The following is a 72,089-nucleotide window of genomic DNA, read 5'->3' as shown; positions in this document are numbered from 1 at the left end:
TAATATGTATTTAGATGCTATGGTATGCAGAATGATCTGGAAGTAGACAGGATATTTTGGTTAGAAGATTGTTTATTTTTTTTTTTTTTTTTTTTTTAAATCTTTATTTGTTCCAAATTCAAAATAAATTACATTTCATTTATAACCTAGGTGCTCCAGCTACTACAGTAACTTACCAGCCTTAATTGTTATGATATATATCTAAGTGTTTTTACATTGTTCCTGTCTTGGCAATTCAGTATTTTAAACAGGTTTTTTAAACCTGCATGTCAGTATAACAATTGATAGCTTAAAACTAAATAACTAAAACTAAATCTTATCTAAGTATAAAGGGAATTTATCGTTGCAATTGAGGATTGTAACGATTTTTGCCGGAAATTATTAATTATTTTGTTGGACATTTGTGCTAAAGTCTCAACATTCGAAATTCTATGTACTTCGGTAGTACTGTACCAGGGAGGCAACTTCAAAATCATCTTCAGAATTTTGTTCTGAATCCTTTGAAGTGCTTTTTTCCTGGTAGTGCAACAACTAGACCATATTGGCACAGCGTAAAGCATAGCCGGTCTAAAAACTTGTTTAAATATTAGAAGTTTATTCGTCAGGCAAAGTTTGGATTTCCTGTTTATAAGAGGATACAAACATTTAATATATTTGTTACATTTGGCTTGAATGCCCTCAATGTGATCTTTAAAAGTTAATTTTTGGTCAAGTATTAATCCAAGATATTTCACTTGGTTTGACCAGGAAATTGGAACTCCGTTCATAGTGACTATGTGACTACTACTAGGTTTCAAAAAGGAAGCCCTGGGCTTATGTGGAAATATTATAAGTTGAGTTTTGGAAGCGTTGGGAGAAATCTTCCATTTTTGTAAATAAGAAGAGAAAATATCTAAACTTTTCTGAAGTCTGCTGCAAATAACACGAAGACTTCTTCCTTTAGCGGAAATGCCTGTGTCATCAGCGAACAAAGATTTGTGGCATTTGAGGCAAATCAGGGAGGTCCGAAGTGAAAATGTTATACAATATAGGCCCAAGAATGCTACCCTGAGGAACTCCTGCTCTAACAGGTAGTCGATTAGATTTGGAATTTTGATAATTTACCTGCAGAGTTCTGCCAGTTCAATAAGTTTGATCTAATTTCATATTATAGAGTGGAAAATTAAACTTTTTCAATTTAGCAATCAAAGCTTCATGCCAAACCCTGTCCAATGCTTTTTCTATGTCTAGAAGAGCAACTCCAGTTGAGTGGCCTTCAGATTTGTTTGAACGAATTAAATTGGTAACTCTCAAGAGTTGATGAGTAGTTGAATGCCCATGGCGAAATCCAAACTGCTCATCTGCAAAAATTGAGTTCGTATTGATGTGAAGCATCATTCTATTCAAAATTATTTTTTCAAAAAGTTTACTTATTGAAGAAAGCAAACTTATTGGACGGTAGCTAGAAGCTTCAGCTGGATTTTTATCCGGCTTCAAAATTGGAACAACTTTTGCATTTTTCCATTTATCAGGAAAGTATGCCAAATCGAAACATCTGTTAAATAATTTTACCAGGAAAGACAAGGTACTCTCTGGGAGTTTTTTGATGAGGATATAGAAAATTCCATCATCACCTGGAGCTTTCATATTTTGAATTTTTTTAGTTATAGACCTTACTTCGTCCAAATCAGTCCCCCAGGAATCATCAAAAATATTTTCCCGAGAGAAAATATTCCGAAAATCCCGAGCAACCTGATTCTCAATAGGACTAGTAAGACCCAAACTGAAATTATGGGAACTCTCGAATTGCTTAGCAAGTTTCTGAGCTTTTTCCAAATTTGTGATCAAAATTTTACCACCTTCTTTAAGCGCTGGAATTGGCTTTTGAGGTTTTTTCAAAATTTTTGTGAGTTTCCAAAAGGGTTTGGAACTCGGGTCTAATTTAGAAACATTATTTTCAAAAGTTTTGTTCCTCAGGGCAGAGAATCGCTTTTTAATTTGTTTTTGCAAATCCCGCCAGATAACTTTCATGGCAGGATCGCGTGTTCTTTGAAATTGTCTCCTACGGACATTTTTAAGACGGATCAAGAGCTGAAGATCATCGTCTATTATAATTGAATCGAATTTAACCTCGCATTTTGGTACTGAGGCAGCTCTTGCTTCAACTATAGAAGTAGTCAGAGATTCAAGAGCATAATTAATTTCATCTTTGGTTTGCAAAGGAATGTTTGGATCGAAGTTATATTCCATAAATGTTCGATATTGCTCCCAATCAGCCCTATGGTAATTGAAAGTAAAGCTGTTGGGATTAGAAATTATTTCTTGGGATATTTCAAAAGTTACTGGAAGGTGATCAGAACCGAAGTCAGCATGGGTAACCAATTGGCTACAAAGATGACATGAATCAGTTAAGACCAAATCAATAGTTGAGGGATTTCTTGCAGAAGAAAAGCATGTTGGGCTGTTTGGATATTGAATAGTGTAATAACCTGCAGAACAATCATCAAACAGAATATTACCATTGGAATTGCTTTGAGCATTATTCCATGAGCGGTGTTTTGCATTAAAATCACCAATAATGAAGAATTTAGACCTATGACGGGTAAGTTTCTGGAGGTCACCCTTGAGAAAATTCTTTTGCTGGCCTACGCATTGGAATGGCAAATAGGCAGCTATAAACGTAAGTTGTCCAAATTTTGTTTCAACAGAAACTCCCAAAGTTTCAAAAACTTTGGTTTCAAATGAAGAAAGAATTTTATGCTTGATTCGTCTATGAATAATGATGGCAACGCCACCACAGGGTCCATCAAGACGATCATTTCTATAAATCAAGTAATTTGCGTCCTTCTTAACCTTATGGTCAGGTTTAAGGAACGTTTCAGTTATAACGGCAATATGCACGTTATGAACTCTCAAAAAATTAAATAGCTCGTCTTCATTATCTTTAAGAGATCGAGCATTCCAATTTAAAATGTTTAATGCTTTAAAATCCATTACTGAATTTTAAAGTCATGACAATATTATTAGCAAATTTTACTCCAGTTTGAATAGCATCAAACATGGAGTTAGATTTAAGCATATCAGAAATCATGTCAATTAATGAATTCTGTAAAAATTCCATTTTAGGGGCAGTAATGCTTCCTAAGTCAAAATTGTCAAAATTTCCGTTAGAACGTTGGTTAGTATTTTGATTTCTACCCGCTGCAATAGCAGCATAGGTAGCTCCATTAACTCGCTGAACATTGTTAGCAGCGAGGGGAGTAGGTACAGATGAAACATTTGAAGCAGGGGTGATATTTGTACCTACGGGTACGAATGTAGAATTTGTTCCTCGCTGACCGTTGTTAACAGCAGAGGAATTTGTACCTGGTCGGAAACGTGGAGCGTTTCCTACCTGTCGGTTAGAACGAGATTGTAAGATTGCTTTGCGAGTCTTACATTCCCAAAAATTGGATTTGTGGTTTTCACCACAATTTGAACATTTAAATTTCTTAGGATCTTCCTTCACAGGACAGTCGTCCTTTGCGTGAGAGGAATCACCACAATTCATGCATTTAGCAATTTTTAGTTCCGTGACCCCATCCCTGGCACTTACGGCACTGGGTGAGGTTTTGGAAATTTCCTCCAGTCTTCCTGAAGTGTTCCCACTTCACTCGGACATGGAGCATAAGGCTAGCTTTTTCTAAGGCCTTAAGGTTGTTTAGTTCACTAGACTTGAAGTGAACTAAATAAAAATCATTAGAAATCCCGTTGCGCGAATCGCCAGGACGGGATTTCATTTTCATTTTGATTACTTGGAGTGGCACAACTCCAAGTAATTTTGCCAGTTCATCTTTGATCTGATCCAGGGATTCACCACTGGGCAGTCCTTTCATGACAACCTTGAACACACGTTCAGTTTTGGTGTCGTAAGTAAAAAATTTGTGCTTCTTCTCAGTAAGATACTTGAGAAGACATTTAAATCCGTCCAAGGTTTCAGCCAATACACGGCATTCACCCCGACGTCCAATTTGTAGTGAAAACTTAACTTTCACGAAATTCAAAAGTTCCATGCGAAGAGCATGGAAATCGGTAGTGGTTATCACAATAGGGGGAATCTTTTCTTTCTTGGCATTAAGCCGGGAAAGTTTACTAGAATTTTTCTTGGATGATGGATCATTCTCATCATCCGTGAGCAAATCAAATTGATTACTCAAATTAATTTCTTCAGAAGGGGGGTCAAGAGTTTGCCCCTTTCTTTTGCGTTTAGGCGCCATGGCGGCAGTAAATTTTTTATCCAAATCGACTTCCAAGCAGATTACTATAAGAATCTGAAGGATCGAAGAGGAATTTTCCAAATCGATATCCAAGAAGGATTACCTCGGGTAGGGTCCAAACAAGGATCGAAGAGGAATAAGAGGACTTGAACAAGGTAGAAAATTTTTACAGGTTGAGCACTGAAAAGTGCTGTTTAAATTTGTTGTAGCTTTAGGTAGTAGTAACACTTCCTTAAGCAAAAAGCAAATAGATCCGCACGGCAAGAGAGCACGATGCGGAGAAGATTGTTTATAATTAAACAAATTGCTACATGATAATTTTCAGACAACCATCTATCATATGTCAAAACTTGTTTTGGTACTATCGACACATATTAAGTATCTGATCGCATCTTCCAACATATTTAATCTGACCTTCGTCAATGTTTTAACTGAATTGCTAAAATAGGTTCCATGTGCAGTTTTCTATAACATTTTTGAGAAGCCACAGTCAGTCTTTAGGTCAGAAAAAGAGATTAAACATGCGAAAATTAATGTTTTGTCAATAGCATAAAAATAAATGTTAAGTTATAGTAACTGTACGAATCACAATCTAGTACAACAACTAAACGCATTTGCATCCTTGCTGCAACTGTCAAAATGCATATAAATATAAATATGTTCCAAAGATTTTCATGATCACCGAAATAAGTAGGTATATAAACTCCTCGCAAACATATGTGTGCCATCATGAAGTATGCAACTGTATTTTTTATGATTTAACTCAGGCCACGAAGAAGGGATCTGGTGGTAAAGAGAGATGTAAGAAGGGGACAATAAAAACATTCACCTCACCGTGACTCAGCAAAAATCTGTTTTTTCGCGCATTGGAAAACCGCGAACAAATTTTGAAGGAAGGAAACACTACGTGGATTCCTCATAAACAAACTGGTACGCGCTGGTGCGGTTCATTATTAAATAATTTTGCAGTTACATTAAAGACATGACCGCTAAAAAAGGAAAAGCGAAAAATGCTTTTCGGTTCATGATCCGTCGTCAGGTGGTTGTTGTCGGAAGGTTACTGTGATACGACTATCAGCGGTAATTATGCATAATGATTGCAGCAACGATCGGGTCAGTTTTGACTTATAGAAGCTACTACATGCAAACTGTACCTACCTACACTTAGCATTTTCAAATCAACATTTGACGTTCTGGTACCTCTGGGATTTGAAGTTTTGGTTCAGAGGCATATTCTGATTCAATGGCAAAATTAGCAGGTTGCTTCGATGTTCCATCAACATGAAAGTTTCAAAATGCAGAAATAGCTGCATCAGACAAATTATAAATAGCCTACCCAGAAACAAAACTTAATTTTCCTGTCTACATCCAATTTTCGTTCTACCTGATTATCACAATAAAGTAGGCCTTGCCCTTGCCTTAAATTTTATACAATTTAAATACCATCCGTACACATTTAGAACTGTAATACAATTGATGTAAGATACAGTTGTACCAATGTCAATGTCAATCGCATCGTTAACCTCTACTCAACATATGGGAGCCGGCAGTGTGTCGTTATTATACAATATAAATAAATCCTGTAGGTAACCGACCTGAATGCTGAAACAGGTTTCTTAATTCATTATCACATTCATCTCAGGCTGGGGGATCATGTTATGCTGATCGTTCTGAGTGCCGGTAAAGTGCCGGGTAATACAAATTAAAGAGAAATCTTACGTCACAATCTAAGGGTCTGTTGGTAAACAACGTAGACACTTAAGGAGTAGAAATTATAGTCGCTATATTCAGATTCTGGCGGATAGAATTTCGATCTATCAGAAAGCGGAACCAGTTCAATATATTTTAGACCAACAATTGAAAAGGTACTATCAATTTTTATACAGCTTACCAATAGAACGCAAATTACCAGCATCATCGGATAGGGGAAACTTTCCACAACCTACAGATGGTGATAGTTTGTGTAGGCGAGCCTTGAGTTACGAGAAAACGGTTTCCGAAATTTTGTTCGCAATAGCTGATGTGCTGTTGTTGGTCGTAATTTGCTCGATTGGTTCCGCTATTTGACAGCTCAGTTGGTTCTAGAGATTCTATCCGCCAGACTATGAATATAGCGACTATAGTACAAATAGGAAGCAAGTTATAACAGAATTTAGAAGAATCAGAAGAAACTTCCGGATAAAGTCAGGAAATTATTCTAGAAAGTGTCGATTACTCTGGTCCAGGCCAGGGGATACACCAAGGTCTCTTTTGCTTTCTCGATGGCTAAAGTGTAATGTTTTCGAAGTTTTTGGATATGTGGTGGTGTGATTGAAAGACCAAAAAATTTGGAATCTGGCCAAATTTAATGAGATGATTCTTTTAAATTAATAAAAAATATCACAACATCGGCCAAAGAGGCTTCTCATCTTGTTGGATTACATGTCTGGAATGAGGCAACTCAACATTAAAATCACTAAGGTGTACCGTGATCAGCAAAATTATATTTACAAGCTCCATAACGGAGGAACCATTTAAATTTCAGAGAATATCTAGCTAGAAAAAGTTAGAGTAATGGCCAACTGTTACCGGAAACTTCCGTTGTTTCCCCAGATACTCCTGGAAAAGACATCGATAGACACGAGTTGAAAAGGGTGAATAGGAACGGGTTGAATTTTCATCGTCTGGTGTTGTTGTGATGATCCATATTTAGCACAAAAGGACTATTGTTGAATGCGGTCTTTCCAGCAAACTTCATAATTGATTCTATTCTGAAACTTATATAAAGTTTGTCAATGAGTGATCATCGGAGTGTTGCAGGAACCACCACTACGTCTACATTAAAACAAATTCAAAATTAAGACATGTAACGAAAAATCCCAAACACGGACGCAACGATAGAGCGCATTTCGAACACACGACCCATTCCCCTTTCTCACATGAGCGAGCTCAACCGCACACAATTTCACCAATGAAAGGAAGGGAGGAGAAAAACAGCGGTAATAAAAACGCTTGCCATATCGTTTTCTTCGTCATTTGCTTTCAAGCAACGGACGGATAAGCGTCAGACACGACGTCCGAGTGGAACAGCACGCATCGCACCAATACGAAGATGACGACCACGACGAAAACACCCACATCGGCCGGAGGAAAGCCTTCCCGCAATAGGCAGCATGACTAGGCCGCCGTCATTCGGTCGGCATTAACTATTGCACTGATGTGGCCACCATTAGAAAAAAGTGGTCCTACGTCAAGCTTCCGTTTGTGCCTCTAGGCACAGACCCTTCTACTATTTTCACACTGAGAATCCCAGAATCCCCCTTTGGAATGACTAGAATCTGCCCTGTTATTGTTCGGAATCCTCCTGGGATTGATGAAATTCGAGCTGGGATTGTTCGAAATCCCTTCTGGGATTGTTTGGAATCCCCCCTGGACTGTCATGAATCCCCCTGACTGATCCTCTCTGGGATTTCCAGAATCTCCCCTGTGATAGTCAATAATCTCTCTTTGGATTATCCGGAGTCCCCTTTGATTCTGTTGAGAGCCGCACTGGGATTATCCAGGAATCGTCCCAAGTCATGCTTGGAATCCCTCCTGAGACTATCAAAGATCCCCTTCCAGGAATTGTCCGAAAACCTCCATAGAATTTCCCAGAATCCCCTCTGGGACTTACCCACCAGAATCCGTACTATGCGGTTGCTAATGTTGCAGCACTCGATCGTCATCGGCATGGCAGTAAAGCAAAACATCTCTGGCTTTTCCGTAAGGTCACCATGAAAATCTTCCACCAATTTACGCTTGCTATACGAAAGTACCACCAACAATCAATTCGAAACTAACGATTTTAAATTGGCTCACTACTTGACTAGCCTATTGGTCCCAAGCAAATCGATTAACGTACCCCATTCTAGTATAAATTCCAGTTCTACACTATGTTTGTTTTGATTCGCTATAAAAGTTTGACAGATAAAATGAGGGTTTCGTGGATTTTCTTATGATTCGAGGGGTGCATCGTTTAGATTGGGACCGAAGAGAGTACCAGAGCTGAGCCAAAAGTCGAGCACGTTTCTTCGGGACCTTCCGGTCTTAGAGTTACATCTATGGTACAACTGCCCTTCCATTGCCGAAACATCTTTCCGGTTCAGCATTGCAAGCCAAGCGCACCGTTTAAAATGTTCTTGAAATACGTAAATTTGCTTTGCTTGGCAGTATCGGTTCCAACACAACAATCAGGTTGCTCAAAATTAACTCATGATCAAAAGCTGCCTTGCCCCAAGGAAATAGGAACTAGCTTCCGGGAAAAGTAAGAAAAAAGCATCTAAGGCTAGTTGGAATACACTTCGAGGGATCGTGCCAGCCCAGTATGAGTTCGATTTTTTTTTTTTTGATAATCTAGGCCCAACAAATCAAAATACCCTTTATTCGAGCAACCGCATGCTCGCAATTCCACTGATATGATTTATTTACAAACATCCTCAAACATCACCCAGCATTTATATTGTATGAGACTAGTCTTTTTTTTTGTAGACTACTGTAGCATGTTGCAGCGCTTTTGGGGCTCATTGGTCAAGGGCTGCTCTATCCAAAAATCCACTACTCGAATGCCAGAAGAGATAACCAATGGTGGTCGAATAGGCACTGCTAACACATTTGAGTAGGAACCTATTGGGAAAGCATGTTAATATAACGATTGTGTGAACTTACCTATGAATTCTGGGTTTACTTGTGTTGCAGAATCATCATCGGTTGACTGGGGATGCTTTGTGGGTTGTTATTTGCTGCATCATCTGTTGGCTGGGGATGCTTTGTGGGTTGTCATTGTCGTTGCCTCGGACCGACCTCGTCATCAGAATCGGATCCTCTCATGATGGGGTCCTTATCACTAAATCCGAGGAAGTCTGATGGAACTAGGTCTTCTGAATCACTCTCCCAGTCCGAGTCGCTGCTTGTCTCGAATTCCGACTCCACCATGCTACTATACAGGTTTTTAGTGTGGTTTAGCCATACTTCAATGGGAATTTTGCTCCTCTCCATGTCCTGACGAATACAGGTTTTCCAGGTATATGCCGGTCTTCCAATTTTCTTGGGTTCTGGTATTCTGTACTTAGGTGCCGTTTTCAAAATCCCGCCTGGATCGCTCCTGAGGATAGTAGTAGTTAAGCCTTGCTATTCTTATTTTGTTGTTTATCGTGTATCCACCCAGCCACTCGGGGGCAATGTGGCCTGTTCTACTACTCCCTTGTGGACGCTCTTCGTGATGATTGTTGTCGTTTGCTGAATCGCTAGACTGCTAGACATTATCAGTATCATTCATCGTAGGCACGTCTGTGTCGTCATGACACAAATTATGAAGAGTCAGTAGCATCTCGTGTTCCATTCTCCGCAGTGAATTACGGTTTCTCTTCAATATTGTGCTAACCTCCATGGAGTAATTAGACAATGGTAAAGCTTTCTTACTACGCTCCATTTAAGGAAAGAACATAGATGATGATATGCTTTGTACACCTTTTTTTATGCGTTCTGAAGATGTAGCTCTTCTCGTAAGACACCTGGTCAAGTATGCTCCCAAATATCTACTAGGATCACTCCATTGTCGTATCGCATGTGTTCCATTTTGCTACTTGCACTTGGCGCCTTTTCTTCGATGACTCCGCCGTTGACACAGGAAAAGATACAGATAAGTCCAATGTTAGCTTTATTGTGATAAAAACACAACGGGATGACCATTCAGTATGGTTCAACGGATGTGGAATGAGGGAACATCTCAATTTAACGCGACAAGGAGCAATCGTTGGAATATTAAACTACACGCATTTTCTACAAAATCCAATATCAAGAACAACATTGATTTCCATTTTATCAGTAAGAATGTTCCGTCGTACCACATCTTCAAGTGATCGACGCAAGCGTCATATTTCATTCAGCCGCTTTTGAACTTCCATATGATGAAATATGGAACGCACCCTTTCACACAAAAGATCAAAGTATAGATCATTAATTAAGAGTGAGTTCCACATAACAACCATTCGTGACCGGCTCACACTTGAAATCGTTACTGAACTAAAGGGCAGGGAATTATATAGGGGAAATGACGGCTTCGGCATGACATACTATTTTCGGCAACCCAAATTGAAACACTATTTTCACTGGATTTTCTTACGAAAACACTTCGCTGAATGCATGCAAATGATTCTTTATGCTTTCAGCTTCAATTTGACTATATTTTTACCACTGAGAAAAAGCAATCTAGCAAGGTTTTCTTGAAATGCAAAACACGAACTACAAATTGTAGCTGATTTCGAGTTGCCGATAATAGAACAGCAGATTTACATGCAGTCCAAATGGAACGGTTGCCGAAGAAAAACTGGTTGCCGACAATACTCGCTCTCACTAGAGAAGATTGGAGCTTTGTAAAAGCGTTTCAAAACAGTTTTTGACAATTCTTTCGACTGAAATTGTTAGAGCAGCTGGCAGCAAAAGATTGTAAACAAACCAATACTGCATATGCGTGCGTTCCTTAGAGAAAAAGGCTATAGAAAGAAGGTCGCTGCTTAGGTTGCCGAGAATACGTAAATTCCCCTAGTATGAGACTAGCCATACTTTTAAGTAATGAAAGAAAATTAAGAAATATTTCTCAGAATGTTAAAGGAATTCCCTGATTTTCCAGGATCAACATGGAATTCCTAGAAAATCCTTGATTTTCAAGGTTTTTCTAATGAGACTAGAATATACTTAGAGACACCATGTTCCTTTCATAATTTCAATGTATCTGTCAGTGTCATCCTAATTGAGCACGAGACTTGTTAAACCAAAACAAAAACTGTTAATGGTGGTGATTGGAGAAGTATTGCTATCTGCTTCATCAAGCTTTTCAGATACAATCTCTAAAATCAAGCGCAATGAAAAGATTAATTCGTTTGATTTAAATTGATTAGGTAAGGGAAATGGATGTAATGTCGGCCTAAATGCCCCTAATTAGGGCCCAAACATAAATTCAGCAATCGACTAAATTTTCAATAGCGACCCAAAATATCCATTAGCAAATTTTTAGCGATGGGCCCAATCTTAGATCCATAGGCCAACATTAGAGCCATTTCCCCTACCAACCTTAAATCGTGACCAAATCAAAAATAAAGCGAAGTTTTTGAACAATGACAGTGTTGTGCGCATCTGCTACTTTGGTTGCTAGTAAAGAGGCTGAATTGGGTAAAGAGGCGACATCTTGTCCATTTGACAGGTCTTCTGCTCGATTGGAATAACTTTTCCTATGACTTTAGCAGATAAGCGATTGTTCAAATTTTGACAAGTCTTCTCTTTATTAATTCAGGCTCTTTAGTTGCTAGATGATTTGTTTTCACAGGGTTCAGATGACGTCTTTTTGTATATTCTACTCTCTTTAGATTTTTCTAGCTAGCCGACCCCTTGCTGTCGCATGATGGGATTTAGATCAAATTAATTTCTGGTCACCCTTCCGGGGGACGCCGGAACATGCCCGAGAGTGAACAATTGTGGTCCTGAAGAATCAATATGGCTACCAATGATCTTAGTTTTGAATTCACATGTGATTTGACGTGTCGGATGACGGGTTTCGGATCAAATCATATTCTAGTGACTTCTCCGGGGGAACCCGGAAAATTTACGGTTGTGGTCAATGTGGCCTTGGACATTCTATAAGACTACCTAAACTAATTAATTTTTAGGGTTTTAGTTGAAGTGAGATTTTGGCCACTACCCCGTGGTAGCCGGAACTTATCTGCGTGTGGTCAATGTTGTCCTGACGAATCAATATCATATTACCAATGATCTTTTGTGATTTGAGGTGTCGCAATATAGGTATTACTTCAAGTCAGATGTGATTCTGGACAGTCAATTAGACTTCCAATTATCTTTGTTTTGAATTATCATGTGATTTGATGGGCTAGTTTAATAGCAGAATCTGGACACATCCCCAAGGTGGCCGGAACATGTCCGGATGTGCCTAATGTGGTTCTGGACACTCAATAAGACTACCAATCATCTTGTTTCCGAATGATCATGTGTTTTGCTGTGCCCATGAACGGTTGTAGTTCATGTTATTTTCTGGCCACTTTCCCGGAGAAACCAGGAACATGTCCGGGAGTGGCCAATGTGGTTCTAGGTACTCAATAAGAATTTCCATGATCTTATTTTTAAATTCTCATCTGATTTGATGTACCGCATGATGAGTTTTAATTAAACTCCGATTCTGACCACTTCTCCAGGGGAACCCGGAACATGTCCGTTTCTGGACACTCAATCAGACTTCCAATTACTCTGGACACTCAATAAGAATTCCAATCCTTTGAATTAACATGTAATTTAATGTGTCACTTCCCCCGGGGAACACGGAACATTTCTGAGTGTGGCCAATGCGCAGTGGTCTAAAACCGAAAACAAACGTGATCGTTTGAGGCTTCATTAGGATAACTTGATTTTAAGTATGCAGTGTCTTGGGGAAAGTTTCTTGAAATTGAAAGATCTAGCTTTTGAAGATATGCGTTTTATTGATTAATCTACCTAAAAGTGAGATGACAAATCATTTGTTTTTCAAATGTCAATATAATGCAATGGTGTCTTCAGCAAATTTGTAGAACATATTATTACAAGAAATTTTGCTAAATACACAAATTATCTAAGTGCTCGTTTAAGTTAGTTAAATTTTATTTTTCGCATTAGCGGGTCAAAACAGACCCAAACTGCAACTCGCTCCCAAAAATCAATGTTTGATCTACTGACCTCAAATGAAAGATTAAGCTGTTTAGCTACACGCTTCCCAGTATTTCTCTAATTTTGCCATTTAGGCTACCGGTCACCGGTTCCGGTAGGGCTCAAAAAGGACATTTACTAAACCTCATGTACTACTTCGACTATATGTTTAAGTATTACTTCTACGTGAAGTATACGATTTACATTGTTTGACGATGCTAATTTCAAATAACAGACTGTAGTGGTAATTTTTATACGATAGATGGAGTAGATGAAAGCATGGAGTTGGTAGTTCCGTTAGAGTACGGCAGTGTGAAGATTGCATATAGATACTAGAATAGCGAGGTAGGACAACTTTTAAGGAATGTACAAATCGGTTTTTTCATCTCTCCAAACCATCCCTCTCCAAAGGGGGAGTTTGGTAAAGAGAGATGAAAAAACCGATTTGTACCTTCCTTAAAAGTTGTCTTAGCTCGCTATTCTAATATCTATATGCAATCTTCACACTGCCGTACTCTAACGGAACTATCAACTCTATGCTTTCATCTACTCCATCTATCGTATAAAAATTACCACTACAGTCTGTTATTTGAAATTAGCATCTTCAACTCATGTACTAGAATCGTCCGACGGCTCAAAATTTATGATTTTTCATCTAGAAGTAAATAAACAACATGCCATGGACCAACAGGTAGATCTAGCCACCTCCAAATACCTAGAATTGGTTCCAGAAGGGTTCAAAAAAGAAACTTCCTAATCCTCATGTACATTAGGTTTAGGATGTGACCTATTTAGGGCCCTGCCATCTCTTTGTTCGTGGCATGCTGTCTACTTACTTCGGGATGAAAAATCATTAATTTTGTGCCATCGTACGGTGCTACTGTGTTACCTGACTTATAACGAATATACCACAGACAAACAGACGTAACTCTTTGAAAAACTTGTTCTTGAAAAAAAAGTATCTCAAAACATATAACCTCAGTAACGACATCTCTCTGGCTTCTCGCGGAATACAAGCTTGCTCGCTAACTCGTAAACAATATTGCATAAAAGTTCTATAGAATGTATAGAAACGTCAAAGTGATCCGATGCCAGCGCTGCGGCGAGTAGTTCGCGGAACTGATAATATTCAAATCAACCGTTAAATGCATGAACGAAGATACACAATGAAGTGTTACGTCTGTTTGTCTGTGAATATACGTTCTATACGAGTACCCCGAATACAACGTATGACTCGTCTAATTTTGCATAGCATTTGCAATGTAAAATTAGACGAACTAAACGTTGTATTCGGGGTACTCGCATAGAACGTATATTCGTTATAAGTCAAGTAACACAGTAGTACTTGAGGTTCCGGAAGTGTCCTTTTGTGTCCTATCGGATGCGGTGGCAGGTAACTCAAGTGGCCAAATTGGAGAAATCCTAGGATACCCTAGTGGCCCGAGGTAGACAACCCTACCGTGAAGTAAGAGATGTATTGGGAACCCGTGATCTTCCCTACATGCAGGCCATCTACGAATTCCTTTGTTTGTCTGATGTTAGAGTTTGATGTGACCATCCCCTCCTTTCCACAAATTTTCCAGCCATTGTGTCTCAGTCTTATTATCTACCTGTTTCTGTGCTACTTGCCCCTGCCCAGCCAGAATTTGGTCAACCGTTCGAGAGTAGTATCTGAAGGAGGCTTCAGAAACCTGTTTCCTACCTAGCTCCTTCCAATCGAAATTGTTACCAATTAACCTCGAGCTCGCCACAAGTAATTGGTACTCAATACTAACCTAGAATTACTGGTGTTTAAAATGTTAGTTAAAAAATTACGTATTTTTGGCTCCGCAAAGTGTCACAAACGACTGAGCCTAGTAAATAAACGAACCAGTTAAAAAAAATTGGAGAAATCCTGGGCAAGGTGGGTGTATTTAAGGAACCATTATCTTTCATTTGAGGCCAATAGATCAATAATCGGATCAGCAATTGATTTTTGGGATCGAGTTGCAGTCTGAGTTTTTTTTTTACAAGCTAATGCACAATGTGTCAATTTTTTTTGTAGCTCCACTCCTAGAGATCGTTGAAAGTTTCTATTTTTTGTGGTTATAAAAAAATTGGTATGCCCTACAAAGGTTGTGCAGAAAGCAAAACAAATACAACTTTGTAAAATATAGTACGTTGTCAGTGAGTTCCGCTATGATATTTTTAAGGAAATAAATTGAAAGCAATACGTCTATTTGTCTAATGGGCATACTTTTTAAATTTTCTATTACCTGTCGTTGGATGCAACTAGATACAAATGAAATATTCTGGATTTTGTAGTATTTATCATCTAGTTTCATATCCACTTAGTTAAATCTGCTGCCGTTTGTTGCCCTTCGAGTAATTTGTTCTCCAAAATGGGTTGTTTTTGGATAAAAAAGCGATATATTTTTGAAATAAGTAAAGATATTTACTAAGAGTTCACTAAGAAATTTTCGAAATTTCCTTTACAATTTCTCTTAAATTCCCAGAGTATATGTCTAAAATTCTTAGAACCTGTCGGAAGTGTTCTAAGAACAACTCTAAAGTTCCCTTAGAAGCGCAATGAAGTTCCAGGAGTTCTCTGAAGTTGTCTAAAGTTTTCTGTGAACTTCTATGAAGGTACAAGAAAACTTCTTTGAAGTTACCTGAGAGAACTATGAAGTTCCTTTAAAATTTATCTCATGTTCCCTGGAATCATCTGAAGATCCCTTAAGTTCGTTGATATATTATTTGTGAACTTTGCTGACGTCACTTTAGAACTTTTTTGGAGTTGCATGATACCATAGAGGTAACTCTGAGACTAGAAGGTCCCGAAGAAACGTGCTGAACTTTTTGGCACAGGAAAATCCACGAACCCCTCATTTTATCTGTCAAACTTTCATATCGAATCAAAACAAACATAGAACAAGAATTTTGCCCAGAATGGGGTATGTTAATCGTTTGGTTGGGACCAATAGGCTAGTCAAGTAGGGAGCCAATTTAAAATCGTTAGTTTCCACCGGTTGATGATACTCTCTTTGAAGTTCCTTAAACAAGCTTACTCATTTCAGCTAAAGTACTATTTTTCGAAATTATTGAGCTATGAGATATCCTATGGGAGGGGAGGGGGTGTGTCATTTCGCACAGTGTGCCAAAAATACAGTTGGGCACACTTGGGCACTCTCATTGGCACTGTTTGGCACCCATGGTTGTAAATGTTCATGATCTTTAAAGTTGCTGGCAACACTGCACTATATCTGTGCCTGCGCTGTACATGTGTCAAAATTTCAATCATTGTTGTTGACACAATTCCATTTTTGGTTTCATAACTTCAACCCCTAATATCCGGCCAACTTACGCCATGGATTCCTCAACAGCGCATATACTAACCTACATACCTGACCAAAGCACTACATCATTTGTATCGGAATTATCCTTTCGGTTTTAAAGCTTGGGAGCGGGGGTTCGTACATTAAATTAAAAAAGGCAACTCCTCTATATTGAAATCATCTATAGGCTAGTTTTAGTTGGCTTTTATTTTGCGGAATGGTGGCTTTCGATGACTGTTACTCCACCGGGTACATAACCGTTCTGGTGATACTGGTAGGGCGGTCGCTGAAGACGCCAGCGACGACGACTAGGTAGTGGTGAGAGTAGCATAATTAGCGAACACAACCACATCGGGAGTCGCAATTGGCAGCGCTTTGTGAATGTATTCACCTGCTCACCGCTAAAGTAGCCAGCCTTAACTTAAGCACCTCGAACATTTTTGTCGCATGCTCAACTTAATCGCTTCGACCCGTTTCCTGTCTTCAGTTGGTATATGACCTTGGTTACCTCGAACCGTGCATCCGTGTTGTCCCAATTGGGTGGCATCGAGAGCGTGCCCGTGCCCGTTCCAGCGGTTGTAGATTTCGGATGCCATCAGATGCGTTTCGATGATGTCTTTGCCGTGCTCGTTTACCAGCGGGCGGAGCAATGCGATCACGTTCTTAAGGGGATCCTACGATTTGACCAGGTTGTCCTGTATCTGCTTATCCAGTTAGGGTACCTCTGGAACATCGTCTTGGTTAGGATGGTTAGGATCTGGGATAGGATTCCACTCACAGGACTGCAACGTCTGTCATCTGCGAACAACTTCGAGTGAATGCAAATTTCTCTGGTGCTCTGGTGCTAATTTCACAGCTCCTCCTTTTCCTCTATGATTAAGCTTGGTACATGTCGCACCGCGTAGCGGAAAATAGATAGAGTTTTCTAGATAACGTTATAGGAAAGCATGGTTTACGCAAATGGTGCTCGTCAGTTCGAAAACAACTAAATCATTTTTTAATTGTCCATTGCGGGGAAGTAAGGATGGTTTTGAAGGCATTACATTTGTTGCCACTTTGCCGCATTTTATGTTACATGGTTGGAGCTTAAATATGTTATGGATCACCAGCGCTGCTGATGTTTTCGGCAGTTTCAAGAACTGGATCGCATTGCAGGGGGTTGATTCCACTGCTTGTTGTTTTATTTCTTCAAAACAAAACATGTTAACTGTCAAATTAGCCGGGTTGTCATACATACCATTATACAAGCAAGCAAATTCAGTCTTATGATGACCGACATTCTCGGTACAGGTGCGGCACACGTGAGGCACACTAGGAAAAAAAAGTTAGCGCGAAATAAGTGCGTAGAGTGAACACCCCTTGAAGATATTATAATGATAATTTGTATTTGTAAAATGCAAGAAAGGATGTAAAGTTTGTGTATGACTTATGAAAATTTCACTTCCAGAGTGTCACAACTAGTAATTTTATGAGGGCTAACTCATCGCTCATTACCTGAAATTCCCTGAGAACTTGTCCTAAATCCTCCGAAGCTCTACAAAGTTCCTTGAGAAGTTCGCTGAGAACGTCATCTCAAATTCATAAAAAAAAATCACGATAGGGTAACTGACGACTTCGGCAACACCTTTACCTATTATCGTCAGGGGTAAATGAAGTCCTAGCGCACTCATTATTTGCATGACTGTACCTCGGATGTTTTCTCGTTATAAGTCTATTTTTGATTTGACTCTCTGATTTTAGACACAGCTCTCTGTTCTGCTAGATGAAATTCCCCTCATGAAATGGTTGGGATTAATCGCCTCAGAATTTCTCGGTTCTTGAGGAACGTAAGTTAGGAGTCTGAAGTTCACCTGGTCCTCTGAATCCGCCAAAGTAGTTTTGAGAATCTCATCCGCCCATCGTGCAACAGCTTTGTTGCATCTTTGACTGAGTCGTTCTCATACTCCTCGGAGTTGTGGTGCCGAAGATGCATTGAAGTTCCATTGGATTCTTGAAATCTTGAACTCCTCTCATCCTTGCTTGCACTCACTCAAGTCACCATTGTCGGAGAAAATCTCATTGGAAATTCCACCCCTGCAAACGAAACGCCGGATGGCCATTAGACATGCCTGCATGACTTCAAGGATGGCTCACCACAGATCTTGAAGATGGCTATAATGCTCCGCAAATTGTCGTAAGATTTGATCGATGAGGGTGTTGATTATGGGTAACTTCTGCGTGAATTTTAAAAAAAAATTTGGACCGCTCATCAATATGCACTTTATGAACAACAAATGAGCTTTTCAGTCCTAAAAAAACATGCTTGACACATCTAGAAAATAATTATTACCAATACATAGTCATCATGGCCAACTAGGTATATAGATTTGAAGCCAGTTTGTGAATTTTGATTTTTAATGATTCTCCGCATAAACAATAGCCATAAGAAATGCCTAACCACCAATTCAGGATATCCTCACAACTATATGCGATATGGTCGCACCATCTATGATATCGTTTCTGTATGGTAAGGGTCGTAACGTAAGTTTACGAGATTTGGAAATTTACGAGTGTGGGCAAAAATACCGTCGGGACTGGTTCAATGCAACAATTTTCAACATGGCCCCAGAAAGTAGCATGTTGTTCCGTCTTACCGTGACAATTACCAAGCGCCAGATACTGAATATTCAGCTGTTTATTTACTACACAGGCAGGTTTTATCCGCTGCTTAGACATTCAGTTTTATGGAAATTTGTATGAACCATAGATACTCACCAAACCCCCCTAAAATGCCGACGTGGTTTATGGACAGCCCCTTGATTTTTTTCACATAATTCACAAGTTATATCAAGCTCATCAATCCTAAAAAAAAACGAAAGTTTTATGAAACATATTACTTTCGACGGTAAAACGATTCATATAAATTTTGAAGCAATTTTCATCAGCTCATAAAAGCTTCAACTTGGTACCTGAAAAGCTTAAATTTCTCCTCCTATCACCAACGACTGATAAAACGAATGAAAATAGCAATAACCTCAACCGTTAAAACAACGACTAACCGTTACAATCAAAATTGATCTCCGCGACCAATCCGACCACCTGCAGAGGGCTCGTTTACCTACACAGGACTTCATGTCACTGATAAGATAGCATTCCGCCCATCTTGCCCACCGAAAACAAAAAACATTTTATAGTCACACTAAAGGTATAACCGTTTCAAAGTGCAACACGGTGGTGCGAACTTGCAACCCGGATTCCTGTGTCCGATAACGATCCAATTCCTACCCTTTCGTCCAAGAAACGTAGATCGGTTTAATTCTTGCATCATCTCTCCATTGCTAATTCAGGATCTTGTTTGGGACAAAACTCCTATCGTCTTATATACTCTACTAACTAGCATACACACCAACCACCAACATTCGCGGCTCACCGGGTTCTTTTGGGATATTTTCCTCTTTCGCCGTCTTTTACCGCGCGCGCTCACACTACCGCACTACCGCGGATGATGGTTGTTGGATGGTTTTAGTCCGAAATTTTTTAGCAACATCATCGTCGATTATAAATTGATTCACACCACCGGTCCGTGGCATCAGTCTTCGGTTGACATCGGTTCGGAACGGTCACAAACGGAAATCGCGGCGAAAAGTGTCCTAGCAGAAGGATTTTCAGAGAAAGATAGTGATTTAGAAGTTAAAGCAAACAGTGAACAGCAATGGCTCACCGGAATTGTCCCATGAACGGAAAGGCGGCCCCCCACAGTGACTTCGAGTCGTACTTTGTGCGGCCGGATTTGGGTTCCAAGTGCACCTGGAAGCCCGGCACCACCGAAGCCAGCCCCCATCAGAACCGTGCGCCGTAAGTGTTGGTGGTTCTTGTTCGCCGGAGATAATCTTGAGCGATTGTGTGAGATATGGTGTGTCTGAAACTGGAATTATATGAAGTGTGGAAAAATTAATGCAGTGCTTAGTGCGAGCTGGTTCGGTCATTGGTGTTAAACTTTAATGTTACAGTTTCAAACTTTCATTAAGTTTAAGTAAAGGCTTAATAATATTTTTTAACGATATTGATTAACTTGTTGAACTACGTCAATCAATAGACCTAGTTGGAAAATTTCTCGACAACTGTGGAAATCAAGGTTGCAGAAACTCATTTCAGACATTTTTTTTTACAATAATAGAAGTAAAGTATGTGTTTGACACATCATCTTATTCAATTTAGCTTTCTGAGAGTCGCAATCAATTTTCAGTCGATCATAAAATCGCCGATTTTAACTCTTAGAAAGCAAAATTGACAAACGTTGTAACGTTGTCAAACACATATTTTGCAACCTCTTCTTGTAACTAACTAGTAAAACATGTGATCATAACATCTTTTCATTTCATTATTACGAAAAAATATGATTTAGTGTTAAATGAGCATTTGCAACATTGGTAGAAATATTCAAGGCAGTTGGGATGTAAGACATTTTCAGTTGGGATGTAATAGCCAAAGAAATAGTAGAAGCCCATACTGCTCATTAGAAGTTCAAACAAGAGGAAGAGCAATAAACGAACAGAATGGCATACGAGAGAGTGTCCGCGTGAGAATTATGATAGAAGTTGAAGATTAGTGCCGATTATGTCATAACAGCTTAATCAAATGATCATCCACTTATATCTGGTGATAGGCTCGAAAAGAACCGAAACGACTTCTGAGACAAGCGAAAAGATTCAGCGTGAAATTTTTTCATTTAACTTTTATATCGCAGTGCCAAATCGATTATGTCTGTCACCGTGATTAGCATTTCTATGTGGATTGAAAACCACTAAAAAATTTCTCTTCAAATTGTTGTACTGGTGCTCTCTTGTCAATCCAACATGTTCGAAACTCGATTAAATAAAACTGTGATTTATTAAACTGTCTAGAGATTAATCCACCTATGATGCCAATAAAAGTTGGCCTCTCGCGGCCTTCTTAAAAACCATAAAATTCCCAACCATAATTTTCAAAAACATTCGCCGAAACTGGTTACGATCAACAACAAACAACAATCAAATTTCTTTAAAAACAAATGCTTTATTCGTGAACTAGAAGCGCTTTGAAACTTCTCTCCCATACCCCACCAGACGAAATTTAGATGCTCGCCAATGATATACTGACGTACTGTTGGCGAAAACAATCTTCCCGAGGTTCATGCAAGTTCGATAATATGCGTGTTCCAAAGCGGGTTGTAATCTAATCTACTGTTTTTGCTTAATTGTCACAGCCTGTGTGGCTTACCTGACCTAGTTCAACTTCTTCTGGCACATGGGCGATTTGAGGCATATGAAAAAAGGATTAGCTTTTTAAAGGTAAAAAGATCTGAATGAATCATACAGAAAATGTATTCTATTATCTGATATCGTACTCCTAAGAGCACCTGCACCGATGGGTTGCTATTTTGATAACTTCAGTCGTTGCTATTTTAGTTAGCAACGAGTTTACGCATCGATTGTTAATTTGTGTTTGAGACTTTTGCACCGGCCGGGGAAACAGTCCTATTGTTGCGATACGTTAGAAGCGTTAGGAGCCTATTGTTGTGTATGGAGACCTCCATACACAGCAATAGGCTTCTAACGCTACAAACGTACCGCAACAATAGGACTGTTTCCCCTAGTAGCTAAACTTACCATCGAACTTCGAGCTGAAACTGATCGCAGAACTTCGTGGTTATTTTTTGGACAATATTGATATAGCGGAAACGCTCTATAGGAGCGGTACGTTAGAAGCGTTAGGTTTCTATAGTTGTGCATGGAGACTCAATACACAACTATAGGAACCTAACGCTTCTAACGTACCGCAACTATAGGAGCGTTAACCTACCTAATCATGAAGACTGAAAATTCAAGATTGAGATCCAACTACAGACCCAGAGATCGAAGAAACGGTCCTCCGGAAGATCCGAAACATTCGTAAAAAAGATCCAAGATCGCTGAGCTAATTTTTTTTTTTTAATCAAATGAATGAATTTGGATCTGGGATTAGCACACTTGTAATCACGGAACAGTCCTGTGAAAGATCCGGAACATCCGTAAAAGTGGTCAATTCGTAAAAATGATTCTAAAGCTCCGATTTTTTTAAATCACGTTTTGCTACATGAATGAATTTGAATCTGGGATTAGAATGCGCACACTGGTGATCACGGAACGGTCCTCTGAAAGATCCGGAACATCCGTAAAAATGGGTCAATTCGTAAAAATGATTCTAAAGCTTCGATTTTTTTTTAAATCACGTGTTGTGATGGTACGAGAATGAATTTGGATCTGGGATTAGAATTCACACACTGGTGATCACGGAACGGTCCTCTGGAAGATCAGGAACATCCGTAAAAGTGGTAAATTCTTAAAAATGATTCTAAAGCTCCCATTTTTTTTAAAATCGCGTGTTGTGATGCTACATGAATGAATTTGAATCTGGGAGTAGAATGCGCACACTGGTGATAACGGAACGGCCCTCTGGAAGATCCGGAACATCCGTAAAAATGGTCAATTCGTAAAAATGATTCTAAAGCTTTGAATATTTTTTTTAAACACGTGTTGAAATGCTACATGAATAAATTTGAATCTGGGATTAGAATGCGCACACTGGTGATCACGGAACGGTCCACTGGAAGATCCGGATTATCCGTTAAAGTGGTCAATTCGTAAAAATGATTCTATAGCTTTGCAATTTTTTTTTAATCCCTTTTTGTGAAGCTATATGAATGGACTTGAATCTGGGATTAGAATGCACACACTGGTGATCACGGAACGGTCCTATGGAAGATCTGGAACATCCGTAAAAGTGGTCAATTCGTAAAAATGATTCTGAAGCTCCGATTTTTTTTTAAATCACTTGTTGTGATACTACATGAGTGAATTTGAATCTGGGAGTAGAATGCGCATACTGGTGATCACGGAACGGTCCTTTGGAAGATCCGGAACATCCGTAAAAGTGATCAATTCGTAAAAAATATTCTATAGCTCCGTGATGACAACCGTATATTTTAAGATTGATTCTTGCCAATGTTAGAGTCGGTGTATAATGAGTCACGCCAAGAGAAAAACAGTTGAACTCGCATCACGGTTTTCGGAAGATTCCCATTCTTTTCACTTGGCAACTGAGGACTTCTACAACAACTTCAAATGACTTCTAGCGAGAGAAAAATATTGCGACTGTAGTAAATCATTATATCAGTGATTTTGTCAAATTATCTTAACAAAAAATAGTAGAAATTCTCATTACTAATCATTACCGAGCGTATCCCATGACAATTTAACGCTCACTGCGTGTTTATGCTCATTTCTTCGATTATATTTTATATTTTATTGCAATACCTTTCGTGGACCTTTCATAGCATCGTAATGTTTATTTACTTTGCACGATAGGTAGCCGGTTTGACAGTTCAATAGGTAGACTTGGCTTCACTCTTGGCGTGACTCATTATACACCGACTCTAGCCAATGTGAATATCTCGACAATCGCTTTGCCCACCCTAATAAAATTGTTATGGTTATTTTGCTTAACGACGTGTTCTGGGAATCTTCCAAACCATTAGTGGAAAAGTTCAATGATTTGGGTTATCGTTCGTTTATGGTTATTTTTTATTAGGGCAGGCTTGGCAAAAAGACTTAGGGTATAGGTCACAACTTCAAAATTAATTTTAAATCTCATTTACTAATCTTTTCTTAAAAACCAGGAAGTTTTGGATACTTAATTAATAAATAAATAAAGAGTAAATTTGTTACCCAATTAATAAATGTTGTAGAGATAAAAGTTCATGCTTTTCCGTTGATTATGACTCCAAACCCGTTCGAACCACACTCAAATTCAAAATGCACCAATACCAACAAGCATTGCAAATTAGAAAATGGAGTTTTGACCATATTCGTAAATACAAAATTATTGTTCAGTTATAATAATTCTACTACTTCAATTCCAAGATTCCAAGTTCTGGGAAGGTCTGCCGAAGGACAGGTAAGTCCTACTGAAGTTCAGGAAAGTTCTTCCGAAGTTCAGGGAAGTCCTGCTGAAGCTCAGGGAAGTCCTGACGACGTAAAGAATATTCTTCCAGCAACATGATCGCACAATTGGTCGAAAAGACGAGCCCCTGAACAGGATGATGCCCAATAACCGGAGGGAAGAGCCCGCCCTTCATCCATGAAATGTTATAAACAGGGAGTTCGAATTGCCACTTTTTCCGTCCAAATTGCTTTAAACAGGTGCCGTGATCTTCTTTTTCTTTGCATTTAAAGCTTATTGCTTATCGCATATTAGCTTATTGCGTACTCTCAACTTAGTGTTTTAGAGGCACTTCCACAGTTATTAATTGAAAGCGTCCCGAGGAGCTTCCATCCCTATATCATTTTGGCATTTGTATAATTGTGTGGCAAGTCCTCTCATACTCTATGCCCAGGGAAGACGAGAAATTTCCCAATTGTAATTTGTAATTGTTCAGTGCATAGGCTGTGCCTTCCGCTAAGAAGGCTTATCTAGGGACCAAACCCCTAGTCTATACACCTACTGTCCTTCCCGTTGCACTCGTCAGCTCGTGCGATACTCTAGACACACATGGGTGATCGTATCCGGGTCCTCCCCTGGGTAGGCTCGTGTCCGTCCAGGTTCTGGTACATTAACTTATCTATATGCATGGTAATTATACTTTTAAATCTCACCTTTTTTTTTTTCGAAAATGCTGAAACTAAATAAAGGTTAGCGATCCATATAAGGTGTGTGCTGCGACGGAGTAGTAATTGAAGGAAATGAGGTATAGGTAATTCTAAAATAGATAAATCAATGAATCATTAGCTGCTAACAGTTACTAATAAATGGGTACGATAAATCACTCATCAATGAGTATTGCCACTCCCACTGAAAAATGGGCAAAACCTTAATCATAAATGGATATTCGATTCCTACCGTGTAGTAAAATTAAGTTAGGATCTTATCAAGCAAGCACACACCTTTTACGATTCTTATCCTACTTACGGTTTCCTGCACATACGACTTTTCCTAGATTCAAGCTTCGTCCAGTATACATTGGCTGTCTCCAACCGGCATGATCCTTTCTGTCTGGTTCCTCTTGCCGGTGCAAGTTTAATTCTTCTTTTCTTGTTCGAATTTTCTCCTATTGAACTTCTGGTCGTGCTCCCATTTGTCCTCAGGCAGATAATATTAGTACATTATAGGAAGAAACTTGACAAGACATCGTCAATCCCCTTATTCTTGGGCAGGGTCTGACGATGTGAATCTGATTTTGATCAGTGAACGGGCCCCATATGGTACATTTTCTCACTATGAACCTGTCATTTCCAGCCTATCTGAACTATTTAATAAATGGAAACCATAACATGGGTTACGCTTCCCCTAAGCGGGCCCTCCGCATCCTATCTCTGTCTTATCTCAAATGCCAATGCTTTGAATGTATCAATATATACATTGGAAATGACGTTCAATCAAATAAACCCATACCCCACTCACTTGGCCAGGCTTCAGAATCGTCCAGTGGGCAGTGCGCTCTACACTCCAAGTTCCCTTTCTTTCAAATTCACCCCAAATTTGATATTTTACCCCTTTGAGTGTTGATTAATCACAATGAAACATTGTGACTGAGCACGGACTTGAGGTTACTAGAGTATTAAATAATCTAGGTCCTATTTAGGATTATATCTGAAAAATCCAAATTTGGCCAACGCCCACCAGCGATAACCTACCTAATCATGAAGACTGAAAATTCAAGATTGAGATCCAACTACCGACCCAGAGGCCGAAAAAACGGTCCTCCGGAAGATCCTAAACATTCGTAAAAAAGATCCAAGATCACTGAGCTAAGTTTTTTTTTAAATCACATGAATGCATTTGAATCTGGGAGTAGAATTCACACACTGGTGATTACGGAACGGTCCTCTGGAAGATCCGGAACATCCGTAAAAGTGGTCAATTCGTAAAAATGATTCTAAAGCTCCGATTTTTTTAAAATCACGTGTTGTGTTGCTACATGCATGAATTTGAATCTGGGAGTAGAATGCGCACACTGGTGATAACGGAACGGTCCTCTGGAAGATCCGGAACATCCGTAAAAGTGGTCAATTCGTAAAGATTATTCTAAAGCTCTGACTTTTTGATGTGATGCTACGTGAATGAATTTGGATCTGGGAGTAGAATGCGCACACTGGTGATCACGGAACAGTCTTGTGGAAGATCCGGAACATCCGTAAAAGTGGTCAATTCGTAAAATGATTCTATAGCTCCACGATTTTTTTAAATCACTTGTTGTTATGCTACATGAACGAATTTGAATATGGGATTAGAATGCGCACACTGGTGATCACGGAACGGTCCTCTGGAAGATCCGGAACATCCGTAAAAGTGGTTAATTCGTAAAAATGATTCTATAGCCCTGCGATTTTTTTAAATCACGTTTTGTGAATTGTAATTGTAATTGTTCAGTGCATAGGCTGTGCCTTCCGCTAAGAAGGCTTATCTAGGGACCAACCCCCTAGTCTATACACCTACTGTCCTTCCCGTTGCACTCGTCAGCTCGTGCGATACTCTAGACACACATGGGTGGTCGTATCCGGGTCCTCCCCTGGGTAGGCTCGTGTCCGTCCAGGTTCTGGTACATTAACTTATCTATATGCATGGTAATTATACTTTAAAAACTCACCTTTTGATTATAATGTCGACAATGCTGAAACTAAATAAAGGTTAGCGATCCATATAAGGTGTGTGCTGCGACGGAGTAGTAATTGAAGGAAATGAGGTTCTGTAGTGAAGTATAGGTAATTCTAAAATAGGTAAATCAATTAATCATTAGCTGCTAAAAGTTACTAATAAATGGGTACGATAAATCACTCATCAATGAGTATTGCCACTCCCACTGAAAAATGGGCAAAACCTTAATCATAAATGGATATTCGATTCCTACCGTGTATTTAAAGTAAAGTTAGGATCTTATCAAGCAAGCACACACCTTTTACGATTCTTATCCTACTTACGGTTTCCTGCACATACGACTTTTCCTAGATACAAGCTTCGTCCAGTATACATTGGCTGTCTCCAACCGGCATGATCTTTTCTGTCTGCTTCCTCTTGCAAGTTTAATTCTTCTTTTCTTGTTCAAATTTTCTTTTTCTCCTATTGATCTTCTGGTCGTGTTCCCATTTGTCCTCAGGCAGTTCATATTAGTACATGATAGGAAGAAAGAAAGAAATAGAACAAGTTAAGTGTGAGCCGCATGCATTGGTTACTTATTTGGGTCATGGTGTTGTCTTCCCTATTTATTTGCCTCTATTCGCTCTCATATCGCAACGTTTAACTCTGGATCAACAATAGAAAAGGGCCCATCAGCACTCGTAAACAAACCGCTCCAAAGCCCCCCACTCACAAAGCGAAGGCCACCCACGCAAACCAACACCATCATCGGATAGGGGAAACTTCCACCTACACGAAGACGGTGTTGGCCCGCGTGAGCAGCCCCCGATCCGTGAGGAACGGGCCCTGGACGGTCTGCCCACAAATGCCGATGGGCCCCCCTCCATTGTTGATCCAGAACTCACCCCCTTCCCTCACACTATTATGGTCGGAAAAGAGAACCCATATTTAGTAATCTATCGCGAACTGCGATGCAGAAGATATTAATAGCAAACTAATCTGGAACTGGTCTAAGACATATGACCCAGTGAGTATTGACACCTAACACTGTTGTGAATGAGCACGGACGCGAGATTTACTAGAGTATTAAATGCAAAACGCAAATTCAAAATAAAACTTGACAAGACATCGTCAATCCCCTTATTCTTGAGCAGGGTCTGACGATATGAATCTGATTTTTGATCAGTGAACGGGCCCCATATGGTACATTTTCTCACTACCAACCTGTCATTTCCAGCCTATCTGAACTATTTAATAAATGGAAACCATAACATGGGTTACGCTTCCCCTAAGCGGGCCCTCCGCATCCTATCTCTGTCTTATCTCAAATGCCAATGCTTTGAATGTATCAATATATACATTGGAAATGACGTTCAATCAAATAAACCCATACCCCACTCACTTGGCCAGGCTTCAGAATCGTCCAGTGGGCAGTGCGCTCTACACTCCAAGTTCCCTTTCTTTCAAATTCACCCCAAATTTGATATTTTACCCCTTTGAGTGTTGATTAATCACAATGAAACATTGTGACAGAGCACGGACTTGAGGTTACTAGAGTATTAAATAATCTAGGTCCTATTTAGGATTATATCTGAAAAATCCAAATTTGGCCAACGCCCACCAAATCACGTTTTGTGAAGCTACATAAATGTATTTGAATCTGGGAGTAGAATGCGCACACTGGTGATAACGGAACGGTCCTCTGGAAGATCCGGAACATCCGTAAAAATGGTCAATTCGTAAAAATGATTCTAAAGCTCCGATTTTTTTTTAAATCACGTGTTGTGATGCTACGTGAATACATTTGAATCTGGGAGTAGAATACACACACTGGTGATCACGGAACGGTCCACTGGAAGATCCGGAACATCCGTAAAAGTGGTCAGTTCGTAAAAATGATTCTATAGCTCTGCATTTTTTTTAAAATCACTTTTTGTGAAGCTTTATGAATGGGTTTGAATCTGGGATCACGGAACAGTCCGGAAAATCCGTAAAAGTGGTAAATTCGTAAAAATGATTCTAAGGCTCCGATTTTTTTTTAATCACGTGTTGTGATACTATATGAATAAATTTGAATCTGGGAATAGAATGCACACACTGGTGATCACGAAACGGTCCTCTGGAAGATCCGGAACATCTGTAAAAGTGGTCAATTCGTAAAAATGATTCTATAGCTCCGTGATTTTTTATTAATCACTTGTTGTGTAGCTATATGAATGAATTTTAATTTAAAACAGACAACCGTATATTTTAAGATTGATTCTTGTCAATGTGAATATCTCGACAATCGCATTGCCCAGGCTTTGCAAAAAGGCTTAGTGTATAGGTCACAACTACAAAATTAAATTTAAATCTCATTTACTAATCTTTTCATAAAAACCAGGTAACTTTTGGGTATTTTAACGAGATTTTTTTTTACGAATAAAGTGGCCAATAAATAAAGAGTAAATTTGTTACCCAATTAAAAAATGTTGTATAGGTGAAAGTTCATGCTTTTCCGTTGATTCTGACTCCAAACCCGTTCGAACCACACCCAAATTCAAAATGCACCAATACCAACAAGCTTTGCAAATTAGCAAAATGGGAAGTATTGAAATTTTAACCATATTTTTAAAAACAAAATTTTTGTATAGTTATAATAATTCTACTAATTCAATTCCAAGATTCCAAGTTCAGGGAAGGTCTGCCGAAGGACAGATAAGTCCTGCTGAAGCTCAGGGATGTCCTTCCGAGGTTCAGGGAAGTCCTTCCGAAGTTCAGGGATGTCCTACCGAAGTTCAGGGAAGTCCTGCTGAAGTTCAGGGAAGTCCTACCGAAGTAAAGAATCTCCTTCCAGCAACATGATCGCACAATTGGTCAAAAAGACGAGCCCCTGAACAGGATGATGCCCAATGAGCGTGGGGAAAAACCTGCCCTTTATCCACGAAATGTTATAAACAGGGAGTTCGCAATGGCAACTCTTCCCGTTCAAATGGCTTCAAACAGGTGCCCTGGTTTTCTTCTTCCTCTCCGCATTTAAAGCTTATTGCTTATCGCATATTAGCTTATTGCGTACTCTCAACTTAGTGTTCTAGATGCACTTCCACAGTTATTAATTGACAGCTTTCGATGCCTGTACCATTTTTGCATTAGTATAATTGGGTTGTTCGACTTTGAAAAATATTCAGATTTTTATACATCATCTGATAGAGCTTCGTTTTCTGAGCCCAACGATATTTTTATCAATCCCGTAGACATTCATCTCGATTTTTAAATCAAGATTCAAATTCTTGATCGTTGACACTAATGGCGGTAAGCTTCAATCGGTATTATCCGCGGATTAAATCCCGGTCCAGAATGTCCGGCTGCTTTGATGTCGACATCAGAGTTATTCAGCACGATTCTATGCAAACAATTCGCAGATTATCCAAACAGGCACAGTATTAAAAGTTAATCCGAGTTGGAGCTTACCGCCATAAATCTTTTCGTTGACAGCTCGCTCCCATCCAGTATTTTACGATCGATTATGGCCGCCATAAACTGGCTGAGTTTCTGGTAGGGAACATAAGATCTGAAGTTTGGGTTGTGTCGTTTGACGTGTAAACGATCAAATTTGAACGTTTATACGTCAAATGAAACAACCCAAACGTCAAATCATATGTTCCATACCAAAAACTCAGCCAGATTGTGGCGGCCATAAGCACTCGTAAAATGCTGGATACAACATCCCACCAAGGGGCGCTAAGATGGTGATTTTTGCTAATGTAGTCGTACTTATTTAAAATAGTTCCAGTGTACCAAAATTGATGAAATTTTGGATTTCGGTTCCATTTTTAATGCAGATAACGAATATGTATTTATCTCAATACCCATAAACAGCCCAATTGTGTGGCAAGTCCAATCATACTCTATGCCCAGGGAAGACGAGAAATTTCCCAACCCGAAAAATTCCTAGACCGAACCGGGAATCGAACCCAGTCACCCTCAGCATGGTCTTGCATTGTAGCTGCGTCTTTACCGACTGAGCTAAGGGAGTGCCCTGATGGTCCCTCGCAATTCCAGCATTGTTTTGTAATAATATGAGCAATAATAAAAAAAATAAAATTTAAAGCGATCTCTCCAACTTCCGCTGTTTCTTCACAATTCTGTCTAATTTTCATGCTTATTGTACGGGTACTAGTCTCCCGAAAGTCTCCCATGTTATTTCTGATGTGTTCTACGGTATTTCGACGCCCATTATCTTTGTATGATGATCTTGAGTTCCTAGTTGCTCTTATAAAACCGCAACACCAGTGTGGAAAATAGACAGTGTCTCCGGATGTTTTCTTAACGAGAATCACTCCATCACTCCATCGTATCGTATATGCTCCATTTTGCAGCTCTTCTTTCACTTTTACTTTGTTGACTTCATTGTACGGGGAAAATATGTAGGTAGATATATACATTATTAGCAATGGGCTGTGATATAACTACAACGCGATGGCTATTCAGAATGGTTCAAGGGATGTGAAATGAGGGAATATTTAAATTTACCACAATTTAAAGTATTCCAATGCAACAGTAAATTTGTTGAAAATATGAAACGCACCTTTGAAAAGTGAATTAAAAAGTGAACAACGTCCAGTATCATCACTTACTCCCACATGCAATCTGCCTCGACCAACCTGGCACAACGCACCCTAACCCTCATTCCTACAGTAAAATATTCCGTTCTATTCCCGCAGAGTCTATCACGCGAAAGCCATCAACAACATTTTGGACGCCATCGGCAACACACCCCTGGTCAAGCTAAATAAAATTCCCAAAGAATTCGGCGTGAAGTGCAATGTTTGTAAGTAGAACCTCTATTCATACCGACCTTCCGAAAATGCGAATCCTTATCCCTTTCTAATCCCTCTAACCAGACGTCAAATGCGAATTCCTCAACCCGGCCGGTTCGGTCAAGGACCGCATCGGTCTCCGGATGATCGAGGAAGCCGAAGAGAAGGGTCTGCTGAAACCGGGCGCAACCATCGTGGAACCAACTTCCGGAAATACCGGCATCGGGCTGGCCCTGGCGGCCGCCGTCAAGGGCTACAAATGCGTAATCGTCATGCCGGAGAAGATGTCCAACGAAAAGGTCGACACCCTGCAAGCGTTGGGCGCCAAAGTCATCCGAACACCGAACGAAGCTGGCTTCGATCAACCGGAAGGGCTGATTGCCGTTGCCCAGAGACTGCAACGGGAACTGCCCAATGCCATCATCCTCAACCAGTATACCAATTCGGGCAATCCGCTATCTCACTACGATGGAACTGCGACTGAAATCATCAAACAGCTGGACGGAAAGGTTGATATGGTGGTTATGGGAGCCGGAACCGGAGGAACCGCCACCGGACTGGGTAGGAAGCTGAAAGAACACAACCCGAAATGCAAGGTGGTATGTTCGGATCCGCTGGGATCGATCATGGCCTTTCCGGAAAGTTTGAACAAGACTAGCTGCAAATTCTGGGAAGTAGAAGGCGTGGGATACGACTTCATTCCGACGGTGTGTGACCGCGGTGTGGTGGATGAGTGGATCAAGTACAACGATAAGGATGCATTAACCACGGCCCGCAAGCTGATCGCCGATGAAGGACTTCTTTGCGGTGGAAGCGCTGGGGGCAATACCTTTGTTGCATTACAAGCTGCCAAGCAGCTCAAGGAAGGCCAAAATGCAGTAGTTATTCTGCCGGATAACATCCGTAACCACCTGACCAAGTTTGTGTCTGACAATTGGATGGAAGCGAGAAACTTCATGGAATCCGTCAATGTTCAAAATCACAAGTAAGTTTGAACCATTTTCCAGCGAGACAACGTGATAATATATTACCTAATCATTTAATCTCGAACCTAGATGGTGGAATAACCAGGTATCAACGCTAGACCTGGCCACGCCGGTCACGATCACCGTGGACGTTTCGATCAATGAAGCCGTAAGAATCATGAAGAGCCGCATGTTCAACCAACTTCCTGTCATCAATAACGACGGTTCGATCCGAGGTGTGGTGTACCTGGCAAATCTGATCGGAAAGTTGCTGAACGGTATGGTTCAACCAACGGATCCGGTTTACCGTGCCATCTTCAAGCAGTTTGTCAAAATTGGCCGCAACTGCACGATGGGACGAGTTGCTCGCATTCTGGAGAAGGATCCGTTCGTTCTGGTGACGGAATCGAACATCATAAGTAATTTTGATTGGAAATTGTTTAAAATATGAAATGCCTAATTTTTCGAAACTATAATTTTCAGATGGCAACAAGGAACAGACGGAGCTGGTCGTCGGATTGATCACCCAGAGGGATATTTTGCATTACATGACCGATGTTTGAACACCGGAATCAGTTTTTTATTTAAACTACATTAGTAATAAGCAACAATTTTTAAGTGATAAGTAAAATAGTATGAGCTTAATATATGTTATGAAACAAATCTTGGAAATAGGTAATTGATTCGAAAATATCACGACTTACCTTAGTGATGCTGCATTTTCAATTAATTTGAACACTAAATTTCAATCACTATTGGTATTTCTTTCCAAAGCTAATGCACAATAATTGTAATTATTATTATTATGTATAATTATTACCTAAAGCTGACATATTTAAAAAACAACATCCGGACACCAACAGAAAAAAAAAAACTTCCACGCACAGTTTTTTTTTCAAATTTCCACGCGCTGTAAAGCTAGGATTGGGCGTCTCCGAGGTCGAGATCGATTTTTTGTACACGCTCTCCCGGGGGGAACCTCTCGATTAAAGAGCCTGAATTTATAAAGAGGCGACATCTTATCTATTTGACAGGTCTTCTGTTCGTTTGGAATGACTTTTCCTATGACTTTGACAGACAATCGATTGTTCCAATTTTGACATGTCGTCTCTTTATAAATTCAGGCTCTTTACTCTCGATTAATTCAGTGCCAACATTTCAAAGGGGCGTAATTGCATTTGTAAACAATGGCTTTAGCCGTCGATTTCTCGTAAATAAAAGCTCACTCCTCCAAATTAACAATGCTAGTTGGTAGAGGAAACATTCTTCTATCTGTTGGTGCAATTAATTTTCATGAGTGAGCTTTTATTTGCGAGAAATTGACGGCTTAAGGCATTGGTTACAAATGCAATTACTCCCCCTTTGAAATTATGGCACTGAATTTTTGATTGTCCACTTCAAGCTGAACATTGCATTAGGTCCTAACTAACATTGGCAGATTCTCTTCGTAGACTTTCTCTTTGCATCCTCACGGCCATGACATTCCCAGCTATTTTCAGCTCACAGGTCGACGAAAGAAGCTATGAAGCTATTATCTACACGGATAGAAATCTCCTTATACCTTTTGGAAAATTTCCATTGCTGATTATTCATAAATTGTATAAGTCAACTAATAAGCAGACGCCATGCAAAAAGTTAATAAAGATCATGTGTCAAATGAAATGTATAAGCGGTCACACATACCTTTAATGCATTCTAAGAGGACCTATGTGGTTTGTCTAATGGAATGTATAAGGCTGATGCTTTGGCAAAAATGAATAAGTGAAACACATTAATCAAATAATTGATTTTCGTTTCGTGTATCTTCTAATACGACAAACATGATAAGAAACGGTTCTGTGCTCAAGTTATTAACGAAATAGGAAGTCGATGAAGAGAATCGATCAATGCAAGACCAACCATTTAAAATGGCCTTGACTCCATTTTGTAAACAAACCTTGTTAGGCCATTTTCTCGCGAACCGAAACCTTCATTCGCAAACCTAAACCACAATCGGGTAGAGGAGAATTTCCCCTACCTGTCCATTATGTTGGTTTGCCTTTGCGGACTTCGGTACGCGAGAAAATGGCCTAACAAGGTTTGTTTACAAAATGGAGCTAAGGCATTTCAATTGTTGGTCTTGAATGTTACTTAGGACGTAATGCAAGTTCAGCTTGATTTTCCGCTCAAAAAATCGATTAACTTGCTGCGATTATCAGATAATCGCAGCAAGTTAATCGATTTTTTGAGCGGCAAATCAAGCTGAACATTGCATTACATTGCATTGCATTGCATTACTATTGAAGAATCAAATAGACGATTGACTCACAGATGGCGAGTGGGTGAAAATGGGAATGAAGTTTTGATATCTGTTTATGTACCTGATTATTTTTTACTGAAATGGTTATGGAACTTTATATGAACGTTTGTGTGAAAAAGTTTTAAACTTATGTATTATGTTCTTTTTTTTTTTTGGAAATGAGCCTTACAAATAATGGGTTGTCAACTAGGGGCATCCCACTCTAAACTTTGTATTTTTCCTAATATACATATAAAGATCTTAGTGATATCTAAGATACCCAAAAATACTTAAAATTACTTAAGAAATATCTAGCGTTAGTTTATTTGCTTGGTTGCTATGTCAATTTAATTTGCTTGTTTATCCAATGTCAGGCGTTTTGTGTGGATATTGGTTAAATTGTTAAACAATTAACATTCATTTGATTAAGAGCGTGAACAGCTTTAGGTGTTCCGAACCATCTTCGGTGTAATCTGTTCACCATGTACCAGAAAGAATTAATTCTGATAGGCATTGGAACCTTTGTTGTTACTCGTTCCAGTTCCATAATTTGTATAACCAATCTAATAGTGAATTTTGTGTTGTTCTTTTTTTCCGCTCGGTTCTTGGCTATGTGACCATGAAAATGCCTGATAAGAACATAATTGGATGTACGAAACCATGTGACCATACTATCACCTATATTCTCGTTTACGTCCAGACAGTATGTTAACGAGAATATGGGCGTATTGCGGAAACGCAAATCTCTTAGCTTTCCACCTTCTAAACGCAGATACTGTTTATTACAGTAGATAGGGGTAAGAGGGGCATAGTGAGCATCCCGTGCTCCAGCTTGAACTTCCGGCCGTTCGGAACAAATTGGTTAGTGGTAGGATCAATATCATAGTGATATTGAACCTACTACCAGTTGATTTGTTTCATGCAGCTGGAGATCCAGAGCCAAAGTGTGGAATGCTCACTATGCCCCACCTGTTCACTATGTCCCTTCTTCCCCTAATAAACCATAAAGGCCACTAGACACAGTATAAGCAACATAGTCAGAATTATTTAAACGAATGGATTTAGTTTTCGTTGTTTTCCTACGTATAATTAAAACAAGTAAAACGTTGTGTTCAATGTGATATAATAATTGCATTAATTTTTCAAAGTAAACATTATAGTAGCTTATTCAAAAGGAGAGTTAAAACGGCCATTCCCATTCAACACCCAGTAGATCGACAAACTTTTCTTCCTGCATTTGCTCAGGCCTGCACGTTTTCACGGCAACAGTTCCTCGATACTGCAAAAACAAAATTGTAGTCAGATGATTCGCTGCTAGGTAGGTCCACGGTACGAGAGGGAGAGAAAGAGAAAAGGACTAGTTGTCATTCATATCTGAATACACCAATATTCATCATCGCAGGATCTTTGTGCACCGAGCGGTTATATGTGAGCCAATACACATTTTGAGATCAGTCGGTCGGTAAATATCGTTCAACTTGTACTGAAAATATCATTCTTTGTAACTAGCTCTTGAAGCATATTTACAAGCTGAATCGCTGAAAAATATAAATTAAATAATACTAATTCCAACACATAATAAAAATACTTAACACTCCTATTTGTATAAATACAAGACGACCGACAACAACAAACACATGCTTTAGCAACCGGTTATCAAAAAATAAGTGTTACTTCGATGGAAATGTATAGCCATGGTTGAAAATACTTAAAAATACTTAAGAATACTTACGCGGGATTTACAAATATTTTATTGATATTAGGTACGAAGTTTAGAGTGGGATGCCCCTAGGTTGTCAAGAACATTAATAAAATTCCACACATTTTTATTGACGGATTTCCATGTGAAATTCCACATGATTTTGATGTGACTATACATAAACAGAATCCACTCAGAAGCACACATGAAATTTATGAGTCATGTGTGGTTTGAGAATTTTAATGGGAAGTCAGTAAGGTCCATGGATGGCTTTGTATTGTCGGTCAAATTTACGTGGAATATATCGCGAACTGGAAATCATTAATTTAAAGCAAAGACAACAAATCAAGAAGACTGGCAAATTTGCCAGAATCTAAGCGACAGATACAGTAGCGCTGCACTTGACTGAAGGTGGAAGCAACGCATAGAAAAATGAACAAATACACAAACCCTTCTTCTGAGGATGTAATCTTTGCTATCAAATTCGTTCGAAGCATTTACCTTTGAGCGGCAGATGACGCGATTGTACCTGTCTCATAGCGTTTGTATGAGAAAATGGAAGAGTTGCCAGTCTTCTTGATTTGTTGTCTTCGTTTAAAGGCAACCTATTCGCGATATATTCCACGTAAAGTTGATCGATGTTACAAAACCATCTATGCACCACATACATACAGACATACACACTTAATCTAGCTCGATAAAATCTCCAAAAGCCGATTACCTCGGCATTTACTTTTGATGATATCTCTGCAAAATATCTGTATATTAGCTGATATCGCAGTAAAACGTTTTTGCAAAATAGATCGCAGAACTACTCGACTGTTGGAATCTCGGTGAAAAAATTTAAGTGTGTAACACATTGAATTTTTCTCACTGTAAAACATTGCCGCTGAAACATTACCGTCATCTGCTGAGTACACTGTGGTGGGCAGTACGCTGAACGGATGGCGGTAGTGTGTAAACGTCAAACGCAAGGGAATTTTTGCTAAGATACTTTTGAATTGACCGTTAAATACTTGTTCGAAGAACAACTTGCCAGTGTTATGTCTGTTTGTCTGTGTATGAACCTTACCGACTACCATAATCATTACCATTAAAGTTCTCAAATCATAAATAAAATGGTTCGAATATAATTCGCTTCCTAAAATGAAGAATGGAACAAAATCTAGTCGAGCATGCAAGCAATCGAAAATATCCGTATCCCCAGATGGATTGCAAACCATGGAGGAAAAATGCAACTGTTGTGTGTGTGTATGTATGTGTGTATTCAATCTAACCCCCACTGGCCGGCAGTGGTATTATGGAAGAAGTTTGCTTACAACAATCCTTGATGTAATAATTTAAAGCAAGTTTAGTCCGGGAGTTAGAAAGCGATAGCTCTACTGCAGATTCACCAACCCATTTCAGAGTGCCTGGTAATTCACGTCCATTCCGAGGTTACTTTCACATACAATATGATTGATTATAAATCAGATGGATCTCACCAAATTCTGCCTCCGAAAAAGGACCGGTTAGTTCACTCGCGGTAATCAAAAAAAAATCTTCCGCGTTGTTTTTACAACCCAACACGACATTTTGAATCACATTCGAAGTTTTTCATTTGCACCGAATTTTTGCTTGGAAGGCAGAACGCCAGCACCAAGAAAAAAAACCACAAACAAGCGAAATTAAAAACCGACCGACACCACAGCAACACAGCTACTCGAAACAAATTCTTGTCCCAGATTTTTCACGTTAATTACAATATCACAAAAAAAAACTTCTTAAGACGTGATAAATCTTAATTTACACTTATCCACACGCGAAAACTAATATTTGTTTGATTTGGTACCATTGAGGAAAAATGCAACTGTTGGAGTTTTATGGTACATTCGAGGCTGCGTACGCGGCAGTTGTGTAGGTCAGATCAATCGATGAAGAAGGTATCTTTTTTGTATCAGTTGTTGCAAGCAAGACCAAGATGGCACCAATCCAACTAGTGTCTGCTATCACATTTGGAGGTTAAGTGAGACGCTTGGGCAGACTCAGAAATCGTTCTAGGGTGGCTTTCATCGCACCCGAGAAAATGGAAGACGTATGTGGCGAATCGCACTTCGACTGTTTTGGGGCTACACAGCAAAAAAAATGTAATATCGATCAATGTAATTCAAGCTGATGTATGAAATAATGATGTAATAGCAAAAAGCAGATACAATATTACATCAATGGATGTAATTTTGTTCGCAAAATCGATGTACATCGTACAACGTTATATTACACAACCGATGGATTGACCTGGTTGCAGCAGTTTGGATGTAATATTCAACAACTTTTTTTTCTGTGTACTACCCTCGTTACTACCAAACGGTGGAAACTAACGATTTTAAATTGGCTCAATACACATGGCTTTTATGTTTTCACATAACCATACACATTTTTTTAAGGATAATGCTAGGGGAAAGCCAGCTGTACCGAAAGTTAATATTTTCACTCCGAGTAAACTTGAGTAACTCATAATTAGTCAATAATGATCAAAGTAGTCTGGCCTTACATACATCAACAAATACAAATTACAGTGTGAATAAACATTATGTGTCAGAGGAGAAGGAGAATCTGAATTATTTTTATTAATTTCTTGATGCAAATCGTTATTTAATTAATTGAATTCATTCACAGCATGACATCTAAGCGAAATCTAAGAACTTTGCTTTGAAGGGAAATAAGGTAAAAATGCTTTATTGCAAATTTCATCATTTCAAATAAGAATGAATAAGTTGCGAATTCAAGATGGATGAGAGCTTGATTTGGTTCCATAAAGGAAACATAAAATTTTAAATATGGCTATACGATGACAATGTATAGTTATTATAGTTATTTTTTCTGAAAACCATGACAACCAGCATTATTTTCTAGACTTCTCTGAATGCCCAAGTATTATTGCAGAACTATTAGGTTATTGCCTCAAAGTTCTGCATTAATTCTTGGACATTCAGACAAAAGTAAAAGAATACTATTACAAAGTAGTAGTCGTAACATTGATGCCTTTCGAAGATTCAAATTGTGGTTAATTTAACCAAATGCACTTCGACAAATTTATCATATTTTGAATCTGCAAATGCTATGGTCAACGTCGACCGATAACAGCCTGCACTAGATTCGGATGAAAACGGCTAACAAAGGATTGGCACGAAGCAGTAGAAAGGTCATGGGATCTATCTATGGATGGTTATCCAGTGTAAACCACCATTTTTTCTCTTTATTTATACAGCTATTCCACTACGACGCCCACTTTCATCAGGATTCACCTTTCGACAATGGGAAGCTGCAGAATTTAGAAATATTTATCACCGTTGAACGAGGGGGACGACTCTATCTACGATGCAGAAAAGATTGTGTTTTTCTGTGGCTAGCTGCACGCACGCGGAGTAGATTGGCGTTGACGGCACCGTCGAAAAATTTGCGCTTTCAGCAAATATAGACAGTTTCTTATAGAAATTTTCGGTGGAGTGAAAGGATAGTACAAAGTCCGCCATGTTTCACGCACAGTCTGACGTTTGCTTATGGATTTTCTCATAGGAGTAAAGAGCTACAGAGTCGCCGTCAACGCCAATAGAAGGAAGATTTACGTCTATTTTAAGATTTCCTGCAAAAAGATGAAGCACGATGCAAGTAGATACGAGAAATTAAAGATGATTTTTCGAAGATTGATTCGCTAGTGTGAGATTTTTTGAGCATCTAGAATTGAGATTTAGATGTGTCGCCCCCCTCGCCGTTGAACGTCTTTCTTTGACATTTGGGGAATAAACACAACAAAGTTGCTGTGTTGCCGTGCATCGCATGTTGGGCAACTCGAGTTACTCAGAGTTGCTCAAAATTAACTAAAATATTACTCATCATCAAAAGCTGTCTTGCCCCCAGGGATAATGCAATGTTCAGCTTGAAATGGTTGATCAGGTTTTATACACTGATAAAATTTCAAAGATTGTTTTTATGTGTCCCACACATGAGTTTTTGCAATGTGATCAACAAATGATAGTTATGTGTCGGACACATACTTAATACAAAGATGAATAATAAGATGAAACTGTCGGAAGAAAAACTTTCTATTTTAGTGTCTTCTTTCACGGTCCCTTTCATCCAATGAAAACCCCCCGTATTCAAGGTAATTTTGTGGTTTTGCTGCCCCCTCGGAAGAGATGAAATTTTGCGCTCATTTTTATCAAAACAATCAAACCAAAATCAGAGATGTCCCATTTTTTAATTACTCGATTAACAACTAATCGATTATTTTTTGTTCGCTGTGCTGCAATGAGAGTGCAGCACATGTTTGAAACGATCGGTGATGATCCTGTGGAGATGTTAATGCTTATATCGGCATGATCTAACCGATTATAAATAGTTTACTTTTCGGTTCGTTAATCGATTAAACGATTATTCGAATGAAAATCGGACATCACTAGATGAATGTGAAACGTCATTTCAAATAAAAGGCCGTTCATAAATAATGATACAATTTGAAAGGGACCGGGACTAATCACAAATTACGTCTCCATGGTAACTGAAATAAACACGAGTGTTCACCGGTTGCTTAATATGTGTACACATAAAAGCCATGTGTAACAACACATACTATTGATTTAACTCATAAATTTCATGTGTGCTTCTGGGTGAATTCTGTTTATGTGTGGTCACATGAAAATCATGTGGAATTTCACATGGAAATTTGCCAATAAAAATATGTGGAATTGTATTATACCCCGTTCACATTACAGCCTATATCACGTAATATAGGCTGTCTTGCAATGAGCACTCATACATAGGATTTCCAGTGAAAACTAGATGTATAAGTGCTCATTGCAAGACAGCGTATATCACGTGATATACGCTGTAATGTGAACGGGGTATTAGTGTACCCTCTCTAGTTCTTATGTTGGCCGCGGGGGTTAACTTTACAGACTTTACATCTCGAAATACCCTGGTGAATACCTCCCTCTTGATTGCATCTAACGAATCACCCCTCGATAAAATAAAATCTTGTTCATCGATTATTTTCGTTGTTTTCCGACTAAACTCGACGAACACCATCAAACTGTCACCGAGCGTCGCGACGCCTCCGCGAACCGAATTTTGACACATCAGCTAATCATCGAGCAAAACGCGAAGGGAGAAAAAGTGCATCGCAAAGGAAAACCGATCGCGAGTCAAATTTTTTCGCTGTATGTTTATCGCGAAAGTTGTGTCCACCGTCGTCGCGAATTCGTGCGAGAAAAAGCCTGCAGATTAGTGGTTTCCAAACGGTTACAATATTGACCAAACGGGAACCGATGATGTGCTGAGTGTTGTGTATTCTCTGCATCCCCGCTGCAGTTCCTCTTTCAAGGAAGGAAGGTGGTAGATGTGGCGAAAGTTAAGCTAGCTGCTGCTGCTGCTGGCTGCCTCATCTTTCACTTTGTCGTTCTTGGTAAGCGGAGCAAGAGGAAGAAGTGAAAGAAAGAAGAAGATAATCGGTACTAGCGGAGCGGCTTAAGTTTTGAGTGTTTGGTTGAACGGGAGAAGGGGGGCGACTACTCTCACACTCTCACCGTCGTCCCCAGCTGTCGGCAGGAGCAAGAATGGCCCTTAAAAAGGTGAAAGGTAACTTCGAGCGGATGTTCGATAAGAATCTGACGGACTTGGTCCGAGGGATCCGCAACAACAAGGACAATGAAGCCAAGTACATCGCTCAGTGCATGGAGGAGATCAAGCAGGAACTGCGACAGGACAACATCAACGTGAAGGCGAATGCCGTGGCCAAGCTGACGTATCTGCAGATGTGCGGATACGACATATCGTGGGCCGGGTTCAACATCATAGAGGTGATGAGCTCGAATCGGTTCACGTGCAAACGGATTGGATACCTGGCCGCTAGCCAGTGCTTCCACCCGGACAGTGAACTGCTAATGCTGACAACTAACATGGTCCGGAAGGATCTGAGCTCGACGAATCAGTACGACGCGGGCGTGGCACTGTCCGGGCTGAGTTGTTTCATTTCCACCGATCTCTCGAGGGACTTGGCGAATGACATCATGACACTGGTAAGGCGGAGTTTGTTTTGGGATGGCGTGACGCAATTTGAACAATAATTATTCTCATTCGTCGTTTTAGATGAGTTCGACGCGGCCGTACCTTCGGATGAAGGCAGTGCTAATGATGTACAAGGTGTTCCTGCGGTATCCGGAAGCACTGCGTCCAGCTTTTCCGAAGTTAAAGGAGAAACTGGAAGATCCGGATCCGGGGGTGCAATCCGCCGCGGTGAATGTCATCTGCGAACTGGCCCGTAAGAATCCGAAAAATTACCTCTCTCTGGCACCGATTTTCTTCAAACTGATGACCACTTCCACCAACAACTGGATGCTGATCAAGATCATTAAACTGGTAAGTGTTTGTTTGTACGGTTTGACCCCGCCGGGTGCGTTTGGGCACTTTCTCTAACCACAACGATATATTTTTCACGACACAATTACGCATGAAAACTACGACGACGACGACGATGACGACGAGGGTAGTTTGCCAGCCTGACGGCTATCGAACCGGCCCTGGGGAAGAAACTGACCCATCCGTTGATTGAGTTGATTTCCAGGTTTCTACCATCACGAACATCCCAAGCTATTTAACTCATCCGTCTCGTTTGTGTTTCTGCTTCTCTTTCTTTCCCATTGCAGTTTGGTGCTTTAACTCCGCTAGAACCTCGATTAGGCAAAAAGCTAATTGAACCGTTGACCAATTTGATTCATAGGCAAGTTTTAGAAGGATGTTTTGGTTTATGTTTGTTTATGTCCTGTAGCTAGAATTTAGTAGATAGATGGGCGAGGCGTATGTGGGGAAGGAGTTGAGCAAACGCGAGAAGCTCGAGGAATTCCGGTCTGGTCAGTAGATGTCATACTTTTGCTAGATCAGGACCAAATGAAGTGGATCAACTAAGGAATCGTGAAGACTGATGGAGTTTTCATGTTTTCGAACTAAGCAGAGGATTTAGAAAGTGTGCAATAATCTATCACTAGCCGTTCAACGAGGAAAAAGCAAAGTAATTCCATAAAATGTGAGTGATAGTAACAACAATGTCACAGGCGAACTTACGGAATACGAAGTTAAAAATTTTGCTAAAGAAAGGGTAGTTGTTCCCAGATTCCCTCCTCGCTGCTTTTCCTCAATCGGAAGGGGGAATATGTTTTATGACGAGAATAAAAATAAATGCTTCTTATGCATTTTGGAGGGGCACTGGATGAATTTCTGCCCCAGCGGAAGGCAACAATGGAACGAAGAACAGTGTATATGGCTAACGCGGATGAAGTGATAGGGGTGCTTGAGAAAGATGTAATGGAAATGGACATTATGACCGCGAAGGCCATTATGGGGCCTCCCTTAGCTCAGTCGGTAAAGCCGCAGCTTCAAAGCAAGACCATGCTGGAGGTGACTGGGTTCGATTCCCGGTCTGGTCTAGGAATTTTTCGGGTTGGAAAATTTCTCGACTTCCCTGAGTATATAGTATGATTGTACTTGCCACACAATTATACTAAAGCAAAAATGGTACAGGCATCGAAAGCTCTAAATTCATAACTGTGGAAGTGCATCTAGAACACTGCGAAGAAGAAGAAGAAGCCGAAAAAACACCAACTTCATTTTTAATTTTTTTAACTTGCATATAATTGCAGGATTTTTAGGGAAACATGTTTATTCGGCTACATAAAACTAATTTTAAGATTCCTGTAGTGTAGATTTGGTCGTGCCGGATTCTTATAGCTCTCCGAAAGATCTGATGGAACATCCGTAAAAGTGGTCAGTTATTAAAACTCATCCTAGAACGCCACGCTTTTTTGGAAAATGCTTGTATTTGCGTTATCAAACCAATTTTGGACTTGTGACCGGAATACGAACCCTTGGGGTTACATAGTGGTCCTCTGGCGGATCAGGAACAACCGTAAAAGTGATCAATTCGTGATACTCATCCTAGAGCGCTGCGATTTTTTAGAAAATATATTGTCAGAACAATTTTTGACTTGTGACCGTAGATGTGTTATCTGATAAAATTTGGACTTGTGACTGAAATATGAACCCTGGGGCCAGAGTGGGTCTCTGGAAGCTTCGAAACAATTGTAAAAGTTATCCATTCATGATACCAGGGCTGGTAGCGATCACTGCTGTCAAAAATAGTGATTTTTGTGATCATGTTGAAGAAATAAGTGACCAAATAGTAATTTATAGTTGTAAAAATAGTGACTAAAAAGTGACCTAAGAGAAGAATAGACCACCAAATAAATGTTTGATGTTTTAGACTTATTCAATTAGTAGATAGAATAGAAAGTGTATGGCCAAATTAGTCGGGGTATCTACTAACTGCAAAAACCTGGAAACCGGGAATCCTCAGGAAATTTTATATTTCCTTAAAATACCTGGAAGTCTCAGATAATTTAATAATTTTCTTACTAGTAGTGGTGTAGTGGTAAGTGTAATTGCCTCTCTCACCCCAATGGGCCTGGGTTCAATCCCAGTCGTCGCCGTCGGGATTGTCTGAGGCATAAAATCTCTGGTCAGTAAAGTAAAGCCATTGGTCCTCGGTCCACGAATGATCGATTCGGTACTTTTTAAAATATGTTTATATTAGTTGATTAAACACAATATTAATAGAAAATATCTACCTATTTAAGTCTTTATTACGACTTTCTTGCGCCTCTTCTGACAATTGGCCTATTGGAACTAGAAAGCTTTCTACAACTTTATATTCGTGAATCAGAATTTTGTGAACAGCAACCGGTCTATAATACCAGCGGTACAATTCCACAAATTTCTCAGCAGTTGCTCGGCAGTAGCTATCAAACTTTTGACGTAGGACTACGTCTGTGATTTCTATATACACTAGGTACAGGCACACTTTGTGAAAACCAAAAATGGAACGTGTAACGAAATTATGAAAGATTTTGAACGTTAATAACTCAGCTGCCCCTGGACCAATTTCAATAATTTTATCACCTATCGATCAGAAATCTACTCATCAACAATGCTTCCGACTGTTGATTTTAAACAAGAAACTATCGAAAAAGTGGTAAATGTCAAGCATTGTCCAAAAGCGTCGAAATAACTAACAAATCCACCAATAGATCAATGAAAATGCTGAGGTTTTGACAGAACTATGCTGTGGCTACCACAGTATTTTACGTTTGATCGTCCATATACAGTAGCGCCAAAAGCATGCTGTGGGGGGTTCAAAACTTGACCATCTGAAATTATCAATTACATACATGCATATTCTGCTTCCCCAACACTGTCACCAGAGAGCCGTTAGGAGACGAAACAAGTAGAAGTGGAGGATGCAATTGCATAACATTTTGCACACTCATCGTCAAATTCAGAACCACACGCCCCCAACGACCACACAAAATGCTTTCCAGAGTTGTAATCTTGTAACCAGACTTGGCAGAAGGGGTGCAAGTGATTTTGATCGATTATCTTCATCGACTTTCTGTTTCGTTAATAACTCGACGGCAAACACATTCATTGATACATTTGTTATTCTGGATGACATTATTATATAAGAACACGTAGTCCTACGTCACCATTGCGTACAACCCCATAGGGCTGTCCCTTGTAGTTTTTAGTATTTATTTCCATGCCAGATGCCAGAGTTTGAAGGATTGCAGCACATCGTCGTATTAGCTCTAGATCAAGCCCAGGGATATCAGCTGATTTTCTGGATTTTGGAGAAACTTACGAGCGGAATTTCCATCATTCGACGTACCTGCACCTTCTGAGCGCGGCTGATCGACCATTAGACCCATTTCTGTCTTAAACCTGTGCTGAATGTGTTTCTTGCGAGCTTTCACTATGTCCTCGCCTCTCCACGGGCTTGTCATTTCTTCACGGGTAATTTAAAAGAAATATTAATAAAAAGCTCAAAGAATCTAATAGATAGTCCATTATGAAAAGTGCTGACGTCGATGGTTTTACTCTCAACTCGCTTAATGTTGTTCATTTCCTCTGGCGTAGCTTTACAGATGTAACAGGTCTGCGAAGATTTTGTTAATGTTATCGCATTAATGGCTTTTCCATCAACCATGCTTGGTATGCACAGTTGTACACACCAACTGCTCATTTGTTAATTTGAAATTAGTTTTTCTTTAAAGTAATTGATAGATTAGGATCATACTTTACTATAGATATGCAGTAGGAGTAGGTAAAGCTTAACATTTGAATCAACACCAATGAATCTTTGCACTTAAAGTCCAAGATGTGCAGCTTCATTCTCTACACAGATAAAAAATCTGAATTTTAATTGTGATGTAAACATCCATTCACGTAGACTTGTATTTCATTTCACGCAACCGAGCAACTTGCAAACAATGTTGTTTACAAAGATTGGATTTTGTATACAATATTTGCTACATTGCATGAAATGTGTCAGAACTTTACATGATATATAATGTAAACGTATATGATATGTGACGCTCCATTTATGTGCATCGTATTGAACAGCCATTTACACTACTTTTTCGAACTGTGTATAAAGAAATCCTGCCTTCTTTTCTATTTAATATTGGTGCGCCGCGGCTTTTTCAGAAAATTTCAAAATGCGCCGCGGTAGCAAAAAAGTTGGGAACCACTGCTGTAGTCTCATCAAATCCCCATTTAGCAGTCAATACAAAATTATTGAGTTCGTCATCTGTGAAAGTATAAAGCATCTCAATATTTGCTTCTATTATTCTACGGCTTGTGTGTCTCAAAAGAGCCCCAAGTTTTACTTCAACTGAAGTTTCTGAGATCAGCAAGGATTCTTTTTCGGGGTAACAACTTCTCTTTGCATCCAACACTTTGTGGTATGAAGGATAAAGGTTTACCGTTCAGCGCACCTTTACGCAGCTTTCATATTGATTTTTCGTTAGATTTAGATCCAATATCATGGCAAGAGCCTTGAATTAAAACTTAACTTCATTCAATGGGTCTTGTCATTTATAAAAACTCTTTTGAAGACACCCCATTGAAAAAATCACTGTGGAAGTGCTAATGAAAAAAGTTCATGGATTTGGCCTTTCGCACCACTGTGCAGCCCTATGATACTCATCCTAGAGAGTTTTTTTTTTAATGCTTGTATATGTGTTCAGTCCAAATTTGGACTGTGGCTCCTAACCATGGGCCCACAGTTCAGAACATCCATACAAGTGATTAATTCTTGAAATTAAGCGTAGGGTTGTATTTTTGACGGCAATTCTTTCAAACCTTGTCCATTAGACAACTGCGGTGTAACTTCTTCTTCTTCTTGGAATCGATTCGTTAAACGGAAATAGATATAAATTTCCACAGTTTGACTATGCTTTCCACATAATTGCTTCGTGCAATTCTAAACGTCACGTTCTGAATATTGGCTGAACTATGTCCGATACTACACTCTTTCCTTGTCCTTGTTCTATGTTTATTATAGTGCAAGATCGTATTTGAATGGTAGCAGCATTGGGCCAAGCATTTATTTTGTCACACGAAATTTAAGTTTTGTTTGCATACACATTAACATATTGAAGATCATTCATTACTTGCCCACTGATGAGATTTGAACTTGTGACCTTAAGTGTGAGAGGCAGGGATGCTAACCACTATTGTCGCCGCCAAAAACTACTTTCTTCTCCGGTTAGAGAGAGTCTTTCGCTTACTAGGTCAGACACTGTTTCTCGATTCTAGGAGCTACTTTTTTCTCCGGTTAAGGAGAGAAGTTTTCACTTCTAGGCTGAAAGTTTTTTCGGATTCTTAATTTTATTCAACAAAATTGTACAAAGTGATCTTACGGCTGTGTGGTGCATTAGCAACTTATAATTATGTTAAAAAAAATTTATGATTTGTCCAGGGTTTAACATATCCCTTTCAATACCGAACTTTAACCTAATTTTGCATATTCTAATTAGCTAGGATTCCGATCGCCCTTGAAAGGGTAAATTTGTGTTGTTTAGACCTTATATACTATGCCCTCTCAGATCTGGGATTTGTCAGATATCTTGTAAGTTTATTTATTTTTGTAACTCAGATCTGATATGGCTCTACAAATAAGAATGTGACATTTGTAACGTTTAAACATTATAATTATATCCTTCGTTAAGGATAAACAGGGAGGGAAAGCTAAACTTAACCTAAAGGGTGATACGGTCAAAATTTGGTCAAGGGAAAACGCGTGTAAATCGGTGATATCGTTTATTTAAAAAATCAAATTAAATTTCTTTTTCAAGTTCAATTAGTATAAAATTCAGGAAAAATATTCAGTTAGGCTTCCGCTTTTCCAAATCCGAATTGCCGGGCCTTACGCTTGACCCCTGCCATCAGATTTTGTACAGCCACCTTGTCCACCTTCTTCGCCGCAGAAAGCCAGTTTGCCTTGAACTGCTGCTCGCCCTTAGCAGTTTTTTTGGTCTTCTTTAGGTTCCGCTTGACAATAGCCCAGTATTTCTCAATTGGGCGGAGTTCTGGCGTGTTGGGAGGGTTCTTGTCCTTGGGAACCACCTGCACGTTGTTGGCGGCGTACCACTCCATGGCCTTTTTACCGTAATGGCAAGATGCCAAATCCGGCCAAAACAGTACGGAACAACCGTGTTTCTTCAGGAAAGGCAGCAGACGTTTATTCAAACACTCTTTCACGTAAATTTCTTGGTTGACAGTCCCGGAAGCTATGAAAATGCTGCTTTTCAAGCCACAGGTACAGATGGCTTACCAAACCAGATATTTCTTTGCGAACTTTGACAGTTTCATGTGCTTGAAAACATCTGCTACCTTTCCCCTTCCTTTTGCCGTATAAAACTCCTGTCCCGGAAGCTGCTTGTAGTCGGCTTTGACGTAGGTTTCGTCGTCCATTACCACGCAGTCAAACTTCGTCAGCATCGTCGTGTACAGCCTCCGGGATCGCGCTTTGGCCGTCGTATTTTGTTTATCATCGCGATTTGGAGTCACTACCTTCTTGTAAGTCGATAGTCCGGCTCGTTTTTTGGCTCGATGCACGGTTGTAGACGATACACCCAGCTTATTTGCGGCATCTCGGAGAGAGAGGTTAGGGTTTCGCTTGAAACTACCGGCAACTCTCTTTGTCGTCTCAGCGGCTTCCGGTTTTCGATTTCCCCCCGATCCAGACTTCCTGGCTGTCGACAAACGTTCCCCAAACACTTTAATTACATTTGTAACGGTTGATTTGGCAACTTTTAGCGATTTTGCCAACTTTGCGTGCGAGTAGCTCGGATTTTCGCGATGTGCGAGCAAAATTTTGATACGCTGCTCTTCTTGCTTGGACGGCATTTTGACAACTGAAGAGTGAATTCCAAAATCAAAATAGGAGCAACATTCTACACACACACACCTTCAAAATGAGGGGTGTTCAGGTTTTTTAAATGCAAAATTGAAAGAAATACGTCAAGTTGATATTGACCAAATTTTGACCGTATCACCCTTTAGATGCGCAAGCATGCCATGCGTGGGCGTGTTTATCCCACTTGAACGCAAAAACATTCCTAAGTAATTACTGCAGTTAGATTATGTAAAACGAGCTCTCGCTCCTTTTGCCCTACTTTTCATTTCATATTCTTGGCCTTGGTATCCACGTCAGCTAGGGGGCTATGCGAACGAGATACAACTATGTGGTTATCTTATGGTTTTGGTTTTAAATTAATTGCCTCGCAGTAACAACTATGCAACGTCCATTCCCAAAATTGAGAAAAAATGACCTTGTCACGTTTTTTCCATACATAATACATATCTTGTCACAGAATCTGGAACCAGTGCTGATAAAAATCATTTCTTCTACACTCAAATAACCTGAAAATGAAGGCAACCTTGAAAGATAAACCAATTAGGTAGAATGCATTTGAATTTTGACATGATAACATGCTCTTGATCAAGGCAACCGCTGAGTTTCAAAGTCAACAGCTATTGTTTTTGTTCATTCAAAGATGCGTATTCATTATGGGGCCTCATAGCCTAGTCAGTAAAGGCACGGTATTACCAAGCCGGAGGCGGCGGGTTCGATTCCCGGTCCGGTCGAGGGAATCTTTCGGGTTTGAAATTTTCTCGACTTCCCTGGGCATAGAGTATTATTGTGCTTGCCACACAATATACAAATTCATGCATTGGTATTGGCATCGAAAGCTCTCAATTAATAACTGTGGAAGTGCATTTAGAACACTAAGTTGAGAGCACGCAATAAGCTAATATGCGCTAAGCAATAAGCTTGAAATGCGAATAAGAAGAAGAAGTATTCATTATCGTCTGTTCATAATAATCTTGGTGGGGATGATTTTGATTATCAAATGCACATTCGCGGTTCAGCCAGCGGCGAGTTTACACGTGTTGTTTTAAGCCGACAGTTTGTAATTGCTGGTCGAGCTGTAATTAGGTAGTTTGGTAATTTTGGTTTCGACTGAAGAAAAGTTTTGTTGAAAAGATCGAAACTTTTGAGGGAGAGCTGTGAGTAGAAAGACTGGACAAATTACTGGACCGGGCGATCCGGATCCAGGAGGCGGAGGCGGAACGATGCCGAGCGGCTCTAATGGAAAGCAATGGCTGACCTACGAATACAACGAATCAATCTAGGCTGACAAAACACTACGTGCACAAAATTACAAGGCGTACATTCCCAAGCACTTCATGACGGTATCAGGAGTTGTTACTGGAGTTCCATTGGAAATGACACCGGAAGAAATCTTTGAGAACATAAGCTGCAATATGCCAATTCTGAACGTAACACGACTGCATAAGTATGAGAATGGCAACAAAATCCCAACCACACGGATTGCTGTGACATTGAGATGCAACCAGTTGCGATTGGAAGTTTGCATGTTCTGTTGTACAAATCAAGTTAAGCCATTCGTTAGCAAGGCAGTTTTCTGTCAAAACTGTCTAAGATATACACATATTTTTTTGTATGAGAATTTCGTTCGAAACGAAATACAGAATAGGGGTGATAATCACAGAGGTAACTCTAAGACTAGTAGGTCCCGAAGAAACGTGCTCAACTTTTTGGCTCAGCTCTGGTACTCTCTTCGGTCCCAAGCTAATCGATTCACCAGGAAAATCCAATAATCCCTCATTTTATCTGTCAAACTTTCATATCGAATCAAAACAAAAATTGTGTAGTACTAGAATTTCGACTAGAATGGGGTACGGTAATCGATTTGCTTGAGACCAATAGTCTAGTCAAGTAGTGAGCCAATTTAAAATCGTTAGTTTCCGCCGGTTGATATAATCACCGGACGAACAACCAACAATCAATACGAAACTAACGATTTTAAATTGGCTCACCGCTTTAGTAGCCTATTGGTCCCAAGCAAACGATTAACGTACCCTATTCTAGTTGAAATTCTATTACTACACTATGTTTGTTTTGATTCGCTATGAAAGTTTGACAGATAACATCAGGGGTGTGTGGATTCATGCAGAACATGCAGGGGTGAGTGAAATAGCTTGGGACTGCTTGGGACCGTTGTTCTGGTACTGAGTGAGCCAAAAATAATAATGATTTTCTTTGGGACCCAGTGGTCTTAGAGTTACCTCTATGGAACAACTGTCAATCTAGACAGAGATGTGAAACATGTGGAAGAAATCACGACGAACAAGGTTATGAAAAATACATCATGCCAGAAAGATGCTTGCACTGTAGGCAAGAAGGACACAAATCAGGCGATGCTAATTGCCCCGAACGCGAACGTCAAAATAACCTGAAAGTCATAATGGCGAAAACAAACCTCACGACACTGGAAGCACAAGAACAATATCCTATTTACACTCAAAACCAATTCAGCCTATTGGAAAACAATGAGGATTTCCCAACACTACCTAAATCATATGCGAAGGTATCTCAAGAGACAAGTAACCAAAACCAGACAAGACAGATCGAGCGAAGCCGCAAAGTGCACACACCTAAGCGATCGTCAGGAGAAGCAACGAACACGGAAAACATCGGAAACCAGCTAGAAATGATCTACGACAAGAAGCGAAAAACGGATCATGAACGAAACACGAACGGAGTGGCGCTGTTCAATCACTACAGGACGGACGAGTTTGAAAAATTCCAATGGAAGTTCCGGACCTTCCAGAGGACCACTCTGTAACCCCCAGGGTCCGTATTCCGGTCACAAGTTCAAAATTGGTCTGATAACACAAATACAAGCATTTTCCAAAAAAGCGTGGTGCTCTAGGATGAGTTTTAAGAATGAATCCTTTTTATGGATGTTCCGGATGTTCCAAATCTTCCGGAGAGCTATAGTTTATAAAAAAATCCTTCAATTATATGCAAGTAAGTAAAGTGAAAAAGGAAGTTGGTGTTTTTACCCTGTCTGATCCAGGTAACCACCGGTGAAAATCCGGCCTGGTGGCCAGAAACAATTTGACCATATTTTTCCTATAAACTATATACTTGAGTGAGTGCTGAAAATGAACTACAGGCGATTAATTTATTTTATTTTTTACCTAGTATTATACGGGTTAAGGATATAGATGCTTGTTCATTTTAACGGCTCCATCACTGAAAAAAATTGCATAAGGCTCGACTTATGAACGACACGTCATATGAATTTCATAAGCGTGACTTATGAATGATTTTCCTCTAACATGAGGTCGTTATTATTCGCCTTTAACCAATTCATTTTCCCAAGCGTTGAATGACGAGAGGTCAACACACGAGTCCCGTAATCTCAACGTCCATGGTTCGGTTCCAATCTGCTCCTTTATATTATTTTTTTGTCAACATTTTTTTTCATAAGGCAAATCAATTAAATTCACTTCGGCACACCCACATTAAATCAGTCCTCCGACAGCTTCGTAGAATTGTTTTCGTAATTTAACTCGTGAGCAAAGAATTTAGCTGTTGTAGATGTAGCTGTTTGTCTTCATTCATTCATTCATTGTTTTAACGCGTATGACGGAAAAGGATGTCGTATGCCGAAGTAGTGCTACACCCTACACTCTAAGATTTTTTTACAGGAGTCAGTATTTTTTACTGGGTTTTTGAATTGCTGAAAAAGTCGGTAAAAATTCAAATGACCGTTATCGGTAAGGAATTAATGAAATCGACCAATTTTATTTTCTATAATTAAATGGGGTTAACAGAACTAAGTATGCACAAGTTCAGAACAAATTTTCTCATTAATAAATTTCCCACAAATTTTTAAACTTTTACCGAACAGTTCCGCAATTCAAAAACTCAGTAAAACCGTACTGACTCGATTAGTGTGTACGTCGATTCGAAAAGTTACGCTTGAGTTGCTTACCCACTCTACTGACCAACTGAAGCGCTGGTTTGAGCAAACTTCCTCAAGTTTCGATGGCCAGCCACCGTTCAATCTCTCGACAAGATCTGCCCACATCCCTCGCGTCAAACTTCGAGGCTCCATCCAAGCCTTAAACGGAGACAGCTATTCAAAGAATAAACTCCAGTTAGCCTTCACAGGCCGACCGCATATCCATCAATTCTGACCATTTTGTATCCACACAAATGTTGCCTCAAATAATCTGTCCGATTTGACGCAAATTTGGTCAAAAACCTCTCGAGTTTTTCGCATTTGCGCACGCCATTCCATCCCATAAGTAGGCTCAAATTAATGTACATCTTTATCATCCGTTAGATACGGTTCATAAACCCTGAGTTAGTGTAGATCTGTACTTTCCCTTCCACATGGTCTCGAGAAACTAACCTTTCACCTCTTATCCGTTTTCCCCGAACTCGGAATTCCACAGCACTTCTGCCATGAGCCTTCTGTACGAGTGCATCAACACGGTGATCGCGGTGTTGATCAGCATCAGCAGCGGCATGCCCAATCACAGCGCTTCCATCCAGTTGTGCGTCCAGAAGCTACGCATCCTCATCGAAGACTCCGATCAAAATCGTAAGTCCCTTTTTCGGTCTGTGCAAATTGGATTTTTTTTTGACTCATTCACCCAATCCCCCAGTGAAATACCTTGGTCTGCTGGCAATGTCCAAGATTCTCAAGACGCACCCGAAGAGCGTCCAAACCCACAAGGATCTCATCCTGGCCTGTCTGGACGATAAGGACGAATCGATTCGGCTGCGGGCGCTGGACCTGCTCTACGGAATGGTCTCCAAAAAGAATCTGATGGAAATCGTACGCCGCCTGCTGGGTCACATGGAACGGGCGGAGGGTTCGACCTATCGGGATGAACTGCTCTTCAAGGTGATCGAGATCTGCTCACAGGGTTCCTACCAGTACGTGACCAACTTCGAGTGGTATCTGACGGTTATGGTCGAGCTGATTCAGCTGGAATCCGGTTCCAAGCACGGCAAGGTAATTGCTACCCAAATGCTGGACGTGGCGATCCGTGTCCAGGCGGTGCGAACCTTCGCGGTCAACGAAATGTCCGGTCTGCTGTCCAGTTATCCGATTTCCGCCCAAAACAGCACCATGCATGAGGTTCTGTACGCTGCAGCGTGGATCGTTGGCGAATTTGGAAGCCATTTGGACAATCCGGAGCAAACGTTGAGCACACTACTACAGCCACGGCAAGTGCCGGGTCACATCCAAGCCGTGTATGTTCAGAATGCGGCCAAGCTTTTTGCCAACTTGGTGCACGATTGCCTCGAAGAGGACAATCTGGTCGACATCCGGAAGTACTGTGACCTCCTGTTGGAGGGACTCCCGGTTTACCAGAGTTCCGGAGACATCGAAGTCCAGGAACGTGCCAGCTCGGCGTTCATGATGGTGCAGATGCTCAAGGGACGGCTCGGAGGAATCAGTACCGACATTCTGACCGACATCGGCCCGACGGTGGATGAAGCGGAAGTTCTGGGCAAACCGTCGATTCCTTCGGAAGTGGCCGAGTTGATTCAGGAGATTCGTGAGCTCTTCGTCGGAGATCTCAATCCGGTTGCTCCGAAGGCGCAACGGAAGGTTCAACTGCCAGAAGGTCTGGATCTGGACGAGTGGATCAACGATCCTCCGGAAGCGAGTAGTGAATCCAGTGACGAAGAGAAGTTTTCGTTGTTCGTCGGAAATAGCGAAGATCGCGAAGCGAACGGTGAACACAGAAAATACAAGAAGGAGCACACACAGGAAGAGCTTGGGCGGGTAAGTGTCGAACGAGTTCCATTTAGGGGGGTTTGAACGAATGTTTTGTTTTCAGATTCGCGAAGCCCGCATCATGGAGCAAACCAACAACCCCAATTATCTCAAACCGGCCAAAAAGAAGGAAGCTTCCTCGGGAGATTATCAAAATGTGGACGAGAACTACGAAGATATCCCGATTGCCGAGATTGCCCTCGAGGTTCCTCTTCAAATACATTGTAAGACATTTGCCATTGCGAATGGGTTTGACTGGTTTTTAATCGATGACATGAAATTTTCTAATCGGCAGCCACTAAAAGATCTGACAAGTACCTGTTGGAGCAGAAGAAATCCATCAAATCGGGTGGATCCAGTAAGAAGACGGTTGGTAAAAAATCGAAGCGGCATAAGAAGGGTACCAGTAAGCAACACTATGCGGAAAGTGATTCCGATAGTGATGGTAAGTGCCGGGATGGAGGGTGAGGGTTGAGTATGGGAATTTGTTGTTGATTTTGATCGTTGCAGATCCTAAACCGCTACACGTAGTGAACACGGTGGTGGAACTGCCGGAAGGTGCAATCATGTCCGACACGGAGGACAAGGCGACCGATGATCTGGATGATCCCCATCGGGCGCTGGACATCGATTTGGATGTGTAAGTATTGATGGGAAATTTTAAGACTTTGTAGTTCACGGCCAATGCGATCAACCCACATTTGAGTTCAGTTTACTCATAATCGTAAAAAGTGCGGGAACTCAGCCATGAGTAAATTTGACTCATGTACCTCAAAAATTTGCCTCAATATAAACCATAGCCCACTAAGTGTAATGCTTTCGTTAGTTGGGCTGAGCTGTCAAAGCTGAAAATTGCTTGGGGATACACCGATTGTTTATTATCATCATGATCGTTTAGCCCAAATTGTTCATCCATGAGCCCTTTTGAAAAGAATCAGTACTAACGAGCGACATTCGACTGTACCAATAGACCCAGTCTTTACTTTTCTCATATTCGGGATTTTTTTCCCTGGAAAAGATTATGCAAATTTACTCATCGCTGAGTTCCTGCACTTTTTGCGATTACAAATTTAGGGTTGATCTGGGCGTGTTGAAGATGAGTTACAGGATATTTTCAGAGGACAAATCCAAAGGGGTTTCATTACATGTTCAAATGACGCTGGGAGTAAAGCGGGTTAGTTAACTAAACATTCTTTCCCACAACAGACCCGTCGAGACCGCGCGCCCGGTGCGAGACTCTCGCAAGTCAACTGCCTCCGCTAGCAATCTTCTAATATCCCGGTCTTCGGAGGCGCCTGCATCCGCCTCCTCCGGTGGCAGTAAATCCACGAAACAAAATCTTACGAATGCCGAACCGGAAGAAGGCAAGCCACCATCGTCGCATCGTCACCACAAGAAAGATAAGAAGAAGAACAAAGACAAGGACGCGGATACGCGAGAGAGGCGAAATCACCACAAGGACGAGCATCAGGTGGTGGCGGCGACGGCCAAGGAACGGGTAAGTAAAACTTCCTCACATTCTTCCAGTGGGACTCGAACGGTTGTCGAAAGTCAGGTGAACCTGCTCGTCGAAGAGGGGGATCCTGTGAAGAAGAAATCCCACAAGAAGAAGCACTCGCAGCACGCTGCCAATGGAGGGCAGCAGGAACCGAGCGAGCAGTCGGTCGGTTCTGAGAAGGTCGCTCACAAAAAATCTAAGAAATCAAAGAAGGAAAAATCGAGCAAAAGCGAGAAGATCAGCATGAGTGGTTACGAGGAAGCGCTGGGGATTTCCACGCCCAGCAAGGAGGTCATTTAATAGAAACCGTGAGGTGTGAAGCAAGTTTTCCTATGAAAAGCCTTTCTCTTCGCTCTTCTCGTTACCGTTGTTTCCTATTTTCCTCCCCCGGTAACATCCGCCTAGCTCTACCATAGATAGAAACTCTCGAAAGTACTCATCCCATTTTTTAAGCCTAAACTACGTAAAAGAAATCAATAGAATAAACAATTACGAAGTAAAATGCTACACTCTGTGCTGTTCCAATTGTGAACAAATTACGAGAGAGCCAACAGACTAAATAATACAGAAAACAAGATTTTACCCATCAGTAAAATGGAAGTGTCCCAGTTTAGGAAAACTAAAAACATATTAAGAGATTCGATAAACGCCAGATTTTAAGCAACTTTTTTGGAACATTTGAGGAAAACGTAGTGCGCGCGCTTTGCTCTAGACTAAAGCTAAACATACTAATTGTAGAATATTAACGTTGTAGAGAGAGAGACAGGAGAAGATTCAAAATGATGGAGATTTTACGTCGCGATGTATGTGCTTTTTACCGACCGTTGGTAAATGCGGGATTGATGGTTGGCGTAATGTAGTGAATAAATGAAAATATTGGTCGATCAAATTGCGAGGAAGACGGCGGTATGAATATTATAGACAAAGAAAAGAATCATAGGGACCGCCGATGTCTACACTGTAGTGGGAGCAGCATTCTATTACGATCGATCCCGGGCATCCGCACTTATAGGTGATTATTGTTAATTAATCAGTAATTATATTGCATATGATCATTATATACTATTATTATGATTATTATTATTATTATTATGAAAGCAGGAAAGCCGTAAATATATAATTTATCTAATAATTAGCGTAGGGTAGAACATTTGCTTAGGGTAGAATGAAAGAACCTTTCTTGAAGTGATATTTGAAACGTTTACTGCTTTCGAATGCGGCAGCAGCAGCTGTACCCCATCGGCGTTGATCTCGCGGTTGACATTGCTACCATAGACAAACAGACATAACATATATAATCTGTATCACTGAAAAACATCGTCGCTAAAACACTACCGCCATCTGTTGAGTGCACTATCGTTTATTGTTTATTGTTTATTGAAAAATTCAACTGACAATTATTGTCTAAATGAATAGAACTTAAACTAAATAGTTACGGTCAACGGTACGGAAAAGGCCAAGTAGCCGATGACGAAACACGTCAGCTGATACATTGAAGTCGAACATATAAAAAAAGTTGTTGAATTGCCGGTTGATTGCTCGAATTGGCTCGCGTTGTGTATAATTCCGGCTGTGACAGCAGTGTTGGACAGTCAATGTCACCTGTAAGCAGCTTTCCAGCGAACATAGCTTGAGCGACCGTCCGTCTCACCTCTAATGACTCGATTCCCAGGAGACGGCAACGCTCCTCGTACGGTGGCAAGTTCTTTGGGTCACGCCAGTTGAGGAAACGAAGAGTATATCTCACAAACTTGCGTTGAACGGATTCAATTCTAGTGATTCAGCTAGCATGGAAAGGGCACCAAACAACTGAACTTGACTCCAATAATAATCGCACAAGCGAGCAGTAAAGTGACCTGAGGCATAGCGGGTCACGAAACTCGTCGGCAATTTTGAAAATAAAGCCCAATTGTCGATTAGCTCTGGAGATGATGTCATTGTAGTGGATTCTGAAAGTGAGTCTGCAGTCCAACACGGTGTTTCGCGAAAACCCATTAATGGGTAAAAAAATACCCATTTTCAAACCATGTATGCAGCTGTCAAAAAATGGGGGAATTTTGAAATCATAAAATGGGTGAAAAAATACCCATTTAAAGAATCAGTTCACGTTTGAATAATGGGTATATTTTTTACCCATTAATGGGTGAAAAAACACTTCGAAATTTTATCGTCTCATTTCCGTCACCGGCTCATTGGGAATGCAAACCTCGATGCAAACAATTACTGTCCGCAGCATATTTGGCGAAAATAGACGATCTCCTTAAAATGTTAGAATCCAAAACGTTGGAGAGGCTTACGGATAAGTCAATACAATGGTTAATTTGTATTATAATGTTTCATGCAAAATTTGAGCGGAACACCTGCATTTATTTTCAATGTTCTATAGAAACATTTTTACATCAACGAGCGCTTGCATCCTCCATTTGTAAAAATGGGTATTTTTTCACCCATTTTACGGTAAACACAATATAAGAAAATGGGTGAAAAAACACCCATTTATTGACAGACCATCCATTTACCCATTTATGAGTAAACCATAGTTTACACATTAAATGAGGAGGGGCACTTTTAGCGGAAATGGGTATTTTTATACCCATTAATGGGTTTTCGCGAAACACCGTGAAGGTAACGCCGAGATCCTTTATGTGCTCTACACGAGCAAGACTGTCAATAGAGTTGTTGCTATTCAATGACGTTTATATAAGGTCTGGGCCAAAGGGCTTATTGGTGTTTGTGAAATGTGCAAATGTTTAGTGGTGTTCGTATTTTATTGCAATGTTTATCTTTTTACACGAAACAGCTGTTGGCAGTGACGTATTTCTATCTGTTCTCAGTATGTTGGCAGTGACGTATTTCTATCAGTTCGGAGATGTTCAGCAATGTTTACAACATTTTTGCTTCTAACACCAGCAAGCTGCCAGTTGGCCCAGACCTTATATAAATGTCATTGGTTGCTATTCACATCGTCGTGATTTTGCGCTGCTAAATGTCATTTTTTTATCACACGGGCTATCGTTATTCGTGTTTTTCCGTTCGGTATACTTGTAATATTGTACTGGTTGTTAGTGGAAAGTGTAGTTCGTTGCGATAATCGGCCAATTAGAGCATATTTTGTGTTGTGAAAACAGTGAAAACATTATCCAATCGGACATATTGTACACGACTAGAATTGGGCGATCTCGAGAATCCAATTCCTCTTTGCGTATTAGAGCATCTTCACCGCTGTTTCTAAATCACTTTTGGAAACTGAGTCAGCATGACTTCCGCCTGTGACCAATGCGCTAAGCCAGTTAAAGGCGACGAAGAATCCGTCTCCTGCATGGCTTTTTGCGACAGGATGATTCGCCTAAAGGGTGGCGGAACAAAGCTGAATAAGGCTTTTCTGAACATTGTCCATACTAGCCCGAACCTGTTTTGGATGTGTAACGAGTGCGCGAAGCTGATGAAATGTGCTCGATTCAAAACTGCCGTCTCGTCGTTTGGCAGTGTGATTAATTCTATCACCGAGAGACAGGAAATCGCACACGCTGAGCTTAGGAAGGAAATGGCTAAGCAAGAACAGCAGATCGCTCAGCTATCAAAACGAATCGCATTGACAACTCCGACAAACTCTGATTTCATGCGTCAACCGCCATTAAAACGGCGCCGCGATGAAGGCTCGCTCACAGGCAAACCATTTGTTGGTGGTTCTAAAGCAGTAACAGGTGACAATGCCTTTACCGAGGTCCTTACTGTCCCTGAACCCACCGAGCTGTTTTGGCTGTACCTTTCTCGTATTCATCCTAGCGTGAAATCGGAATCAATCGAGAAGCTGGTGAAAGGTTGTGTACAGTGCGAAGATCCGATTAAGGTTGTGCCGCTAGTCAAAAAAGGATCCGACATCAGCCGTATGAGCTTCATCTCGTACAAAGTCGGAATGGATCCCAAACTACGCGAAGCTGCTCTTAGATCGGATACATGGCCGAAAGGAATTTTGTTCCGTGAATTTGAAGACGGTTCAAAAAACATGTGGTTGCCTCGTTTGAACACGCCTACCATCACAATCTCTCCTATTAAGGGACCTTCCGAGTTCTCAACTCCCATTTCCGGACTAGACCCAGTCTGCTGATTCAGAATTGGATTTTGCGTTGTGAATCGGAGCGCTGTAGACCAGAACGCAATGCCTGTCGCATTATGGGAGACCTCGAACCACTCGATCCAGTCGCGCTAGCTGTTTCCCGCCATCAAAGTCGTTCTATTTCCTGCCATCAGAGTCGTTCTGGCCCTGCGGTCGAGTTCGGTGGTGGGGTCTCCCAAGCATCGTCTTCAGGCAAGTATGCATACATTAGTTACAGTCATTTGCCTGATCAGTTTCCGTGTTCCAGTGCAACGCTTCAAGCACCTGCCGGCTGTTTCCAGTTGAGAAGCACTTCTGATACTGCTCATTCACAACATCCGCTTTACTGTTCGAACAATCCTAATTCATCTCCGGGACGCACAATAGACCGCTCTTTGGAAGCTCCTGGTTACTCCAGCCCAGTCGTGCCGATTCCCGCCAGCGTTCTGCATAGTCGTCCTGGACCTGTGGCTGGATATGAATCAGGAGCCTTCCACCTTGCCTCTACAAGCAAGTACAATCAATATATTAACTATTCACTGCCTGATGCCGATCAAATTTTCAGCAATTCTAACTATGTTAGTCATTGTGATGATGCCTCTGTAACTCCTAATCCTGGAAACCCGGAACGCGCCGTAGAAAGCCCCATGGAAGCCCCCAATCCCTCCGTCTCAGTCCTGCCATCAGCAGCCTTCGTTCATCATAGTCGTTCCGGACCTGCTGTCGGATGCGGAGAGGGGGTCTTCCAACCCACTCACTATGGCGAGTATCCAATGAGACTTGATGATGGTCAGTTATTGCCTGATGTATCTGTGATTTTCAGGGAGAACAGTCGTTCGATTCCTTGCCGCAAGCAGGACGTCGTGATCTTCTACCAAAACGCCGGTGGAATGAATTCTGATGTTGAAGAATACGGTTTAGCGACTTTGCAGTCAATTTAATTGTTTATAGGAAAGTTTGAACATACTGAGAGGTAAGCACATATCATCGGTAAGAGACATGTGTGTGAGAAAATTTGCGAAAAAATCTAAGGGCACCGGTGGGATTCGAACCCACAATTCCCATTCAGTACACGGGTGCATTGCCAATTATACAACGGTGGACCTATGGTCTACGGATGTATTTGGCTAATGACATTTGAGTTTCGAATCCGTTCCCCACCCTAGTCTTTTTGCGCAAGCGTTCTCTGATACACAACAATCGTCTATTATCGACGATATGTGCTTGTACCGCAACCAGTCAGTATCAGTCGATGTGAACAAACACAGCTCATTTTTGTTGTTCATCTTACATGCTGAAATATGTCCAGTACAGTATGACTCTAACATTTTGAGCTGCCGGCCTCACCTCCTCTCAGTATGTTCAAACTTTCCTATAAACAGTTGAAGAATACCGCCTAGCTGTATCGGATCGTTGCTACGATATTATTGTCCTGTGCGAAACGTGGCTCGATTATCGAACGCTTTCCAGTCAAGTCTTCGGTCCTGACTACGAGGTCTTTCGTTGCGATCGGAATCCTAACAACAGCCGTAAATCTACTGGTGGAGGTGTCCTTGTAGCTGTCCGTAGCGGGTTGGAGGCAAAGGCCATCGAGAACGATTCATGGAACAATGTGGAGCAGGTTTGGACAGCCATCAATCTGGGTGATCGCACACTATTTCTATGCGCTCTGTACATTCCACCTGATCGAGTCCGCGACAATGAACTCATCGATACTCACTGTCGGTCAGTTTTCACAGTTGTCGAAAGTTCCACTCCAGTTGATGAGATATTCATTTTTGGTGACTTCAATCTGCCAGGCGTTTCGTGGAGTCCATCTCATAGCGGATTCCTGTATCCAGATCCTGATAGCTCTACATTTCACGCAGGAGCTATTAGCCTTCTCGACAACTACAGCGCAGCGACGCTTTCTCAAATTAACCATGTAGTTAATGAAAATGGTCGTAGTTTGGACCTCTGCTTCGTGAGCACACAGGACAGGGCTCCATCAACTTCCTCGGCTCCTTGTGCACTAACTAAGCTAGTTCCACATCACCCTCCTCTAATTGTCACTGTTGAGGACAAACTCGTGCGTGATTTTGGCGACATCGCTTGTTAATTCCGCTTCTTCGCCTGTTCCGAATGTCTCTCAGGTGGCATATTTCCATCTTGCTGGAAATTTGCGCACATGTTTCCCGTCCACAAAAAAGGAAGGAAACGAGCTGTGGATAACTATCGAGGAATTACATCGTTAAGTGCCGTTTCGAAGCTATTCGAGCTAGTGATTATGGAACCGTTGCTGTCCCATTGCAAGCAGTATTTGAGTGCTGATCAACATGGGTTTACTGTCGGCCGCTCTACAACTACCAATCTGCTGTGTCTCACATCGTATATCAGTGCTAACATTTGAAAACGGCGCAAAAGCCATTTGTAAACAAATGGTTTGTGGGCCCTTTACTCGCTACCCGAAGAACGCCCACGCAAACCAACAGCATCGTCAGGAAGGGGAAAATTTCCCTACCCGATGTTGCTGTTGTGTCGCGTGGGTGTACTTCAAGTAGTGAGTAAAGGGCCCACAAACCATTTGTTTACAAATGGCTTTTGTGCCGTTTTCAAATGTTAGCACTGATATAACCGAAAGCATGTCGGATCGGGTTCAAACGGACGTTATTTATTCAGACCTATCCGCAGCATTCGACAAGTTGAACCATGCTATTGCGATTGCTAAACTCGGCAGGCTCGGTGTATGCGGTAATCTTCTGAGTTGGTTTCGATCATATCTTACCGGTCGGCAACTAAAAGTTGCCATAGGAGATTGCAGATCAGCTAGCTTCTTCGCCACATCAGGTATACCTCAGGGAAGCCACATGGGACCGTTAATTTTTATACTGTACTTCAACGACGTGCATCTGGTCATCGAAGCTCCTCGGTTATCATATGCAGATGACCTCAAAATCTTCCTACGAATCTGCTCCATTGCTGACTGTCACTTTCTTCAACGTCAACTGAATGTATTCGCTAGTTGGTGCAGGTTAAACAGAATGGTAGTGAACCCAGCCAAATGCTCCGCTATTACGTTCTCACGAAAACAACAACCGATAATATTTAGCTATGACCTGCTTGGCTCGACAATCGAACGCGTGAATCAGGTGAAAGACTTGGGTGTGATCTTGGATTCGCAGCTTTCTTTCAAGCAACACATTGCATATGTTGTTGATAAGGCGTCAAGAACTTTAGGGTTCATTTTTAGGATAGCTAAAAACTTCACTGATATCTACTGTCTAAAATCTCTCTATTGTTCGCTTGTTCGATCGACGCTTGAGTTTTGTTCAGCGGTTTGGAACCCAAACTACAACAACGGTGCCGAGAGAATTGAATCTGTTCAACGTCGCTTTCTTCGTTTTGCGTTGCGTAGATTGCCTTGGAACGATCCGTTTCGATTACCAAGCTACGAAAGCCGTTGTCAACTTATCGACCTAGAACTTCTCCGGACTAGAAGAGACACAAACAGAGCCCTTACCGTGGCCGATATCCTACAAGGAAGGACAGATTGTGAGGCTATCCTGAGGCAAATTGACCTGAATGTTCAACCCCGACCGCTTCGTAATAACCTTATGCTAAGACTGCCTCTACGTCGCACAAATTATGGAGCGTACGGTGCGATTTGCGGACTGCAGAGAACATTCAACAGAGTTGCATCTGTTTTCGACTTTCATCTCTCCCGTGATGCGCTTCGTCGAAAGTTTTCTTCTGTTTTTCGCCGGCAAGAGTTAAGATATTGACTATAAGATATACGTTTTTTAATGTTTTTTTATGTTATGACCATGCTTGAATGTATTTTTTTTTTACCATAGTTGATAAGGTTTAAATCATTGGGGCTTCATCCAGCCTGTTGATGTAAATAAATAAAATAACAAAATAAAAAAATAACAAAGACAGCGTCCGTAGAGAACATAGTCAAACATGATTGGTTCGATTTTTCGGTGATAGTTAATAATGTTACATTTTTCTATGCTTAGACTCATAAAATTTCTTGAGCACCAGTAAGCACAAATACCTAACATATTCTGGAGATCGCAGCAGTCCGAGAGGCTTTTAATAATTTTGTAGATTTTCGTATCGTCTGCATAGAAAACGCGGCATCCTGATGGTATCAGCAAGGCAACGACGTCGTTTAAAAATATCGAACATAGTAGCGGTCCTAGGTTGCTGCCTTGCGGGACTCCCGAGTTGTTTGAGAAAACATCCGATTCCGATGCGCCAATCTTGACATGTACATAGCGATTCACCAAGTAAGATCTGAACCAATCCACAGCAGTTGACGAGATGCCAAGTATCTCCAGCTTGGCCAGCAAGATATTATGGTCCACCGTGTCAAATGCAGCTTTTAGATCCATATACGCAGTATCGACTTTCCATCCTGAATCCATGCATCGCAGACAGTTAGAAGTGAACTGCACCAGGTTCGTGGACACGGAGCGCTTCGGGTAGAAACCGTGTTGTTCTGTATCGATATAATTTTTGCAGCGTGCGAACAGAGCACCATTTATGATAATCTCGAACAGTTTTGAGCAGGCACACAGGGAGGTGATTCCACGATAATTTATGGCATTCCGTTTATCTCCTCTTTTGTGCACTGGGAACAGATAAGAAAGTTTCCAGCGGCAGGGGAACTCACATTGGAATAGCCTCGCAAGTGGAAGGCAGAAATTGGCTACATAACGTTTTAGAACTGATGACGGAATGCCGTCAGGTCCGGCGGCGAACGAGAGCTTCAGTTTGCGTGTTGCGGCTATCACCATGTCTTCTGAAATGCGCGGAATAACGAAACTAAACACATCACGTGGCATCCCAACAGTAGCGTCCAGCACTTGTGTTGGCGAAGCGGAGAAATCGTGGAACTCTTGCTTGAAATGACGAGCAAACAAGTCGCATTTTTCTCTTTCTGTTATATCCGTAACCAAGGCCAACAAGTAAAACAAGCTATTGTTAAGAGCTACTATTTATTACGTCTATTCTTGGTTGGTGGTCGGATAAAGAAACAATATATAACCTATGACAGTCATGCAAGGCCTACTACATCTAGGCCCTGAGAGCCATCTTGGAATTCTTGATTCTCGTACAGAACGTCGAATAAAGTCTCCAACTGCTTCAGATGACACGGGCTTTTGTGCGGACTGAAGTTCTCCATCTTGAGCAGCAAGTTCATGATCGATTGTCGAAAAAGGATTTTCGCCAGACGTACTTGCCACTTGACCATCAGCTTCGAGTGATACGGAACCAACAGCAATAGGGACATCGTGATTGAATGGCACTTCTGGATCAAACGGTACAGCTTCATCTTGAATTTCATCAAGTAGGGAGGTAGGGAGCAGTGCGGAGATGGGTGATACCATTTGCACGGCAATACTGTTGAAACTGCTCGCTGGTTAATTGCGTTCCGTTGTCTGAGACCAATGTGTCTGGGTTGCCGTAACGAGAAAACGTTTCACGCAGCATATTCAGGGTTGCAGTTGTGGTAATGGATTGAGTGTAGTATCCATGGATCGGACCAGCAAATTCGATATGGACACGTTGCCATGGCTTGTCCGGGAGAGGCTATGACTCCAAGGTTGCTTTTGTTGGGGACTTCGCTGCTTCAGAACATGCAGTGCACTGACGGACAAATTGCTCCACATCGTCGTCAACGTTGCGCCAGTAAAGGGTGATACGGTCAAAATTTGGTCAATATCAACTTGACGTATTTCTTTCAATTTTGCATTTAAAAAACCTGAACACCCCTCATTTTGAAGGTGTGTGTGTGTAGAATGTTGCTCCTATTTTGATTTTGGAATTCACTCTTTAGTTGTCAAAATGCCGTCCAAGCAAGAAGAGCAGCGTATCAAAATTTTGCTCGCGCATCGCGAAAATCCGAGCTACTCGCACGCAAAGTTGGCAAAATCGCTAAAAGTTGCCAAATCAACCGTTACAAATGTAATTAAAAGGTTTGGGGAACGTTTGTCGACAGCCAGGAAGTCTGGATCGGGGGGAATCGAAAACCGGAAGCCGCTGAGACGACAAAGAGAGTTGCCGGTAGTTTCAAGCGAAACCCTAACCTCTCTCTCCGAGATGCCGCAAATAAGCTGGGTGTATCGTCTACAACCGTGCATCGAGCCAAAAAACGATCCGGACTATCGACTTACAAGAAGGTAGTGACTCCAAATCGCGATGATAAACAAAATACGACGGCCCAAGCGCGATCCCGGAGGCTGTACACGACGATGCTGACGAAGTTTGACTGCGTGGTAATGGACGACGAAACCTACGTCAAAGCCGACTACAAGCAGCTTCCGGGACAGGAGTTTTATACGGCAAAAGGAAGGGGAAAGGTAGCAGATGTTTTCAAGCACATGAAACTGTCAAAGTTCGCAAAGAAATATCTGGTTTGGCAAGCCATCTGTACCTGTGGCTTGAAAAGCAGCATTTTCATAGCTTCCGGGACTGTCAACCAAGAAATTTACGTGAAAGAGTGTTTGAATAAACGTCTGCTGCCTTTCCTGAAGAAACACGGTTGTTCCGTACTGTTTTGGCCGGATTTGGCATCTTGCCATTACGGTAAAAAGGCCATGGAGTGGTACGCCGCCAACAACGTGCAGGTGGTTCCCAAGGACAAGAACCCTCCCAACACGCCAGAGCTCCGCCCAATTGAGAAATACTGGGCTATTGTCAAGCGGAACCTAAAGAAGACCAAAAAAACAGCTAAGGGCGAGCAGCAGTTCAAGGCAAACTGGCTTTCTGCGGCGAAGAAGGTGGACAAGGTGGCTGTACAAAATCTGATGGCAGGGGTCAAGCGTAAGGCCCGGCAATTCAGATTTGGAAAAGCGGAAGCCTAACTGAATATGTTTCCTGAATTTTATACTAATTGAACTTGAAAAAGAAATTTAATTTGATTTTTTAAATAAACGATTTCACCGATTTACACGCGTTTTCCCTTGACCAAATTTTGACCGTATCACCCTTTAAATCGCCATAAAACAGTGGCAATCGATGTCGGATTCATCAATGGGGATCCACTGTTGATACCAGGACTACAGTGAAGGTGTGGTACCTCTCTTCCATAATACTACCGCAATGTATCCACACGGCAAAGCTGACAGCTGACAATGGGGACTTTCCTGATTGGCAGCACGTGTCCCAATGCAGCAGCTGGCGCGCAGTAAAGAGCATGGAGGACTAAAACCACCGACAAACCGACATGAATGATCATACAAAGTATCATCAAATTTTTGATCAAAGCACAAAACTGTGTTCGCGAAAAATGTGTATCCTAGCCACGAACACACATACTAAATGTATGAGTTGGTTCGGGTCTAATCTATTCCGGGCAAATTATTTTTATCTAGATAACAAATTTCTATGGTTTTGGCAGATGCGATCGCTGCACATTTGAATCCGCCGTTATGGATTCTCGATCAAGAGTTAAGTTTTAGTTTCATGTCGGTTTGTCGGTGTTAAACAGCAATTGCCAGCGATCAAGTGCAAAGCGCTTCTCGTCAATCGCCATCTTCAAGAGATCGATTCCCTTCCCTATTGTCAGTCCCTTCTCGCCCAAAATATTCCTCCCCCTGCCGATCTTCCCTGCCTAAAACTCCTCTCTCAGCAATTTTCCTTGTATCCCCACCACATCCAACAAAACCCCACCAGCGATCAAATTCATCAAGAAGACTGTTATCGAGCCAGCGTAGCGATCTCTACTTGCTAGTGTACGAAAAAACGGAGCACCGCAGACTGATGAACATCATCGGCTGTGCAAACGACCCGTATTGCCAGCACTGTATGGTGGTCACCGAATCTTTGCAACACAAGTTCAGTAGTGCCCCCGACTAACAACGGCATGGGCGTACGTGCAACGAAGGATGACGATGACTCTCGGTGGGTTCTGTCCAAATCAGTCCCCTGTATGGTGTGTTACATAGTTACATGTGTTCGTTCATACCCCCTTATTCTGCGAGTCACGTGACTCTCTCTCACCGGTGAGGTGACAATTGTCACCTCGTGTGAGGTGACTCTCCATGCAAATCAAATGGGAGAGAGTCACGTGACTCGCAGAATAGGGGGGATAGTTACAAATGTGGAAACTATGTTTTTTAACCTATCTCGATCCAGCAGTGCACACGACAAGTCGCTCTTCTAGATTGGTGGGTCCGGTTCAGTAAACCCATCCTACGAAGCATCAAGCGCATCATGTCGGGTTGGTGTCTGGTAGAAGTCCAGTTTTCTTTGTGGGAACGTCGAACAGAGCTCCGTTTGTCTGAAGGTTACATTTAACGGTTCATTTAATGATTTGAAGTGTTTCTCAATTAAAGGTGATTCAAAATCCATGCTTTCGTCAAGTGACGCCATGCCGTAGATCGAAATCATCCATCCGGATAATGTCTTCCTGGCGGTAACCTCCAACTCGGATTAATTTTTAATACCGTCCCTGTTTGGATGATCTTCAAAATGTTCACTTAGAGTCGTGTTGATTACCACACGTCAACATTAAAGCAGTGGGACATTTTTGATCGGGATTTAATCCGAGGATAATACCGGTTGGAGTTTACCACCATCAATGTCGATCAACACACAGACTTAAACCACTTCATGATTCCGGTATTGTAGGTCAACAGGAAGACGGCAAACGTTTTAGAACATAGTCCTGAGTAGGGAAATTATTTCGCAGACCCATCTAGATGTTAGTGTAGCGAACGCTACTTAGAAAGGTTTCGTCAGACACTGCCTAAGTAGTGTCTTAAACCTTTAACCTGTAGAATAGAATTCATCTTGAGCCGCCTCTAACCTGGAAAACATATCAAAACAATTAACAGGAATTTTCGAAGTCAGTCAACTGTTACACTGCTTAATAATATGTGGGAGATAAATATATTACCTATCATACGAGAAGTTTATAAAATTAAGGAGCTTGAACTTTCGACTGCTATTTGACGTGTCTGATATACCAATCATTATTCTAATTGTTTAAATAGTAGCAATATCCAGCACAGTACGATCTATATTCCCTTTCTAATTATTTCCTAACCTTTCGCTTTGCTACACAAACCTACAAACAGCTGAACTCCGACTTTTGAAAGCTCCAACGACTGCGTTTTCTTTGCGGGATTAAAAATGAACCAGCATTGGAAATGTGATGACAAACAAGTTTATCCTTAAAGCAAAACTTAACCGGCACTATTTACAACTTACGTGACGTCTCATTTTTTGCAACAAACCATTCACAATCCAGCAGAAAGCTCCATCTTTCGCTTTATTGCACCCTCGAAAGCATTCCACCGAGAAGCAGACGATTATCACATTTAGTAACACTTGCCACCACTCGCGTCATACCCACTACGACGATCCTGTCCCGACGTCAACTCCAGGGAGTCGTCCATAGTTGTAGTCGTCGTCGTCGTCGTCGCCACACGAGTCGACTACAACTGCTTCCCGGCGGCAACTTGCCGCAGCAGGTCGTCAATCTGCACCTTGTACATCTCCTTCACGTCCACCAGGTCTAGCTTCAGTTCTTCGATCTTCTCGACCGCCTCGCCGTATAGCTGCAGCAAGGCATCGTACCGTTCCTGTAGCTGTTGGAACTCTTCCTCCAGCTGGGCAGCGCGTTCCGATTTTTCGCGGATCTAGTTAGAATAGGGTACAGTGTTATCGATTAGAATTTAGGCAACAAGCCTCCGCAGTTAAACGGATAGTAAAATACTCACCATGTCCAGTTCCGCGGTCAGGTTGGAAATCTCCGCATTTAGTACGTTCCGTTCCTGCTGGAAGCGCGACAGTTCCCACTGCAGCTGGTAGACTTCACCGTCCCGTTGCTTCAGGGTGGCCTGGAGGTTCTCCAGCAGTGAGGTTGTATGCAGAAGCGGAGCTCCTCCGATCGTTTGCCGACCGCTGTTGGATCCGGCGTCGTCATCCATCTGATTCCACGGGATGCTTCCGATCGATTCCGGCAGCGACAGGTTTCCCATGCTGGGTGTCGGGGAAGAAGTTCGAGATGATTCGCCGAGGATTCCGAGAGCCTGCGACGGTGACGGAGGAGACTGCCGGTTCGCTTCGTGCTTGGGGTGGTGATGTTGGGACGCTTGGTGCGGCTGCTGCTGTTGCTGTTGTTTGATGGTATCGAGTTGTTCCTTTTGCTGCGCTATCTTCCGGTCCTGTTCCGCAGTATTGGACTCCAGTTCCAAAAGTTTACCACGGTAGGATTTCCGTTCGTCTTCGAGGTTTTTCAGCTTGAGTTTGTGATCACTCTCAAGCAGGTCCATTTCGATCTGCTTCTGCTGGAGGTTGTTGGTCAGCTCTTCGGATTTGAACAGGGCGGCAGTCAGCCGTTCTTCGAGATTGGAAATTCGTCCGTTTAGGGTGAAGATCTGCTCCTTCAGCGTTCGCTCGTTATCTCCGAAGGCTTTGGACTTTTCCAGGGATTCGTCCAGTTTGCGAATGATGTCCGATTCGCGTTGCTCCCAGAGTCGTTCCTTATTCCGGAGGCCATTCTGGAGGGATTCGATCTGCTTTATTAAAGGAACGGTGACCATTGCAGTGGCATTCTTCTCTTCCTCAGCTCGAGTCTCGGTTTCCTCCACGCGCAACAAAAGATCCGAATTCTCGTTCTTCAACCGCTGGATTCGATGGGCGTGTTCCGCTTCCGCTCGCCGTAGCTTCTCCCGTAAATCGTCCAACTCTGTGCTGATTTGTTCGTTCACCCTCTGGATATAACTGTGTTCCGATTCCATCGTGGCCAGCTGGGAAGATTTCTTCACCAGATCCTGATAGGCTTCCGACTTTTCGGTGAGTTCTTTCTTAGCAAAGTCGAAGCTTTTCTTCAGC

General features: G+C 41.1%; 3 protein-coding genes across 3 annotated transcripts in view; 2 read left to right on the top strand and 1 right to left on the bottom strand.

The window, feature by feature from the left end:
• Positions 1-19,929: 19,929 nt before the first annotated feature.
• LOC135706219 (cystathionine beta-synthase-like) lies at positions 19,930-33,217 on the top strand. Its single transcript, XM_065227783.1, has 5 exons — positions 19,930-20,086; positions 31,585-31,691; positions 31,765-32,665; positions 32,736-33,064; positions 33,129-33,217. The coding sequence occupies exons 1-5, from the start codon at positions 19,944-19,946 to the stop codon at positions 33,206-33,208; spliced, it is 1,560 nt and encodes a 519-aa protein (XP_065083855.1). The 5' UTR covers positions 19,930-19,943; the 3' UTR covers positions 33,209-33,217.
• An 8,522-nt stretch (positions 33,218-41,739) lies between these two features.
• On the top strand, positions 41,740-57,789 carry LOC135706225 (AP-3 complex subunit delta-like). The gene is made up of 9 exons (XM_065227790.1): positions 41,740-42,675; positions 42,746-43,015; positions 43,303-43,376; positions 54,329-54,477; positions 54,542-55,674; positions 55,730-55,889; positions 55,961-56,110; positions 56,176-56,305; positions 56,872-57,789. The coding sequence occupies exons 1-9, from the start codon at positions 42,214-42,216 to the stop codon at positions 57,461-57,463; spliced, it is 3,120 nt and encodes a 1,039-aa protein (XP_065083862.1). The 5' UTR covers positions 41,740-42,213; the 3' UTR covers positions 57,464-57,789.
• A 12,777-nt stretch (positions 57,790-70,566) lies between these two features.
• Positions 70,567-72,089, bottom strand: part of LOC135706274 (TATA element modulatory factor-like) — a 3,533-nt gene continuing 2,010 nt past the window's right edge. The window contains exons 1-2 of the mRNA XM_065227840.1: positions 70,973-72,089; positions 70,567-70,891 (exon numbers count right to left, since the gene is read on the bottom strand). The exon at positions 70,973-72,089 is cut by the window's right edge and continues 2,010 nt beyond it. Coding sequence (XP_065083912.1) covers positions 70,688-70,891; positions 70,973-72,089 — 1,321 coding nt within the window. The 3' untranslated portion in view covers positions 70,567-70,687. The remainder of the gene's footprint in view (positions 70,892-70,972) is intronic.

Source organism: Ochlerotatus camptorhynchus, unplaced genomic scaffold, assembly GCF_037179485.1.
Source record: "Ochlerotatus camptorhynchus isolate MF236.1 unplaced genomic scaffold, CSIRO-AGI_Acam_v1.1 ptg000276l, whole genome shotgun sequence".
NCBI classification, from domain to species: domain Eukaryota; kingdom Metazoa; phylum Arthropoda; class Insecta; order Diptera; family Culicidae; genus Ochlerotatus; species Ochlerotatus camptorhynchus.
This window is presented reverse-complemented; position numbering and strand designations above follow the sequence as displayed.

Coding starts and splice junctions, on each gene's coding strand:
- LOC135706219 (XM_065227783.1), top strand. CDS start 19,944: ATGGCTCACCGGAATTGTCCCATGAACGGAAAGGCGGCCCCCCACAGT. Junction 20,087..31,584: donor CCCCATCAGAACCGTGCGCC/GTAAGTGTTGGT, acceptor CTATTCCCGCAG/AGTCTATCACGCGAAAGCCA. Junction 31,692..31,764: donor CGGCGTGAAGTGCAATGTTT/GTAAGTAGAACC, acceptor CCCTCTAACCAG/ACGTCAAATGCGAATTCCTC.
- LOC135706225 (XM_065227790.1), top strand. CDS start 42,214: ATGGCCCTTAAAAAGGTGAAAGGTAACTTCGAGCGGATGTTCGATAAG. Junction 43,016..43,302: donor TGATCAAGATCATTAAACTG/GTAAGTGTTTGT, acceptor TTCCCATTGCAG/TTTGGTGCTTTAACTCCGCT. Junction 56,306..56,871: donor CTGGACATCGATTTGGATGT/GTAAGTATTGAT, acceptor TTCCCACAACAG/ACCCGTCGAGACCGCGCGCC.